Source organism: Pseudorasbora parva, chromosome 6, assembly GCF_024679245.1.
Source record: "Pseudorasbora parva isolate DD20220531a chromosome 6, ASM2467924v1, whole genome shotgun sequence".
Classification (NCBI taxonomy): Eukaryota; Metazoa; Chordata; class Actinopteri; order Cypriniformes; family Gobionidae; genus Pseudorasbora; species Pseudorasbora parva.
Genome location: NC_090177.1, coordinates 18,301,342 through 18,373,430, shown reverse-complemented (window position 1 = coordinate 18,373,430; position 72,089 = coordinate 18,301,342). Strand labels below are relative to the sequence as shown.

The 72,089-nt window shown below is 37.6% G+C and overlaps 5 protein-coding genes across 10 annotated transcripts in view; 1 reads left to right on the top strand and 4 right to left on the bottom strand.

Annotated features, from left to right (window-relative positions):
• Nucleotides 1-1,584, bottom strand: part of ube4b (ubiquitination factor E4B, UFD2 homolog (S. cerevisiae)) — a 33,440-nt gene extending 31,856 nt beyond the window's left edge. The window contains exon 1 of one of the 2 annotated variants that reach the window (XM_067445947.1): nt 1,281-1,584. In XM_067445947.1, coding sequence (XP_067302048.1) covers nt 1,281-1,304 — 24 coding nt within the window. In that variant the 5' untranslated portion in view covers nt 1,305-1,584. The remainder of the gene's footprint in view (nt 1-1,280) is intronic. The other variant, XM_067445948.1, reaches the window with a different exon arrangement.
• A 536-nt stretch (nt 1,585-2,120) lies between these two features.
• rbp7a (retinol binding protein 7a, cellular) lies at nt 2,121-4,977 on the bottom strand. Its single transcript, XM_067445946.1, has 4 exons — nt 3,511-4,977; nt 3,146-3,324; nt 2,739-2,840; nt 2,121-2,630 (listed from the first exon to the last, which is right to left on the bottom strand). Exons 1-4 carry the CDS (start codon nt 3,581-3,583, stop codon nt 2,577-2,579), a joined length of 408 nt encoding a protein of 135 aa, XP_067302047.1. The 5' UTR covers nt 3,584-4,977; the 3' UTR covers nt 2,121-2,576.
• Nucleotides 4,978-5,056: 79 nt separating this feature from the next.
• Nucleotides 5,057-9,371, bottom strand: nmnat1 (nicotinamide nucleotide adenylyltransferase 1). The gene is made up of 5 exons (XM_067445942.1): nt 9,209-9,371; nt 8,543-8,682; nt 8,204-8,387; nt 7,848-7,978; nt 5,057-5,616 (listed from the first exon to the last, which is right to left on the bottom strand). The coding sequence occupies exons 2-5, from the start codon at nt 8,658-8,660 to the stop codon at nt 5,222-5,224; spliced, it is 828 nt and encodes a 275-aa protein (XP_067302043.1). The 5' UTR covers nt 8,661-8,682; nt 9,209-9,371; the 3' UTR covers nt 5,057-5,221.
• Nucleotides 9,372-9,466: 95 nt separating this feature from the next.
• Nucleotides 9,467-14,700, top strand: lzic (leucine zipper and CTNNBIP1 domain containing). Of its 2 annotated transcripts, none has more exons than XM_067445944.1 (7): nt 9,467-9,609; nt 9,982-10,083; nt 10,160-10,295; nt 13,020-13,118; nt 13,224-13,319; nt 13,420-13,501; nt 13,588-14,699. In XM_067445944.1, the coding sequence occupies exons 2-7, from the start codon at nt 9,983-9,985 to the stop codon at nt 13,644-13,646; spliced, it is 573 nt and encodes a 190-aa protein (XP_067302045.1). In that variant the 5' UTR covers nt 9,467-9,609; nt 9,982; the 3' UTR covers nt 13,647-14,699. The 2 variants fall into 2 exon arrangements, with proteins under 2 accessions (XP_067302045.1, XP_067302046.1); XM_067445945.1 differs by having other exon boundaries at nt 9,484-9,603; nt 13,588-14,700.
• Nucleotides 14,701-16,991: 2,291 nt separating this feature from the next.
• clstn1 (calsyntenin 1) lies at nt 16,992-65,079 on the bottom strand. Of its 4 annotated transcripts, XM_067445938.1 has the most exons (19): nt 64,795-65,078; nt 45,048-45,170; nt 36,614-36,643; nt 35,032-35,227; nt 33,838-34,046; nt 33,428-33,577; nt 32,479-32,664; nt 31,955-32,203; nt 29,770-29,891; nt 28,796-28,958; nt 27,390-27,440; nt 25,558-25,715; nt 24,351-24,499; nt 23,979-24,217; nt 22,923-23,093; nt 22,591-22,736; nt 21,420-21,555; nt 20,827-21,011; nt 16,992-20,345 (listed from the first exon to the last, which is right to left on the bottom strand). In XM_067445938.1, exons 1-19 carry the CDS (start codon nt 64,874-64,876, stop codon nt 20,151-20,153), a joined length of 2,940 nt encoding a protein of 979 aa, XP_067302039.1. In that variant the 5' UTR covers nt 64,877-65,078; the 3' UTR covers nt 16,992-20,150. The 4 variants fall into 4 exon arrangements, with proteins under 4 accessions (XP_067302039.1, XP_067302041.1, XP_067302040.1 ...); XM_067445940.1 differs by lacking the exon at nt 27,390-27,440 and having other exon boundaries at nt 64,795-65,079; XM_067445939.1 differs by lacking the exon at nt 36,614-36,643.
• Between the last annotated feature and the right edge of the window lie 7,010 nt (nt 65,080-72,089).

Genomic DNA, 72,089 nt, shown 5'->3' with positions numbered 1-72,089 from the left:
CAGTTCACAGACATATTGCTTTTGCAAATGACATTGAATTGTACACCATTTCATATTATGTTGGCTAGCCAAATTGATAATTAACACAGAATAAATGCAATTAATAATCAATATAGCAACTTATTTTGAAAAAGATGGATGGCATCTATTGATTAAAACACTAGAACAATTCTAGAGAATAATCATATTTTTAAGCTGTTTTAATGAATAAACTAATGACTATTGTTTTGAGCCAACTCCGAAGCTACTCCCCGCCTGAGCAGGTCAAAAGTGTCTAAAACTCTTCAAAACCAGTCTGACCAGACTGGGAGACCAGCAAACCTGCTTAGGATGGTTTAAGCTATTTTGTTGTTTGTTGTTAAGCTGTTTCTTTCCTCAGGTCAGAGCTGGGCAGAGTTTGGTCTTATTTTACAGCAGAACAACGCACTGACTGAACATGCACACCAGTGTCATACAGCAACAACAACCACTGCCATGTAGCAATTTCCAAAACATAAAACCAAGAGCTCTATAGGTTAAAATGCACTTTAAATACCAAAATATCCTAAAATACTAGGTTTTTCTTCAAGTTGAGCCTCAATAGTTTTTACGATAAATATAACGACCTGACCAAAGCTTGTTGCGCATGATTTTATATTCGAAACCAGATGCCATTTAACTAATTGCATACCCTTAGCAAAGTTGACCTCTATAATTGCACATTTTATCACGACTTTAAATTAAAAAAAACTTAAATTGATAAAAATATCTGGAACAAAATGATTTTATTTCTTCACACGACAGTCTTTCAGCCATTTTGGATTGCCAGTAAAGAAAAGCTTCACAAAAGAAAATGTAACTTGTCAACTGGTTACAAGCTCCCCAGCGACTAAAAACGATAAGGACGAATTTGTGAAAATTTGGAAATTAAAAAAATAAGAAGAAAAAGGGCAGATTGTCTAGGATCGTGGCATAACGTTATCTGGTTTATTACATTTATCAGCTACTAGCGAGCTGACTGGAAATAACCTTATTCTCGTTTTATTTCGCTTCTATGTCGGCATATACGTGGCTCGAAATGATGATTCAACATCTAGCCGAATTTTTCTGTGCGAAATACGTTTAATCTGGATGTACTGAGCTGTTGATTAGCCTGTTAGCTTATCCCATCATTACTGCGATTGAAAAGGTGACAATGACAAGTCAATAAGCCTTTAATAAAGCACAGAAACATAATAGTCATGCCATCACAGGAGCGGGTTCGACTGGAATGACAGTAAACTGTGTGAAAATAGCCTTACCTCTTCAGGACTGAGCTGCTCCATTGCCTTTCTTTTAATTTTCACCTTAATTGTGTTGCTAGCCAGTCAGCTAGCTTCCTTATAAACACCAAAAGTGCATAGTATGAACCATAAAACAAATATCAGTTAGCTGTGATTGTCAGATTCAAATATTTAAATTAAAACATCAAACGCGCGTGGCTATTTTTTTCCGACTAGGGAGCGTTATCTTCGGTTTCTGTTGAGAATGAAACAAACACAAAAGTATTATTCGTCAAAACACCGACGCGGCCATTTTGGATCTGGAGTCACGTGACGTGAGATCGACACATTCCAGGCTGCGGCAGTTCAGGAAACTGATTTCACTGCCGCGGCGACCTCAAGAGACTTGTTTTCTTCAGAACCAAGTCTAAATAGGTTAAATAAATGGTGATTATTGATTATATGTAATTATATTTCTTTATCTGTTCATTTTATTTTTTTACTAAGCTTGTCATCATTCTATTTAATTTGTTGACTAATCCCCAATATAAAGACGCCATAAACCAGAAAGATTACAAATCAGCACTGTGCACACAAAGTGCCTTATTATAATTTGTTTAAGGTATTATTGAATAATAATAGTTTCCGTTGATTGAATTAATTACTTTATTATTATTATTATTTTATTTTTTGTTGTTGATGATGATGATGATGATTGCAATTTTTGATGATATAGGGACATTGCAACCTAGTATTAGAACTTGTTTCAAATTGTATTGCACAATAACTTACTTGTAACCGAATTGAACAAGTTGTTGAATTCAAGTAACTGAATTAGTGTGTATATTTTGGTGTCATAAAATATAAATAACCAAAAAAAAAGTTTAACAAGCTTTTATTACAAAAAAAAGAAAATAAAAAAGAGAAAAATAATCAGTATTGAAAATGTATCCAAAATGAAGTCATATTCTGATGAAACAGTGACTCTGGTTTGCAGGAAAAACAGAAGTACATTACATATTGCTACATGTTTGTGAATGTGTCTCTTGTATTACATGTCAACATGATTAGGCAATGGTGGCACAACTATTGACAACATGCAGTGACTGTCTCCAGTGGCTAAACTGCAGTTGACCGGAGGTCTGTTTGTTCGTGGTCTCATTGCGCCCTCTAGTGGCACTATACATCATGCTCGCTCAGTCTGCAAACTTCTCGCTGCTTGTCAGGTTGAGGCACAAGTTGAAACTCTTGGTTTTAGCTCTCGCCTCATATTCCTCTGACTTAGAAGTGTGAACAACTTAAGTTTCAAGTAGTAAATGGCTCAGCAGGGCTTCCTCAGACAACCCGTTTGAAAACTTGCTTGCAGACTTGATCTTCACAGTGCAACACCTGTAAAGGCAGGAGAGGTCTGGTTATTTGTGGGTTAATTAATCAAATCAGCTCATTAATGTTTATAATATATTTTTTATAGTATAAGATGCTTAATTTCACACATACCAAATTAAGTTTGTCATCCTCGATCCAGTGGGCCCATCCTCTGTTCTTCTTCTCACCCTTTTGAATGCACACCAGCTTGTTCCCCTCCCAGGTCACCAGAGACTAGACAGATAGATAAATGTTTAATTTTCAAACAGTGCATTAAATGTCCCCCATATCGCGTTGGTTGATAGATAGATAGATAGATAGATAGATAGATAGATAGATAGATAGATAGATGGATAGATGGATAGATGGATAGATGGATAGATGGATAGATGGATAGATAGATAGATAGATAGATAGATAGATAGATAGATAGATAGATAGATAGATAGATAGATAGATAGATGGATAGATGGATAGATGGATAGATAGATAGATAGATAGATAGATAGATAGATAGATAGATAGATAGACAGACAGACCTTGCAGTGTCTGTCATCCAGTCCCTTGGTGAACTCTTGAAACTCCTCATTGACTATGAAGGAGAAACTGTAGTTTCTGAAAGTGCTGATAGTCTTGACAACATATTGATCCCCCACCTGCTCGATTACTTTACGCTGTTTAAGCTTCAGGGCAATCTTACGGGTGTACAGGCCAATCCCTGTGATAGAATAGCGTTTAGGATTTATTTTTAAAATCCTGACATATAACAAATGGGAATGATTTACTCAATGAATAATATAATATAATATAATATAATTAATATATAATAAATATAATATAATATAATATAATATAATATAATATAATATAATATAATATAATATAATGAAGAATGCAATCTTACCTAAAGAAATCATGTATCCCTCGAGGTTGGCATTGCTGACCATGTCCCATGTACCACAGAGGCTTACAGGCATTTTGTTAACCGACTGCAAACTGTACTCGTATAAATCAAGGTTACTGTCTATGGGTGCAAGGTATGACAGATTAACAACTCTTATATTTGTTGAGAGCTGAGTGGGCGGTCCTTTGCATTCTGATGTGTGTGCATGTCTTCTTTGACTCTTGCCTGTACCTCATGCCCTTTGCTCATGCTTCGTAAAGAAAAACGTGTCTGGCCGGTGTTTGTGTTCTAATAGTTTGCCCAAACACACCCGTGATTACAGTACTAACTGTTCAGACGCTAAGTTAGTTTGGTTATATAAAAAAAACAATGCTTGACATATGATTAAAAAGCGCAGGCTGTGTAGGCCTACGCACTAAAAGTTCTTCATTTTGAACTTTTATTAGAGGTTCACATGCAGTCAATTTTATTTTCGTTAATTTCACTTCGCTTGCATTGTCTTCCTTGTATCTTGTTGGGGAAAAATCGTGGCGACCAACTAACAACAACAACAAAAAAAATTCCATTACTGTCAAATGATTCCACATAAGACATCATAATCACATGAGCGCAAAAAAAACAAACATCAATTACGCACGTCAAGTTACCGTGAATTTCTTAAAGGAAGACGGAAAAATTGGCTAAAAAGACCGAAACTTCTTGTTTTGAGCATGTGAGGATGAGTGTTCATTTTAAATTGAATCAAGTGGATAAAATGCACTTACAACCTATTTAGTATTGTGCAGTCATTTTAGACCTCGTTAAAAAACACGATTGATTAAACAAATCCCATCACAATAAACTAAACTACAAGGTGTCAAATGTGACTTACAATTACAAGTAAATGTTACTCCTGCTAAGATATATTATATGCAAATGTGGGCTAATCAATCAAGGTGACAGACACAATGAAAGACCCACAGTTTGTTTTAGTTGGAGAAACTCAGGGAAGTCTTTTAAATGTTTACTATTTCTAAATTTAACCTGCACACTAGGACAAGAAATACCTGGCCGAAAACTAAGAGGAATTTCTGTCATAATCACGTTGTTCCTGGGAATTCCCACCTTTCCTCCCATCTTTCTGCAGTAAGGTATAAAATATAGTTTGCATACATAAGCACTGATCTAAAAGTTCTTCAGATTAAGATAATACATGTTCTGTAACTACAAAAAAAGCATGAGGGAGCACTTTACTGTCAAATTCCTGTTCCCTACATGTCAAGATCTCAACACCGAATACAAATGCTTAAGGGAAATGTTCTCACTTGTCAAATAAATGTCACTGAGCAAATGTGGCATATCATAGCTTGAATTCTAGAGCAACCTTCTCTAATGACCCTTAGCACTTGTTATGCAAGCCTTTTTAATAGATTATAGATATTTATCAAAATGAAAAATAACAAAGGCCAATTATAAAAAGGTTTTACATGTCTAAGAAACATTTATTGTTCTAAATATTGTAGCTCAAATTGGTCAAAACAGCTTCTCTTGTGGAAAAAAAAAAAATCAATATATTATCATATGATATTTCTGAATCATTCACGCTCAAATGCAAATTGCTCATTTCAGCCAAATGTGTTCACAGAAGCAAAATGCACTATGAAAGTGTCAATCAAGCATCGAAGACACCAAACAGACCAAGAGTCTAGATGAAAAGCCGCAGAACGTAAGTCTAGTTAGTGCTGGTGTATCTCTGAAGAGGGGCGAGGATGAAATCAGCATTCTTCTGCTCGCTCTCAGCGCTATACAGACTGTGTTCCTGAATATAGCACACCACAGGTTCGGGCAACAGGTAGCGCACGCTCCGTCCTCTACGCAGGGCACGACGCACATGGGTAGCTGAGATCTCGTTGGTCACCCATTCTCGAATCACATGGATGTTCTTACGGTGTTTGTACAGCACATCAGACTGATTGATAAACTTCTCTGCGTCACTGCCACATCTTGTGATGCATGCCACACCGTATTGTCCCACTATCTCCTCAATGTCCTCTGGCTTCCAAAGGTTGGGGACACCAAATGATTCCAGCACATCAGCACCACACAGCAGCTTCAGATGAGGGCTGTCTAAAATATACATTTGACAATATTACACATCATATTAGTGATTTGGACTGCTTTCATCTTAACAGATCTTAAAAGTCATGATTCGTTTGAAAGTTATGCTTCTTTTCAAAGCCATGTGAGCAAGTCAACACTATAAGGTAATTTATGGTATGGTTAGGCTGTTGTACTGCAACAAAATATGATTAAAACATGAAAACACATTATGTAGAGCTACAGCAAAATAAATTACTGTATATCTGAACTTATTTTTGTTTAAAAGTTGCACTGCATTTCCAAAGTTCAGGATCACTAAGATAAAAAATAAAATAAAAACTTTTATTCAGTAAGGACTCACCAATTCAATCAAAATTTACAGTAAAGAAATATATAAAGTTACAAAAGATTTCTATTTCAACTAAATGCTCTTCTTTTTGGACTTTCTATTCACTAAAGAATTCTGGGAGAGAAAAAATTAACAAGTTTCCACAATAATATTTTATATTATTTTATTTTTACAATTTTAATAGTTGTATTTTATATCTATGATGTTTTATGTTATATTTATATTACATATATTTACATTGTATTATAATATTTTAATTATATAAAATAATACTGTTACTCTCTATTTTAGTATTTTAATAAAAAATTAAAACTTATAGGGCTGCACGATTGGGGGGGGGGGGGGTCAAAATGCAATGTTTCTGGTTAAAATATTTTTGTTTCATAGAAAACTTTTATTTGATGGAAAACTTCTGGGTAATCTTAACACGCACTGGGTTATAACTATAAATCATTATAAAGGTCTACTGTTTTATTTAAATATTACGGTACAAATTTGTGACAGTAATTTCAGGAAACATAATGCATCCAATGAAGAAAAAAATCATCCACACTAGAGAAAACGTATGAATTTGCATGTAATTGATTTACTTAAAATTTCTTTAGAGAGTACTATTTTTATTTTTTTTAATAAAAATGGGGTGTTGTCAGCATTATTGAGTACACACACAAGTAATGTAATGTTTTTCATTCATACTCGTAGCCAGAGGGCATCCCCACACAGAAAATCCACAAGTGAAATTCATAGGAGCCATAAACCTTGATGTTCCAGAAAATCCTTTATATGGACAAAGTCATGGGTGACTTTAGACTGGGTAAAACCAGCCTGATCTGCCGGCAATTTGATTTCGCCCGGCAGCTCAGTCTGGAAACCTGTACATCCACCTGTGCACTGGATCCTTTTCCCACAGCCTTGTTAAAATCTAACCTCTCTGCCTTAAGTCCCTTTATAACCAAGATCATTAATAATTCCCTCCAGGCTGAACTGCTATCTGCTAAAACTGCTATCATCAGACCACTTCTTTAAAAAACCCACTATAGACCCAGATGTTACTGACTACAGGCCCATCTCCAAACTCCCATACCTCTCTAAGGTGCTGGAAAAAGTTGTTGCTGCACAGCTTCAGGTCCATTTGGAGCCATACAATCTATATGAGAAATTTCAGTCTTGTTTCCGCTCAGGACACAGCACAGAAATAGCTTTTGTCAGGGTCACAAACAATCTATCGATGGCGGCAGATGCTGGTTCCCCATCCCTTCTCATCCTCCTGGACTTAACTGCAGCTTTCGATACTGTTGATCATAACATACTCCTTCACCGTTTAAGAGCACCAACTGCTCTTACGGGCGCTGCAGCAATATGGCTGCCTACTGCTCTGGGTGTGTTTTCACTACTGCGCGTGTGTGTGTGTACTTGGATGGCTTAATGTGTGTGTGTACTTAATGCAGAGCACAAATGTCACTTCACTTATATTTAATTTTTAAAAAATCAGTCTTTTATCCTTTTATAATCGCACTAAGCCAAACCACAATTTCAAATTAAATTTTGGTTAATCGTGCAGCCGAACTAAATTATGTTACCAAAATGAATGATTGTTTATTTCAGTTAGGACCAATATTGCTGTTAAAATTGGTGCCCACGGCAAAACTAAAATCCAATAGGAAACACTGGTCTGTTCTCAACAAGCATTTTACCTGATTCTCCTCAATAGTTGCTTCACTTCTCACTAGTTTTACAATTTTACATCTGTTCAAAGTGTTCCACTTGGAGAGGAATGTCAGCCATTCATTTTATTGCCTGTTGTCAGGTATTGTGACAGGGTGACATTCTAAGGTAAGCACCCTTTTAAGTGCACTGAGCAGTAGGAACATTTATCCTATGAAGGATTGCTGTGGATTATTTTCCATACCTGCTTTTGTGCTAACATAAGAAGAACTCTGACAGATGCTTTTATTTTGCTCCAGCTTTCTCCTCTTCTCACACCTTACTGTGTCCACATCATCATTGTTCTCGTTAGAAATGAGTTCTGCATGATGGTGCCTAAAAAAAGATCAGAATGATCTGATTTAATGTCAATTCTGTGTTGATCATTTTGACGTAGAAACACATCAAATATGACGTCCAACCACACAAGATGTCTTTATCAGATGTGGCATGTCATGCAAAGATAGAAAACACTACAATAGGTGAAAGGGTGTGACAGATTTATCTCTTCAACCAAAATGAAGTGTTCTCTAAAAGCACATGATCTTAAGATGTTCCCACCTAACTACTTTGGCTGTCTCCACCCACTCTGACTGCTGACTCTCCCAGTCATTCACTGTTATCCAATCAGAGTTCTCCGTGGCCAGTCTAGCCATCTCTAACCGATGACAGGCTTCAATCAAACCTTTCTTTTTATAGCTATCTCCAACTGGAGAGATTATGCCTTTCACCACTCTGTATCTTCCTGAGTCAACAAAAAAACACAAATATATTAAGTTATATATGCTAAATGTGTATAAATCTGAACACAGAAAATGTGATGTGTAATAACAAAAACAAATTAATATTTTTTTTAATAATATATATATATATATATAATTATTATTCTTTAAAACGTACCTGTGTCTTCAAAGTGATCCCGAGCCAGTTCAAACATTCGCAGGTGCATATTTGTGATGGGATTGAAGGACCCACATGCCAGCAGCACCAGTTTTGTTTTCTCTTGTGATGCCATCATGCCATTGATTATATGGAAGATTCTGTCATTGCCAACAAAGGGTATATCACAAAGTATTGAGATTAACTTTTGTTATAGACCAAATACATATTTTCCACCATAATTTGCAAATAAAATCTTTAGAAATCAGACAATGTGATTTTTCAGGATTTTTGCTTTTTTCTAATTTTGTCTCTTATAGTTGAAGTGTACCTATGATGAAACTGACAGGCCTCTCTCATCTTTTTAAGACAACAAAACCAGGCAGTAAGATGTTATTGCAACAGTACTGTTTACAAAGTAATCATTATTGCAAAAGTGATTTCTGAGCACTAAGGAACACGGAAATAGGAAACATTAAAAAGGACATTCATCGTAAGATTTAGGAATGATACGCAATTACAATTTACTGCTTACACTTACACAGTAATTATTATTGCAAAAGTGATTTCTGAGCACTAAGGAACACGGAAACATTAAAAAGGACACTCGTCGTAGGATTTAAGAATGATATTCTATGCAATAAACCACCATTACAAAAGTGTGCGTAATATGTGTTTACTTCTTACCAATTCAACACACTAGTCTCGTGCTTCCTATTTAACGTTAGCTGAGTGCAGTGGTTGTGCTTTAGTAAAATAACTTCACCGACTTCATTTAGCCAACAGATACAGCGAAACATTGTTCTAAACAAACAACAAAACCGACGAACAGAACGTTCCTTAAAAATATCGAATATTCCCCTTGTTTTATGAGACAAATGGTCAGTGAGCGTGTAGTCATGCGCACTTCCTACGCGTTAGTAGTGTGTTCACGATAATCAACTCTGCGCAGTGTTTACGCAGAAAAACCATTGAAGATAAATAGTGCTAGCAAGCCACACCTTAGCAACTGGACTAGACTTAGGAACTTAAATCCTATGCAGTTTTGTCTTAATCATTAGGAATTTTATTGGAGGAAAAAAGTACGGGTGAGAATTGATACTTTATTAATATAAAACTACGACGTTAAGGACTGTTCGTACATTTGTTTGTTTATATTTAAGTGCAAGCTAAGCTAACTGCGCAGAGCGAGAGTGAGTAAATAAAGCAGGGTGGCAAAATAATGTGATATATTTCATACTAGACATGTTAAGATGGTAAACCATGCTTAAATAACAATATTTACCTTAGTACAACCAACACTGTATACCAGTTCTGATCAGATCAGAAATAACTGGGTAGATAGCAGATCATAACAGGTGTGACATTCTCATATGTAGTAACAGAAGGACATGTCATGTTCAGTATGGCGCAGCTAAAAATGTGATATCTGCTTTTTATTTATTTAAAAATATATAAAGAATGGCTTCTCGGGGGAAATCAGAAACAAGCAAACTGAGACAAAACATGGAAGAACAGATGGACCGGTTAATGCAACAGCTCCAGGATTTAGAGGAGTGCAGGTAATGACATTCCATCAGTTCTCAGTTGCATGCACAGAAGAATATAATAATTTTACAAATTTTTTATTTATTGCAGAGAAGAGCTTGAAGAGGAGGAATACGAAGAAACCAAAAAAGAGACACTAGAACAGTTAAGCGAGTTCAACGAGTCGTTGAAGAAGTTGATGTCTGGAAATATGACACTAGTTGATGAATTGGGGGGAATGCAACTGGTAAGAAATTGTATTGTATTAACATACTGTTTATGTTAATTTATCAATATAATTTATGAATGTGTATGGGGGGAGGGGGGGTTAGAGGGGGACTTCAACCGGAATGCACACAGCCTCATGGGGACTTGTGCCACCGTGGGGACTTAAATTGAGGTCCCAATGAGGAAACAAGCTTTTCTTTTAAGTGTACAAATGCAGAAAGAGGGTTATTGTAGGCCAATAGATCCTACAGTTTGTACAGTATAAAAACAATTATATCTATGGAGACTCACCACAACAATAGTAAACCAGATGTGTACAGTATAAAAACCATTATGTCTATGGAGAGTCACCACAAAAATAGTAAACCAGACGTGTGTGTACTTATTTATATTACATTGTGGGGACTATTGCGAAAATGCACAGAAAAACTATTCGTAACACCACAAAAAGCACTGACAAAGATATGCTGTATTATGACCCACTGTAAAACAACAACAACATAGTAATTATACATTTCAGTGTTTATTTTTGTGCAACATGGACTTCAGTGTTTAATTTGTGTGACTATTCCAAAGCATTTGATTAAGGCTTATGTATTCCTCTAGTTGCGAGCCTGTGCGCTTTACCTGACGTTTCAGGGTTAGGCCTGGCAGCTGCGCACGGACTGGGACTGAAAATAATTCAGACTGACAAAATAATAAAAATGACATTCTTCTTCTTTTTAATAATAATAAAAAATATATAATAAATAATAATGACATTCTTCTTCTAAATAACAATAAGCGTTATCAATAATAAAAATCATAATAATAAGAATAATAATAAGAAGAATCTTACATATTGTCACGCAATTCCAGCAGCCATATCACCCTGTAGCCCAAGACTGGTTTCCCACTAAAAGCTAAGCAGGGCTGAGCCTGGTCAGTACCTGGATGGGAGACCAACTGGGAAAACCAGGTAGCTGCTGGTAGAGGTGTTAGTGAGGCCAGCAGGGGATGCTCACCCTGTGGTCTGTGTGGGTCCTAACACCCCAGTATAGTGAAATGGACTGCATTTATATAGCTTTTATCCAAAGCGCTTTACATTTTTGCCTCACATTCACCCATTCATACACCGACGGCGATGTCAGCCATGTAAGGCGCCATCAGCTCGTCGGGAGCAGCTGGGGTTAGGTGTCTTGCTCATGGACACTTCGACACTTGGTCAGGTGGAACCGGGGATTGAACCACCAACCTTCTGGTTTGTAGACAACCTACATGAACCACTGAGCCACTGCCGCCCCCTAGTAGCCTTAGTGATGGGGACACTATACTGACAAAGAGCACCGTCTTTCGGATGAGACGTTAAACCGAGGTCCTGACTCTCTGTGGTCATTAAAAATCCCAGGATGTCTTTCGGAAAAAGAGTAGGGGTGTAACCCCGGCATTCGGGCCAAATTTGCCCATTGGCCCCTGTCCATCATGGCCTCCTAATAATCCCCATATCCTGATTGCCTTCATCACTCAGTCTCCTCTCCACCAATCAGCTGATGTGTGGTGAGCGTTCTGGCGCAATATGGCTGCCGTCGCATCATCCAGGTGGATGCTGCACATTGGTGGTGGTTGAGGAGATTCCCCCCTTCTATGTAAAGCGCTTTGAGTGTCTTGAAAAGCGCTATATAAACCGAACGCATTATTATTATTATTATTATAATTATTAATGTAAATGAATGGCGCATCACATTATCATCGCTATTGTACACCCCAATACATGTGATGTAATACGAAATTAAATGCTAATTGTTTCAAAACACGTGCTGTAAAATAATGCATTGATATGTAATTTCTCATCCAATAAGCTATTTAAACTGCTGGAGTGCGCTTCTCAACCCCAACACTATTAACAGTACTCGTAATTGGGGTCCATTTTTTGTTTTTGTGGGTGCCTTTAATCCAACTCTTTAAACTCCCAAATAAAACAATTTCGTTTTTTTCCATCTGGTGATGGTCTCGATCTCCACGTCGGAGAAGTTTTGCTTCTTTGCTGGCTTCCTTGTGTCCATGGCGTAAAATGGGGGCGTGGGGGAGGCGGAGACTTGAATATATAGGGGCGTGTTATTCTAATGACGATTATTTTCAGCTGCGGCATTTATCAAGGGCAAGTATTGCATACACCTGGATTGCAGAGGTTCATATTCATAAATCAGGCGGTGAGAGGAGTGTAAGCATAATCTTTTGCCAACATATACGGCCATTTCTACGCAAGATTAATAAATGAGGGCCAATGTGAATGGATTTTTAAACATACTAAATTATGTTTTTTTTTAAAAGGTAAAAATGCAGAATGTTTCCTGTGATGGGTAGGTTTTGGGGCAGTGTAAGGGGATAGAATGTACAGTTTGTACTGTATAAAATCCATTACGCCTATGGAAAGTTCCCACAGTTCTCAAAAACCTAACGGACGTGTGTTATAGCTAGCTAAAAAAGGTACAATTTGAATGTGTATTTTTTTATTACTGTAAAAATACATCTAGACTGGCTACTAGTATAATTAATTATTTATGCAACTGGTAAGAAATTAGATTTTATTGTATTAACAATAATACAATTCCAAGCATATACAATGTATGCAAAAATATATAGTGTCCAACTTAAAAAGAAACAGTTTAAATGTATATTTTTATTATGGCTAAAAAGACATCTATACTGACTACTAATATAATTATGTATGCTGAGATTATTTATAACTGCAAATATTTACCAGGCGATCCAAGCTGCCATCAGCCAGGCATTCAAGACACCTGAAGTTATTCGGCTGTTTGCTAAAAAGCAGCCAGGGCAACTGAGGACGAGGCTGGCTGAGGTGATTAACATTTTTAATACTGACATTTCCAAATGTATAAATACCTATACAAAGACTTGATTTGAAAGACTTGATAATGGTTGATATGATACCGTATGAATTCAGATGGACCGGGATGTGATGGTTGGAAAGCTCCCCCGAGATGTGTACACTCAGCAGAAAGTGGAGATCCTCACGGCTCTGAGAAAACTTGGCGAGAAGGTGAGAGGGCTATTATTGACACACAAATGCTTTCCTGCAGACATGTTAAACATGGCGAGTTAAAAGGTTTATTTTAACTGTAACCTGTTTGAATGTGCAGCTCACTGCAGAGGATGAAGCGTTTCTTGCTGCAAACGCTAGTGCCACTCTGAGCCACTTTGAGAAGGTGACCGCGAGCCTGGGTAAAATGAGAATCAACTATAACTATTGAAGCAAATTATGCTTAATAAATACTTCTTTAATAATCAAATGTATCTTTTCTTTTCAGGGTCTGAAGATAAGATAATGGCATTGGCCAGTTCTGGAGTTGGGAAGACCCAGACATAAGTCTGGTTTACTATAGGATTGAATTTGTTTTGTTTTTACTGTCTATGAGTTTTACAGTATTTTGTGTGTTTTTATTTTTTTTAACATTGGTTGCAGTTTCTACACTTAAGAACTGAATTGGCAGATGACATCATCTGGTCACTCATCCTAAAGTATCTATGTTGGGAGTAATCATGCACTTATTTGTATTGTATACATCCTATACATTTTATGTTTGATTGTGCATTCTAATTTGGGTACAGTGAAAAAAGTGTTTACATTTTCAGTGAAATGTCTCTAACATGCAAACATGAAAGTGCATGTTAGAATAGCTCTTCTTTTCTCAATACAGAGAAGTAATATTGCCTTTATTCAAAATGGTCTTAATTCATTTTTAACCCTCTGGTTGTAATGTAATTTATTAACTTTTATTATCAAGTTGTCTGCCAACAAGACTTTTGGTACTAGCATTTGATAGTAACAAACATTATAATTTCGTTCGTCCATTTTAACCAGTGTGATAAATGTAAATATTTTGTATATTGAATATATTTGACGATCGACATTTTAAAAGTTGTCAGTGTTTTCTCTTTTCTGAATGTACAATAAGTGTATTATTTTATTATATTGCATTGGGTTTAAAAAGAAGTCAAAAACTGCTTTTAAATTCCATTACAGACTGGACTACGATCTTTGGAAATCATTTAATATGTAAATATTTATAGACTATATAAAATTCCACACTGCCCATTTAACTAAATAAATACACAGGGTGTCAAACTAATAATTTAACTGTGACATTAGCTGGCCTCGGCCCTGTCCCAAATGGGCACCCTAAACACTTGAGGTCTTCCTATGACTTTGATTGTCGGGCAGAGCTCCTGTTAAAACCTTCATTGTGCCAATGTTTTAATTGAGTATAGGCCTAGATGTGAATTGTACTTTTCTTTCTAACTTAATTATTTTGCTTGCAAAATATTTTTTCCACAAATGTCAGACTATATTGTTGTCCCTTGTTTTAAAATGTTCTCCCTTTTAAAAAGTTAAGATTTATATAAAATCTTTATCCACCTCCTGTAACAAAAACTCAATGTATTCTCACACTTGGTGTTTTTGTGTTTGATTTATATATTTATTTATTTTATACTTTCTGGATTCCTGGGTTTTCCTCTTGGCTTATGGTTAACTCACTTTTATGTTTAGTAAGTAATTGATAAATAATGATAAATAAAAATCTGCTGCAGAGCCCGTGTCAGTGCAGACTTAGCAAAAGTGCACATCAATGGTGTACAACGCAGCTTATAAAAAAAAGAAGGCCACTACGGTCTCGTGGACTTCACGTTTACGCACAAGCGGAGATTATTGATTAAAGGGATAGTTTTTCTTCCAATAATGAAAATGTAATGTTTATCTGCTTACCCCCAGGCATCCAAGATGTAGAGACCCCATTGGCATGGATAATACGAGCAACGGTTGGAGTTAAAAATCTTCATTTTTGTTCTACTGAAGAAACAAACACACCTACATCTTAAATGCCCTGGAAGTAAGCAGATAAACATCAAATTTTCATTTTTGGGTGACCTATCCCTTTAAGTCTACTAGACCGTAAGTGCATATGAAGTATGACATTTGGGACAGGGATTTCTAGTCTCAACCTTTAAGTAGCATTGAAAGTTTTATAAATGGTAGATATGAATAGTTTTCAGTTTTCAAGCACTAGGTGGCAGCATGTGGTCTAATTCACCTTCCTCATGAACAATGAAATGCCTGAGGAAACATTAAAAGCTATTCAGGTAAGGAAATATTTATTTTCTTCAAACTTTAAAGTATTTTGATGGTAAAGAATGTATATGATGTATTTATAATGCTGATTTTAAACTCAATATAACATGTAGGGGTATATATACACTACGTTTTGGGACGCCTACTTTTACATACACATGAACTAATGATATCCAATTCTTAATCTGTAGGGTTTAATATGGAGTTGGCCCACCCCTTGCAGATATAAAAGCTTCAACAAGGTTTATTAGTGAGTTTATGGGAATTTTTGACATTCTTCTAGAAGCGCATTTGTGAGGTAGACACTGATGTTGGACGGGAAGGCCATGGCTTGCAGTCTCCGCTCTAATTGGGGTTCTATCGGGTTGAGGTCAGGACTCTGTGCCAGTCAATTTTTCTTCACACCAAACTCGCTCATCCATGTCTTTATGGACCTTGGTTTGTGCACTGGTGCGCAGTCATGTTGGAACAGGAAGGGGCCCTCCCCAAACTGTTCCCACAAATGTGGGAGCATGAAATTGTCCAAAATGTCTTAGTATAATGCAGTATTAAGTCCCTTTCACTGGAACTAAGGGGCCAAGCCAACCCACACTTGACGCAATGCAGTCAGGCAAGTACCGTTCTCCAAACCCAGACTTGTCCATCGGATTGCCAGAAAGAGAAGTTTGATTCGTCACTCCAGAGAACACGTGCTTTAGTGTCCAGTAGCGATGAGCTTTACACCACTGCACACTTTCCACCGACACTTTGCATTGCACTTGGTGATGTAAGGCTTGGATGCAGATCCTCAGCCATGGAACATGGAAACATATTCCATGAAGTTCTTTGCGCACTGTTCTTTAGCTCATCTGAAGGCCACAGGAAGTTTGGAAGTCTGTAGCTATTGATTCTGCAGAAAGTTGGCGACTTCTGCGCACTGTGCACCAAAGCATGCAACATGCTGACCCCTGACTTTACGTGGCTTTCCACTTCGTGGCTGAGTTGCTGTTGTTCCCAATTGCTTCCACTTTGTTAGAATATCACTAACAGTTGACTGTGGTATATTTAGTAGTGAGGAAATTTCACGAATGGACTTGTAGCACAGGTGGCAACCGAACCTATCACAGTACCACGCTTGAATTCACTGAGCTCCTGAGAGCGACCTATTCTTTCACAAATGTTTGTAGAAGCAGTCTGCGTGCCTAGGTGCTTGATTTTATACTTATGTGGCCATTGAAGTTTCTGTAATGTTTAATCCACCAGTATGTGTAAGATCTTTAGTCACAGTTGGCCAAGTCAAAGTGGACCTGAATCCTATGGAACAAATTTGGGATTTAGTGGGTTCAAAGCTAGATCACACTAAAGTTTTATCGAAAGCAAGTCTTTGGGGACAACTAACTATTTGGAAATCAATAACAACAGCGACTGTGGAAAAGTATGGTTCATAAAAACAATGCCAGCAAGAATGCAAGATGTTATCAAGGCCAAAGAACATTTTTTGGATATGTGATTACATTTTTTTAGTGGCAAGATAAAAGTGGACATAGATAGAAATTGTGTGTAGCATATAATTATCAAATGAAATAATCTGAACACAGACACAACTTTATTCCCATCTCATCATTTATTTTGTTCATGAGCAAGCATCAACTTCACTATAATTATTCCTCTGAATAATAGAAAAGTGAATGAGCTGGAAGGCAGCATCCAACAGTTCTACAACACCCCAGTTTTCGTTTCTAGAGCAAAAAAATAAAAGTAATTCAAAACGTGAACAATGACCACTGAAGGCTGCAAATTTGTGACAGATAATCTTTGATTCAGTAGTATTACCAGTCTTCTGACCCATCTACACCACTCCAAACCCACAGTATCATGTGCCAGTTACAGGAAATATTTATATCTGTGTTATACATGCAAAGACAATGCCCTGTTACATACTCACCATCTGCAGCCATTCACATTCAGCACAGACTCAGCCTATTTATAATGTGCCAGTGTCTTAAAATCATCAAAACCATATGACAAAATCCCATCGTTTGAAATACATTTCACATGATTTTCCCTTGAGAAACTGCGGATGAATTTTGCATCAGGGGAAAGGAGGGAAGATACAAACAATTGTGCGATTTTCAGTACAAACATTGATTATACTAAATTTGGTCTCATGGAATGGTCTACATCGATCAAACATTTTCAAAATGATTGTATGTTGAGAATAAACTGTCTGTGAGAGACTATTACATGTGTGTGAGAAATCATTACATTTCTGGTTCTTGTGAATTTCATGCTGCCCTCATCAGGAGATACACTTCAAGATCACCTTTCACTATACACATATTGTTAAACTTATACCCACATATGCTGCCTATAATAATGTACATCTTTTCGAAGTGGATTTCCTCAAACATTATTTAGTATAATATTCATTGATGATACAGTATGGACCTATTTACTCTACACATCAACATGAACACAAGACTTCTATGCTGGACAATTAAAACGCCCACTCTTGATAAAACTAGCTGTTGATCCCTATCATAACAGAAAATGAAATGAAACCAAGTTAAAATCATTTCCCCATACCTGTACGAAATCTAATATTAAATAATAAGAAAATTGCAACAACTAAAATGGCAGGGATGATTGTTTGGTTAGTTGTGTTATTAATGCGCTGTGATAGGCAAAAGGCACTCCCAACTTCACCAGCTTAAATCTAGTCCTCTCTTTAAAAGGTCCAGTCAATTTTGAGGGGGGACCTGATGGCCAAAACGTGTAAAAACTAAAACCTACAAAGAAATAACTGACATTTCTGGAAAAAAAATCTCCCATCGCCCTTTCATGGGTCACAAAAACAGACCTTCTCGACAACTTCCCGCATTTGTACCTTTTCTGACATAACATAAAATTATATTCATACCACCAATCACAACAAAGCCTTGTAGCTTAGGCCTTAAAACTGAGAATAGTCATGCATGTAAACAACAAAAAAAGGTCTGAATGAAGTACCCTAAAGCTTCACGCCCGTCTTTACTAAACAATCAAACAAATGTACAATCCCCTAAATAATTAACATTCTTTTTCAAGCCCAACGGGAACGGAATATTATAATCCCCAATAACTGACCATTTTTGAAGGTGCATCCCGAAATGTCCAATCACAGTAATAAAAGTATGAAAATGAAACTATAACATGGATCTGAGCAACTACGAGGAGAAATGACCTGCAAATCTGGAGTAGATTGATAGCGTCACCAAAAAGGAATAAAAGTTTACCAAATGTAAACAAATATTTTTACACAACTCTACAGTACAGTTCCATGTACAATAAAATCTAGTGACCATACTGCAAAAATATTTTACGCTTTAAGAGTTGAAATTCATTTCTTTGAATGCGTTGTGATAGGCAAACTAGCCCTTTTAATGTTTTTAGGGGCCTCAAAATGACAAGAATAATGTGGGGTAACCCTGAATTTGCGCAAAAAAGGCCAATATTTTAGCAACAGAGGTCTGATTAAACAGTACACAATAGACGTCGCAATGCTCACATTGTCAATATTCACAGGCGCACCCATTTTCCATGTCATTTCACTCAAAAATGTTATTCAGACTGGTCATTAGAGTGCATACTGTGATTCCAATTGGTCTCTATTTATTACAGAAAATACAAGCACTATCACTTAAGAATGGCTTAAATAACTGCAGTGTGTCTAAACTGTACAACATACAGTACCACACAAAAAACAACTGTATATTCATCACCTGAATGTGATTATTAGTCCCCAAAATGTCACTGATTTAAAAACATTGAAGCCTTGGTGTAGCATCTGTGCCATTGCAAGCCCAGCTAGAATTAGCATATGTAAAGCCGAAGCACTGAACCAACTCCACGCCCACCCAACAGTACGAAACGAAACGAAACAAAAAGATGCACACCCACCTCCAAGAGAAAAGACAAAATGAATGACACTTTGCCACAGAAACCTCAGCCTCTGTCATGGGTTTCTCTCTATGAAGCGGAAGTCTTTTGTACGAGCATGAGATTTACCGAAGGTTTCTGAAACATGCTAAGAGCATCTGACATAAATATTCTACAGCAGGTACTGTGTGACCGTTGGTTAGGCTTTCACTAACACATTGACTAATTACATGGTTTCGTCTTATTTACAAAATATCAAAAAGCAGTTGTATTCTTCCATACCAATGATTGCAAATCTTGCCATGCAATATAAAGAGGGGAAAAAAGGGATGGGAAAGCATCAGTTTTTCCTCTAAATTTCCCGAGCAAATCAACCTAAAATGTCAGGTGCAAGGAATATACATTAAATCATTCTCGGAGCTCAACTTTGAAAGTAAAAGTGCAGGGATGTGTCCGAACACAGCTTAAAAGAAAAGCAAAGGTATGCCGGGATTCCCTCGAAAAGGACAGAAAAAGGATCAATAAATTAGGAACTTGTGTTGAGATACTCTGTGATACTATACTACACTGAATACCACCACGATAAGATGTCGGTAGGGAAACCTCGGCGGGTGGAAATGAAGCGGACTGCAACACCTGTCACGACAGACACCGGATATATTTGCATCTATATTGTACATATATCGTATAATCGTTACGTTTTCAGCGTTTTTACGCATGGCTCCTTAGGTAAGGGGAACATGGGTGTCCCTATTGGCAGAGGGAAGTGACTGTGCAGGGGTGGATTTGTCATTGAGTGTGAGTGTGTGTGATCTTAAAGTAGTGTGTACTGTGTGTTTGGGAGGATCAGTAGTTGAGGGTAGAGTCGTCCCACTCCAGCTGCTGCTGTCTGCTCGAACCCTGCTGGTCTTCTTGTTCGCCGCCCTCATCTTCACTGCTGTCTGACTCTGCGCTGGTGATGTCGTCTTCCTCCTCGCCGTCCTCGCTCTCCTCCTCTTCCTCATCTCCTTCCTCTTCACTGCTGTGCTGGTCCTCATAAGTCTAGAGGAAAAGACAATTGGAGGTTCTTTAAACTGCATAATAAATGTAGAATCATTTGAGAGTTGATTAAAGAAGAATGAAATACACACACATATATATTTATACACATACGTACATATACATATATACACACAGATGGTTTGGTTTATTTCATCGCTAGCCTCTATAGTGGAGGCCTGTTCTTTATGGATCACAGCTAATGATCTCTCTATAAGATATCTATGAAAAAGTCTAGTTTAATACGGTTTAAAAATTTTGTAACCACATTGTAAATACTGCATATAGTTCATTAAATATTAAATATAAAATCCATATTACTGGAAAAATGTACAGAATGGGAGGGATGGTTATAATAGTGTATTTTTATAACAGTGTATTTTTACAACAGTGCAATGAGTTTTTGATGGTTTCATCCCTCTGCTGCATGAACTATGTATGAGTGCTCTAAGAGCGCTGAGCGAGCTCTGTTTTAAGAACGCACCTCCATTGGGTTGACAGTGATGGTGAGAGCAGAATCATCCCAGTCCATCTCATTTTCTTTGCCATTTTCCTGGTCCCTCATTGTGCTCTGGTGTGCAGCACGGATACGGAACACACCCAGGATGATCATAAACACCAGGAAGCTCACGCATACAACAATAACGATGGTGGCAGCGCTGGGGACAACTGTAAAGAGTGAAGGGACACAGATTAGCATTGGTATAGGGTGGAAAAAACTAAAAGAGGTTGTCTAAGGTGCCCCTTGCCGGATGTCCAGATGTCATAGACAGCACTCGTATATAATCCCTAAAAGCGCGCCATTAAAAACGGGCTAAGTACACGCCGCTCCATAACTGCCCTACTTTCTATACTGACTTTAAGCTGTGGAAAAACTCATGGAAAGAAACTGAATTCAGTTTTGAGCTTGACATTAAACAGATTATTCATCTGATTACAAATGCTGGATTATCTTTAATGAGAGATTAGTGCAATAATCTAGGAGAGATACTGTGAGAGATGAGGCAGCCAATGAAACGTCTTTATCTCCAAGAGAAGCTGAACAGATAGATCAGAGGAGGGGAGGAGAAAGTATACCTGAGGCCTGATGTGTGTTGGCCAGGTTGTGTCCAGACAGGTCCACTGAAGCATGCTGTACTTGGTTGATGAACTGAGGTTGTACCATAGCATTGTTAGCATGATCCATTGGGTTTGCTGTATGGATCACGTTGACCTGATTACATAAAAGATAAAGACAGTCACACAACTGCCATCTGCTCAGTACAGTACAATACAGCTTGATACAGAATCGGCCATTGCATATCCTTATTTGGCTTATTTTGATATAGCCTTACATATTGCTTTTTTGTGTCTCTTGAAAATTGTTATCTTTTTTTATGATTTATATATTTGTATATTTACATGTAATAAAATGTATATGGTTAAAACTATATTTAAAAATCTAAAAGCTTATTATATAAGCTTGAATTAATCTAATCTTAAAAAGATATATATATTGTTAACCCCTAACAGTTTTGAGTTAGGGGTTAACAATGTATATATATATATATATATATATATATATATATATATATATATATATATATATATATATATATATATATATATATATATATATATATATATATATATTCCTGTGATGACAAAGCTGATTTATTTGTTTTAATGTCTAACCAAAAAAATGTATCCCAATCTTGTGCATGTGTGCCCTAGTATGTGGACATATGTATATATAAGGGGTGACCCCGAATAGTTGAAGTTTTGATGCATTGATATGCAAAGCCGTATTCGACCACCGATCTGACAGTCGAATCTTTGCGGGTGTTATAAAACGACAATCATACAATTTTTGCGATATGGGGGTGTTCAATATATTAAAGATGTGGCGGGGCACTGAGCTTCGCGTCCAGTGTGCGACCCCTTTAAGGCGCTGTGCTGAGCTTTGCGTCCGGTGTGCGACCGTTGCATAATTGGCTTAAGAATGTGCATGTAAACATACTCAAAGTGTTCTATATATATTATATATATATATTATATATACACACACACACACATACATATACATATATATATATATATATATATATATATATATATATATATATATATATATATATATATATATATATATATATATCATACTCTCACACACAGACACACACACACACACACACACACACAAACACACACAGGTAATGGTATTTTGGATGTAATAAATTATGAAAGAGGACTGTGCGTTCAGCTATACCTCGACTTTGAATTCATTGCTGATGTAGCGGCCATTGAGTTCAGAGCAGACAAGTTTAAACTTCCTGTCAAACAGAGCCTCTGTGTGCCAGTTCCTGTAACGGATCAGGTGCAGGACCTGTTCATAGTTCGCCATGGTATTAACCCCTGTGGACAGAGACAAATTTTAACCATGTGTTGATAAGATTACAGTATAGAAGATGTATTGCCAGTAGATCAGTCAATCAGCCAAATACAGAATATAAACTACTGTAAAGGAAAATCACAAATAGAATCAAAAATGTGTGCAGCAAACTATATAGCAGTTGTTTGTTGCTGTAGATGGATGAGTACCTGTGATGACCATGCCCACGTTAGAAGAGCTCATCTCCAGAGTTCTCTGCTGGATTTGGGCCAGATCCACCTCCAAACTCTCATGATCTCCATTCAGATCATCTCCCACTACAGTCACCTCACACGTGTCCAAGTTATGCATGATCTCTTCAGATACCACTGTCTCTTGCACTGCCAAAAACAAAAGCCATCCGTCAATAAGTTAGATCAGAGCCTCTCCATTTGATTGAATTTAATCTTGGAAAGAATTGAAATTTCAGAATCAGTCCACCATGCAATTATATGGCAAATATTAATTAGGTGGAATAAAGCAACCTGTAAGAAATACTTACAATGCACTAAAATGTCAAACAAAAACATGCGCCAAAACTTGCACTAAGACGGTCTTTTCCTAAAGCATAAGCTACTGTATACAGTTCATCTCAGAATCAATACTCCTATGTTGTACTATCACAACATCAGTATTTCTAGCTCTCATTTAAAAATAAACATTCAAAATATGAATTCAAGAAACAGTCATTTTCATTTAATATATCATTTAGAATCCATATATCATTATTTCTTGTATAGAACACAAATGTCATACAGGTTTGGAATAAATTCTGACATTTTCATTCATGGGTGAACTGTCCCTGCAAGTCATTTCTCTTCCAGTCAAAGAGGATTTTATGATGCTTAACCTACAACTTTCTTTCACTTTCATTATCCATTTCCCTTCTCTCCATACACTAAATCTTAAAATAAAAATAATGAGCTAAAAGAAAACCTTTTAGACTTTCTTTTCATAAAGCATAAGCTAATCATTTAATTCCAGAATCCATTATATAGTCTCCTACAAGTGACAGCAGTATGCCAAGCACTTACTCAAGCCCATTTTACTTTGGCTTGCATTTCAAGTTAAACTCAAACTGTCCTTTCAAGTATTTCCCCCTGCAATGAACAAAACTATCCCCGGTCAATCTGTTTTTTGATGTTTTTTCCCTTTTCTCTCATGAACCATTTCCTTTTTCTCCAGCTTTCTCAGCACAATATGTGAATCTCATATTCCCAGCGTACCTGTGGGATCATCCTCGCCTTCAGCCTCGGTCTCAGCTTCCACCTCCACCTCGCGAGTGATGGTACTGACGATACGCAGCTCAGGGAAGAGCGTAACACCCTCCGTGCTCTCAAATTCTGCTGCTCCACGGGCAAAATGGTCAATTCCACTGAGGCTGATTTTTGGCTCCTCTGGCTGGAGAACCATCACGTAACCTTCAGAGTCTGGCACAGAGATGCACGTCTCCTCATTGAAGCATCTATAGAAGAAGAACAATCATAATACATTCTCTGTTATGACCGCACTAAAAGTATGACAAGACCACAATAATATTTCAAAATGGGTTGGGCTAGTTAGTATGATACAGCTGAATTAAAATACTGGAAACTTACTTGACAGTGGTGGTGACGCGCAGATGGCGGATTCCTGGGGTGGGGAACTGCCGAGAGTTCAGGTACGAGATGTGCTGCATGACCTTTTCAAAGCTCTCAATGTCATCTCCCTCGAGGCTCAGAGAGGACTGGTTGGGGTTAAACTCCACCTAGAGATGGACAGAGAAACATATATCCATCAGGGCACCATTGCTGTCATTATTGACTTGAACTAAAAAAGTATTTTGCAGTCATTCAAATTAAGACGAAATAAATAGAAATGTTCATTCGTCAACTAACTGAAACTGTAAGTTTAAGTTTAGGTACTAGAATTACTCAAACAAAAAAAAAAGAAAACAACTTCTAAGCAACTTATATATAGGCTACATTTATTAAGTATAACATTGATATACTGTATATATCATGGAAATATACATTACATCCCAATATATCTGCACACATACCGGACACACATGTAAAACGATATATATACAACATAGAAAATACCAACTCTTTTGGTTGCAAATTGTAAAAAAGCCAAAGTGATTATATTATATATAAGTTGGATATATAACCTTATACCATGGTCTGTCTGAATACTTGATTCTAATTAGCTGGAAGGTGTGCAATAAAACGGTTATATTATGGGGCTGTTGAATGCTTGAATCTGATTGGTTGGTGAACGTTCTAATGTGTGCAGTTATGTTCAGGGAAATGCACGGATAAAATAGTACCAGGTAGGTCTTCTTGACCGCATTACAGTTTCATATCACTTTGTCAAATGATAGCCACCAACAGCAAAAGAACCAAAACCCACAACAAACAACAAATTATTACCAAGTTTTTTGCTACAAAACTCCGCTTCACAAAATGACAAGCACATAAAAAGACTAAAACTTAAAATGAAATAGTAATACATAACACCCATGAATCACAAGAGTCATTTCATAAAGCTCATATATGTTTTAATAATAATAATAATAATGTGTTCAATTCATATAGCGCTTTTCAAGGCACTCAAAGCGCTTTACATTGAAGGGGGGAATCTCCTAAACCACCACCAATGTGCAGCATCCACCTGGATGATGCGACGGCAGCCATTTTGCGCCAGAACGCTCACCACACACCGTTTTAACTCTTATGATCATCAGATTATTTAAACCTGCACAGTCCAAAAATAGCAAACAATTGTTTGAATTTTTCTTCTTCAAAGTTTGCATCCACTCACCTTCACAGCAGAGGCCGCTTCCTCTGGAAGCTGCACATCAAGACCTTCCTTGCAGGTGTACAGGCAGTCAATAACCTTCTTGTTTTCTAGTTTGCCAGAGCGGATCATGAGTCCCGCCAGGTTGCCCCGGAAGTACTGAGTCATGCGGGCGCTGCCACCTACACAAACCCGGAGGGGGACAGAACCTGTTAGATACCAAACAAATGCTCTGCCTAACTCAAGCATGCTTAGTGTGCACAGGCTGTGTGACTGATGCTCATGCATGTTATGTGTTTGCGCCAGTGCCGCCCGGTGTGTCACACAGGATGATGGATGACCTGATTTAGGCCTGTAGCCTCATGCAACTCTTTGTGGGAGAAAAAAAAGGCAAATGAATGGGAATGAACACAAAGAGGCACATAAAAAAAAAGAGGCAACATGATTGAATTAATCCACAAATATTTGCATAATTCTAAATGGTTTGACAGGGAATGCGTGTTTTGAACTACCTTCTTGTTATCAGCATTCAAGGGATAGGTGACCCAAAAGAAAATTTGGTCATTATGTTGTTCCAAACACAGTATGTGATTATTATTTCCAAGTGAATTTTATAAAAACTTTATGCTGCTACTTCGGATGACCACTTATAGTGATCTCATCTGTCAAGCTCCAAAAAGGCAAAAACTCACCAAAAAATTCATAAGTGTGGTCCATATGACTTGTAATTTGAAACCATACAATAGTGTGAAAAATGATTTACACTACAGCTCAAAATTCATGTGGAATAATTTTTTTGTTTAGAGATTTTTTTTAATTAACTAGTTTTCTATTTTGATATATTTTCAAATGTAATGTATTCCTGTGATGCAAAGCTGAATTTTCTGCATCATTGCTCCAGTCTTCAGTGTCACTTTATATTCAATATTAAAAACAGTAGTTCTGCCTAAAAAATGTCTGAAAACAGTCATTTTTTTCATGATTGGATGATTGGATGAATGGATAGTTTATAAAATTATATAAAACAATATATCCAAAATTCAAAATGCTGTGACGATTTATTAATTTTGTAATTTTTTGGATAAGTCATATGGACTACTTTTCCTAGACAGAGCTGAACAAATGTTGTTGAATGCATACACATTTTTTATCTTTTTTTTGTGTTCCACATAAATATATATTTGTTTGATATATGTTTGAAACAACATTTTCCGTTTGAAACAACAGAATTTTCATTTTTGGGTGAACTGTCCCTTTAAGATGAAAATGACAATGTGGTATGTTTCTAGCTGCATGTAATGTCCTCTTTACTGTGACTGCGTCTGAAGGACACAGAGATGCAGGAGCGGTCAGAATGACCTCAGCAGTAATAGAACACTGAGTGATGCTGTAAAGCAGAGGCAGCAAGGTCAAACAGTGAGAAATGAGACACTGTCTTCTGCACTGATACCACTGGCATAAATAATCCTGCAAACCGCAGCAAGGAATGCAGCCAAACACTGGTTTATCATCAAAACAGGCAGATCCCTAAAGTCAGTTGGACTAGTTTTGCTTGTAATATACTGTGTGTCTGCTGTGTACTTCTCCAGATCTGCAGGCAAACTAAAATTAGATGGAGCTGGATTGATGAATTAAGAAAAGAAAAAAAATGAAGAACAAGACAGGCAGGGTTTATGACATGGCGTCTCTCGACTCAACCTCATCATGCTACAAAAGTTATGCCGTTGCAGACTGAAGCTGTGCACATACGGTCCTCCCGCAGCCGTATGCCACGCTGCAGAAGAACCGCATACGCGCAGGCCGTTAATAGACGTGCGTATTGACATATTGGGGTGATCAGGAAAGACATGGGCAACCTGTCAAAGGCTCTGAGAGTGTCTCAGTATCATTGTCATGTCCTGAGAGGTCTGTGGAGGTAAGACAGGGAAAAACCAGGGCTCAATATAGTCAAGGGAAAGAAAGTTACTTGATACATATTGTCGTGCATTAAAGAACCCATGAAATAGTTCTCATTCTAGAGCACATTTTATTGAACAAACACTTGTAAAGTATTTAAAAATAAATATTATATATGCTGGTCGATTTTACAGGAAGAGAAAAAATTAAAATAACTCTAATAATAAAACAATTAATAATTAATTAAATAGATTACTACTAACAATTATTTTAATTATGATGGTAGAATAACAACAACAGCAACAATAATATTGATTTAATGATTATAATAATAGTAATTATTATTATTTAAAAATTATGATGGTTATTATAATTATTTTTGTTAAATCATGATAATAATTATTAATAATAATTCTTAATAGTAATATTAGCATTCGTAGTATATAATAATACATGTATATAATTATTAGTATATAATATTAATACTACTATTATTGTTATTATTGTTTATTATTATTAATACTAATATTATTATTATTATTATTAAATCACAATGATTACTATTGTTGTTGTAATTAAATAATAATAATGCTGATTTTAAACATTATTATTGCTACAATAATAATGATTAATAATATATATATATATATATATATATATATATATATATATATATATATATATACAATATTAATACAACTATTATTGTTATAATAATAATAATTATTATTATTCATTATTTTATAATAACAATTAATAATAATAATAATAATAATAATAATAATAATATTAGTAGTATATAATTAGTATATAATATATTTATATAATTAGTAGTATATAATATTAATAGTATTATTGTTATAATAATAATTGTTATTAAATCATGATGAAGATTATGATTATTATTGTTGAAATTAAATCATGAAAACATAAACATTAAAAATAATTATTATTATTATTACTACTCATAATAATATTGTCAGTATGTATTATATATTTTTATAATTAGTAGTTTATAATATTAATACTGCTATTGTAATTATTATTTTTTAATTATTATTATTAATATAATGATTTAATTAATATAATTATTATTCAATAGTATTTGTTTTGATTAAATGGCAACAAAACTCTTTTGATTTAATGAGGTCTTTAAGATCATCAAATTCATTGCATGTGCAAAAAGATTTCAAACTACATCTATTAATACAGTTATGAAATAGGCAACTCTACAGATTGCAAACTACTCTCTAATATAAAGCATGCTTACAGTTCAACTGCAGTTGGCGACAGAGAGGTTTCAAGTTTAAACCTGAGGTTGCATCATTGTGTGTGGAGAGAATCAATAGATCATTAGCGAGTGTACCTTGCCAGCAGGCGCCGATGGTGAGCTGGGTTTCGATCTTGGAGGCATGCAGAGGGTAATCCTCCGTGACCAGGAAGGGCTCAAAGCTGGCACCATCTACAAACAAAGTCACTGCTGGGAACTCGATGTTCAACACGTAGTGATGCCATTCTTTATCACAGACCTGGGAGGAGAGAGACTGGATCAGGGCTTTGTTTTAACTACAGACTGAATCAGTGCAAAAGAATTCAGAAGAACTTAAGCGGACAAACCATAGGTTTACTTTGCTAAAGCCACAAAGAACAGGCACATTTGCTTAAATGCTAAACCCTCGCTTATGAGGATGCTCAAGCAAGGCCCCTTTCTAAAATATAATTGGGCAGGCATATATTTTCAAGTATAACAATGGACTTTTACTGGGTAACAACATTTTAAATTACAATAGTACAAATGTCAGTAATTCAGTTTTTGGGGGGATTTAAAATATATATATAAATAAATATAAATATATAAAGTCAAAATAAATGATTAAAATATGATATGGGATATATTTACTTGCAAAATAAAGTAAATAAATTATACATCTCAGAGCTCTTTGAAAAAATCCTAGCAGATCCTTAATCCTAAGAATGTTAAGTAGATAAAACAAATGCCTTATGTAAAGATAAATGTAATAAACCTAAAAGCTATGAAATGTTGACAATGGTTAATAAAAGCTAAATCTGTTGGTTTAAAATGCATGCTTCTACATCTAAACTATATCCTCTGAGGACATCATTATTCTTCAGTTAATGTATACATTTAAATCTGTGTAAGCCAGTAGTTTTTCTATTTCCATGCCGCATGGGCCATTTAGAGTTTTATACAAGTGCGTCTATGCCTTAATTTAACACATGAGCCAATCTGTTCATTTCTAGCAGGGTAAACGTAGTGTTTATTAACACACGGGCGTCTTTCAAATCTGAGTGCTTCTGAGGGGGCTCAAGTTGACTCACTTGATCGAGTTTCCAGTGGAATTCAGCCGGTTTGTAATTCTCAGACTCGGTGGGTTCTTGACGCAGCAGCAGCACAAGACGACAGTTGTGTACGTACAGCGAATAGTGGTGCCTATTCATTTCTGCACAAGACACAAACAGGAATAACAATCACACTTCTGTTAATGATAATTCATATTAATACACTTGCTTATCACATGACAGATTACACGGTACAATATAAGTTTTTCACACACAGACGCAAATCAAAGGATTTAATATAAACTGTTCTGCACTGTCCACGGATTTCTGCAGCCACACTCCTGCAAACAATGAAGCAACTTTCCATAAACGGGGGCATAACTGTGATGTAATCAGCCTTACATAAGCCCTAGCAGATGAGCTTTTTCTAGCGCAGGGAATTTTGCGTCAGTGACCAGAGAGAGATCATAGCAACCCTCAAAAATTTTATGAGACAATGAATGAGTCGATGACTCCATGAATCCAATATGATTACATACGGTATTTCCAAATAGGATATGTTTTTTATTTAATGCTATAAATTAATTTTAAAGGAAGGAAAACAAAATAATCCATATGATTATGTTGAGCAATTTGTGTGGATGACACATCAGAATATGTGTGTGAACTAGGGGTGGAACGGTTCTCTGTTATTAAAAAAAAAAAAAAAAAATATATATATATCACAATAATTTCACACCGTACGGTTCTCCACCCACGGTTCGGCACACACTTGCACCGTGGTTCATCTCAAATCTGATGACGCATCTATAATATGATTTGTTGAAAATAACGTGTAAAACAGACAGACAGGGTTAGGGTAGTGTATGTTTCTTTCGATGGATACATATTCTGGCTTCCCAATACATTACAACAGCGAAGATCAAAAAGTGTAGACAAAACAGTCCCTCTTGTATGCAAGTGCCATCTGCTCGAACAGGACCCAGGCATTTACGCAGTCATCGGCGGAGTGTTGATAGCACATGAGCACAGGTGAGACCTGAACAGCACACAGTGTGTTTAAACTAAACTCATTTAAGCCTTGCCAATTTAAACATTCAAGGGCAAGACGCAAGAGAACTTGAAGGAGATTTGTGTGTGTGTGTGTGTGTGTGTGTGTGTGTGTGTGTGTGTGTGTGGACTTTTTTTTTATCCTGGCGGGGACTTCAACCAGAATGCACAGACTCATGGGGACTCGTGTCACTGTAGCGACCTAAATTGAGGTCCCCATGGGTACAAAAGCTTATAAATGATACAGAATGAGTTCTTTTGGAAATGTAATAATGCAGAACATTTCGTGTGATGGGTAGGGTGTGTGTAAGGAGATAGACTATACAGTTTGTACAGTATTAAAACCATTACGTCTTTGGAGAGTCCCCAGAAAGATAGCGCACCATGTATGTCCTGATTTTTTTAAGGGAAAGAAGCCTTTTCCTGCTGTCTGCGTTTTTAATGTTAATCAAACCACAATTGACTAAGAAAGCACTCACTGCTCTTGACAGAATAGCTTTTGTAACTTCAATAATGATTCATCTTTATTTAATTTATACAGTGAAGATTATAATAGGCAATGTTATTTTATATTGGATTACTCTATTCAATTGCAAAAGCACTGATTTATATTTGATATGCATCTTTGCTCTATTGTATGTATTTGTGCTGTTGCCTGTAGTTTGATTATTTGTTCTTATTGTGTTTATTTTTATTTGACAAATTACCCTGAACATTGCACATACTGAACTGTACCGAAAAAGTGACCTTAAAACCATGATAAAAGGATTTTGAACCGTTCCACCCCTAGTGTGAACAAATGACACCATATGGGGGACTATTTCTTTGAATACCACACATAAATAAAATACATAAGAAACAATATAATATAATATAATATAATATAATATAATATAATATAATATAATATAATATAATATAATATATAATACAAAATGATAAATTAAATAAATAAATTAAATAAATCTAAAAGCCACAGGAAAATGTAGACTCCATCCTTTTATTAGTTCTAATGTCAAATTAAACTGTTAAATGTTTTAGCAGCTTTACTAACAGTGAATGAATCGCTTGCGATAACGATGATTTTGTCAGCCCTACTGAAGATGAAAAGGACACAAAAACATTTAAAGCTATCTCAGTCCTACGAGTGTGTTTTTTGCGTGAATGTCATTACCGGTTTTGTCAGAGTTGCAGAGGATGGTCTCTTTCTCCCTGCTTCCAGGTCCATGTCTCATCCACACCGAGATGGTGAAGGGCTCCTTCAGGGTGGTGCTCACCACACCCTCAGGGACCTTGATGGCCTGGGTGCCGTTGAACTCGAACACCTGGTCGCTGTCGTGCCCGTTGTCAGTGGGCAAGCCAACGGTCCAGTTGGCAGAGTTGCTGGGAGCAGGCAGCAGCTCCACAGTGCCGGTGCTGGCACCTGGACGAGCACACAAACAGTTACTCACAGTCAGAGTATTCCAAATTATTGCTTGGTTATGGTTTAGAATGATCCTATAGGATTATGCAGGTAATATGATTATGTAAATATGTTTGAAACAGTTTAAACTTATGCAGGTAATATGATTATGTAAATTAGTCTAAACAGTTTACACATGACTTGCTTCACTTGAAATTCTATAAAGTGATAAGCACATTTAATGATATTGATGTTCATGTAACTAACTCTGTTATAATAAGGATGTCTGGACTCACCGCAGAGCTTGTGTAACGATTTTTCTGAGTAAGTGTCTCGGTCGCAGCCCTTGCCGATGTGATTGGTCTCCAGCATGATGCTGGCCTGAATGGAGGTGATTGGCTCCTCGCAGGTTTCCAGGTGCATGCTGGGGAACAGGGCTAGACTTCCTGTACCAGGTTCATATTCAATCCTTTTATTAAATCCTATTGGGATCAGGCAGACAGAAATCACAAAAAAATGTGTCATTCACAAAACAGACTCACGGAGAGTATTCAGTAACCCGTTGCAATAAGGCTGAAAAACTGAAAACGAAAAAAAACAACAACCTTGATATATAATAATTTGTACATATATAACAGCATTTTTAACATTAAATGGTGTATTAATTAGCATTAGTTAATGCATTAGTTAACCTTTTTTACTTTAACAAAAATTGTATGTGATTAATTAATAGTTCTATAAAATAACAAAATAAAATAAAAATAAATCCTTGTCCATAAATACCATATTAAAAGTAATAGATTCTTACAAGTGGTTTCAATCATTATGGGATTTTCTCAGCAAATATTGATAAAATGCATGTTTATCAGTATATTCTGCATTTATTTGATCAAATGTGAAGTACAATTAATTGTAATATATTGCCTAAAATTGTTACACCTTAAAATAACCGTTTTATATTTAAATATATATATATATTTTTTTAAAGAATTTATTCCTGTGATGGCAAAGCTCAATTTTTTGCAATCTTTACTTCATTCTTCAGTGTCACATTGAGTAATCAATCAGAATCATTCAAATATGCTAATTTGGTGCTCAAGAAACAAGTACAAAATACAAAGTCATGTACTTGCATCTGCTCAAAAAATTGACCTGCATAGCCGAGCTTTCCAGCTTTAAACAAAATAATACAGCTGTGTTTGCTTGAGTGTACGAGGGACAAAAGATCCCAGACATCTTTGATACCTTGCCAGCTTGGTTTGCAGGTGGGCTTGATGTTGATTTTGACAAGGACGTCCTCAGATGCACGGTTTTTACCGCAGTCGTACGCAGTCACGGTGAGTTTGTACATGCGTTCCTTGCTGTAGTTCAGCTTCTCTGTGTTCTTGACATTGCCTGTTTAGAAGGAAAAAAGTGACGAGCAATGACCTCACATGCTAGGTAAGCCAAGCCGAAATGATCATGCTTAAATTCTGGATACATCTCAAGGTGACAGTTGTCTTACATCCACATTAGGTGTGCTACAGATCCTAAAATGCCTGCTTTGCACAAATCAATTTTTATAGGCACATGAATAACAATGACTAAGAAGTCAATATCACTGTAAGGTCTATAAGATGGAGCTTTGGCAGGAGATTTGGACTGGCAGCACTTACCATCCTTGTCAACGGTAAAGGGCACATCGGGGGTGACAATCTCATAGCTGCAGATCTGACTGAACTGGAAAGAGCAGTCAGCGTCCACAGCCTCCACCTTCAGGATGCTGTCGTACTTTTTGCCCTCGATCACCGTGGCTTTGTAGGACTTCTCTTTGAACACTGGAGAGTACTCGTTCACGTCATTCACTTGGATGTGGACAGTAGCCCTGGGGGACATCAAAGCGTGATTAATAAACTAGAATAGGACAAGAGGGAATATGCACCACAGTGACGCAGGTCTTGTTTGTTGGCAGATGGGTGATTCATTTAGGCAGGATCTGACGGATGCAGTCATCCACAGGGCCCTCCAGTGTTGTAATATCTCAAATGTGATATCATAAGATGTGATGTTACAGATGGGGTCTCTGGCTACTGAATGCCAAAAATTAAATAAAAATTCGAAGACAAAATAAAATTGAAAAAACATGGGTCTAGATGCATAGGTAAGTACTAGATCTAGTTTCTAGATAAATTATTTAATTTTTATATTATTAATTAACAAGTTATTATGTATTGAAAATCTCGACTATGGAAATTCATTAATTATTTTCATAATATACAAAATACAGTTTTCATATATAAATAATATATAAATATATTATACACTAGCGTTCAAAATGTGGGGTTATTAATTATTTATAAAAAAAATTCAGCAAAGATGCATTAAATTGATCAAAAGTGACAGTAAAGACATTTATAATGTTTCTATTTTAAATAAATGTTGCTCTTTAAAAAAAAAAATCTTTTCGACAAAAATATTATGCACCAAATCAGCACATTATAATGATTTCTGAAGGATCATGTGACACTGTAGACTGAAATATTAATGCTGAAAATTCAGCTTTCATCACAGGAATGATTACATTTTAAAATATATTCAAATAGAAAACACTTCTTTTAAATTATATAATATATGATATTGCTGTTTTACTGTATTTTAAATTAAAAAACTTGGTGAGCAAAACAGACCTTTCAAAAGTATTAAAAAGATCGTTCTCATCCCAAACTTATTAACAGTACTGTAAGCTTAATACGCTTTGACACGTTGAAACAACTAAGAAGCTTATGTGGAACATTCTGACTCAATTCTGGCTCATCCCCCCATCATTTCCTGTACTCTCAATTTTCAGTGTAGCCCAACAATATACGCACTTGTGAGATTTCTTCATGTTGCCTCCATCCGGTCCCTCTCCACAGTCGTAGGCCTGGATGGTGAAGGTGTGCTCCTTTTGCAGCTCACAATCCAGTTTATCCTTGGCCCGGATCACGCCCTCCCCGGTGGACTTATCCAACACCACTGCCTCGAACGGCACGTTCTGCCCATGAATCCTGAAGCCGCAGATCTCCCCTGAAAATGACACACGTGTGTTTAGTCAAGCCCACCCGCGAGACGAAGCGCCAGCTGCCGTTCATGAGATAAAAGAAACCCACAACGAAACTAATAACACGCCACACTCAAATAAGAACAGCCAAAGTTGGTTTGGCAGCCAAAGGGATCGAAACACTGAGGGGAGGTGGGAGGTGAAGGTGTCTGTGGAGGAAGCCAGAAGCACTGTGGGATGGGGTGAGTTTTTAGGAAGTGGAGGGGAGAGTTAAAAGGGGGATACTGAGTGTCTGGTCCAAGCCATTTGATCACATTGCATCCAGTCATGCAGTAAGAAACCCAGAATGTGGACAGGCATTTCACAGGAATACTTAATAAGGACAGGAAGGAAATGACATGAACCACTGAACATATATCTGTTGTATTTAAAACATACAAATAGCATAACATATTTTTAAAAGGTGTTTAACGCTAATTTTTGGTTAAAAGTAACACATTTAAACAAGAAAGCAAGGTTAAAATGTTAAGTTAATCATGGGGCGATGAGGAGGATTTATGACAGAGATCTAGCATTCAATCAGAAGTTCACAAATCAAAACAAATATACAAACAAACAAGCAAAAAAAAACCCTCGTTTGGAGATTAAATTCCCCTTAAAACTAGATTTTGGTGAGGAGGAAGTCTTCCTGTGCAATGTTGTCTCTCTCAAACCTTTAAAAAAAAACTGAAAGAATGAAACGATAAAACAAAATAGAGGAGCAGAGGCAGTGAAACTTAAAGGCTGGATGAGAGCTGGGGTTAGAAATATCCATTTGCTTGACATCCACATCAACCAGCAGTAGTTGCCATGCTGTGTATTTCAGATTAGTGGAGGAGAGGGTGAAGAGGCTCAAACTAGAGGTGAAACCACACCACAGACCGGACAGCAGAGAGTTTGCATCTTTTAACAATCTCAGCAGGAACCAACCTCTATAGCGTCAGAGTCTTACTGATTTATGATCTGTTGCGCTAAAAGAACCCCTACTTACTACTTTACAAACAAGAGCTACTTTCTCAAAAAACACCCACCCCACCCCCGAAAATCTGGTGTACGAGCGTTATTTCCCTGTATTTATTCTATTTTGGAGCTGAAGCACTGTTAGGATCTGCAAACTTCAATGGATGTCTCATGCATAGATATTTCTAGATTTTGTTATCCCCGCATCACACTTGTCATCCAGTTGCTAAATTTTCATATCCAACAAATTCAAAGGTGAGAGAAAACTGAAAACCCAAATAAAAAGAAGAAGAACCGGGAAGAGATTAAAAGAGCATGACAGGAGTTTCCGTGTGAAGTGCCGATATCTTTTGTATTTGCGTTAGTGGGTTAATAAAACGGGTTACAAGGCAGTAGAAAGAGCCCGTCATCACCTTCTTTGGTGAAGGTCACCTCAAAACTCTCTACAAGAAGGGAGAAAAGATAAACCCAGGTCAGTCAGAGAAAGAATGAGATGCACAGAAACACAGAGACAAGAAAAAGAATACAGATGTTACAGAAGCAGCCAAGGACTCAAAATACCTCATTTGACTTTTGGCACTGGTACAGATTGGTGCTGGGCGGTATTAAATATTTATGATCATTTTGCTAGGATATAAAATTAAACAGCACTGGAATGTATAAATGATTTTAATGTGCTTTTACTTGGCTTTTAGGTTTCTTGAAGAGCATGTTGTAACCTCCATATTAAAGCACTGGGACAGACAGTCTCTGATTTTAAACTGGAAAAATGGCATCAGAGTTCGTGTTCACGTTCATGAATTAGTTCAAACTGTCCATTTTAGCCAATTGATTTCAATCACCATCAATACATTTGCATCATCGTTAAAATATTTTAAAGATTTATATGTAAATAAATACTGCTAATTATTTCCCCCAGAGGAACCATAATAGCAACCAAATAAATTAAAAATCTAAAACTTAGATTAATGAAATAATTGTATAAAATAAAGTGGTGACATTTGTACCAATTCTGATGGTATTCTGAGTCCTAGTATGACTGTATACAGCACAATATACTTGGATGAGTCCACATTAACAGTCACAGAAACACAAAAAACAGCCTTGACCACAGGTGGAAATAGCCAGAGTCCCTGTTAGGGTTAAAATAATTAATAACTCAAACGTATGAGAGAATAAGGGTTAGCCAAAAACTCTCCTTACAGTACTATAATTTATCATCACCTGAAATTAGCACTACAATTATCCAATTAATTATTTATTTTTTAAGTGTGCAGGGTTTTTTTCTGCTGCGCTACGGGTCCAGTTTGACCCTATCGTAGCCTCTGTTGGTGGACCTGTCCACCCCATTTTCCCCCCTACAATTAGAGATGGATTTTCCATTAGGATCCGCTGTTCAGAGCAAGTCATGCGGTGGAAGCTTTGTGCCTCATCAGTGCATTCTGGGGCTTTAATGACTGTACATCCCAACACTTCCCATAAAACCCGGACTGGCGCTTCAGCCCGCATGCCAAGTGCCAACTCCAATAATGCTCCATTTCCCAACGAGCAAAACACAATGACTATTGATTCATTCCCTCAGACTGCAATATTGCACAGAATAATCGATGAAGATGTAACAACAGCTGAGGCGTGAGAAACAAGACTGGTGCAGGGGCATAATTGTTTATTTGATTCGCTTCTGCTTCATTACTGTCTAAGCATTTAAGTTTTAGTAATCTGAAAAAGTTCACAACAAGTCAGAGGAAATATTGAAATTGACAGCAAGCTGTCGACTGATAGGAATGTAAGAGCTCTCGGTAGAGTACATCATGCTGCAGTGGAATTCGATGCTGGTTTATAAAAGGCTAGCAGAACATCAATCATGATGCTGAATGCCTGGCCCTAATAGGACACTCTACCCTTTTTTAAGCATTTTTATAATTTATAAATAAATAAATTTAAATGTTTAGCGAGAATTCCCCAGATATTTAAAATGTTGGGGGGGCTTCTGCTATAAATTCAATGCTATGAAATCAAATAATAAACAAAAGTGTAGTACAGGTTTGGTACTATATAAAATGCAATGTATAAATCAAATATAATATAAACAAATTATAAGAATTTCGACAACAACAGGGTTCGGGTGGCAGATTCACACTAATTCAACTGAATCACAATAAAAAAGCTATTTCACCAGGGTTTGTTTTAAAGTACCCCTATTATGCAATTTTAAAGTTTCGCAATTTAGTTTAAGGTCTCTGCTCTGCTCTGATTGGCCAGATAGCCCAGGCTGTTGTGATTGGTCTGCTGCGTTCAGTGCACATCGGAAACAAACGGCCATTACCATAACTGAACTCTGCTCCAGCTCTGTCCGGAGCTTAATGGTCCGGAGGTGTCCTAAAGCTCTGCAATACTACACACTGTAACGATGATGTCGATTTTCAATCGATCCCAGCGCGAGTCTGAATCGATGATGAAAAATTGGAAGAACTAGTAATTCAACCTGAACCTTGAGCAGGACATCTCTCAGTGATGATGAGAGGTACATTATGAGATGTTTCAACTGTAATTCCTCCACCATCAGCATTAACAAGACAATATACATCAACAAACCCATGTGTGTGTATATATTTCAAATGCATTGCGGTGCACATGTCGGAACTGTGTCAATAACAGCACATTTGCCCAGCACTAATGTGAATCACTGATGTAGCCGAACATTAAAGTTTGCAAAACAAATCTTTTCCATCCTTTATCTTTACTCAAATAAGTAAGAATGACAGACAATCTGCATTAATAGACACAATTTAGGTAATACTGCAGCCCACAGCTGATTTACAGTAGTATTTCAGTAACACAGTAATAGCGTGAGTTAGCCGGTTAGCCAGATACTTACACACTATGATACACAATAAACACATAGAGCACAGCGTCTTCTCAACATGATGCTATGCAGTATCCACAGGAATCAACTGCAGTTCTCCCTGGACGTTGTCTGGCTATCACCAGACCAAACTAAATTTAAAAGCCAGTCTGTGATTGGTTCCCGCAAAAGTATAACAGAAGCAGTAGAAATGAATATGTACAGATTTCCAGACTCAGTTGCCTGGACTGCTCAGTTGGCTGGGTTTACCCAGTCTACCCTGGACAGGTAATATTCCAATGTTTCATCTTGCCGTCACAATGAAACGGCTTGGGATTTGTTTATTAAATGATTTGTTTAATTGACTCAGAGTCTACTCTTATTTTTAAGATACAATAACTTTATATACAGTGAACTTTCAGATTTAAAACTTTGCAGGATGTTTCAAAAATCCATAATGGGGCACTTAAATCGAACTAAACATGCCATGTGTGAAAACACCCTAAATGTCACAATCAAGCCTGCAATAAGAACACACAGGGTCCCGGCCCTGAGGCTATAGCAAACCCACAGGCCCCCTTCATAATACCCTAGCTTGGTGCCACAACATTTTCTACTGCAGGAATAATTAGCTTCTTTTTTTTTTTAAATCATACAATGTATTTTATCTCTATAAAATATACAAATATTCCAGAACACAACACATTAAATGCATTAACACCAGGGGCCTGTGCGATGAAGCTGGTTTAGCTGGCTAGCCAGATACTTTGTTTAAGCTTAGTTTGTGCCAATCCAGGGTTTTAGGTACCATTAAAGTGGTTTGGGTTTGGCTTTAGCTGTGTTCATCTCCATAGTAACTTACACTCGACAGCTAGCCTGCTCCAGGGCAGGTTATGTACCGAATTAGAGATCTCAAACTGAAACTGGACCAATCAGCTTTGAGAAAAGTGACACACCTCTGATTCAATAGTCACTCCCCTGTTTCTACTCCAAATTAAAGGTCACTACATAGCAAATGTTTAACAATGCTTATTTATAATAATAATAATAATAATAATAATAATAATAATAATAATAATAATGAATGATTTAGATATAATTTAGGTAATAATTATACCCTTAATCAATTACACATTTATCATTTTAGTTCATCAATCATTAATAGACACTTTGTTAAAATTAATATAAATAGCCTATATAAAGTAATACAAATAAGCTTTAAAATCAATAAATAACGCTATTTAAAAAGACGCTTACTGAGCTTAAATGTTAAATTCTCTAAACTAAACTTCATAACTTTTACTTGCATTGATTTTTTTTTTCTTTAAGTTGTCCTCTTTCATAGACAACCCTTTTCTTCTTGCTATGTAAATTTGTTTAAATCCTTAATATTTTTCAATCATGTAATATTCTGCAGAAGACAGAAATTAACCTCATTGCTACTCTCGCGAGAAGTGAATGTGATTGATTGGCTGTTCACTACTGATGTTACATCACTGATCCACAGCATGTGATTGGCTGTTCACTGATGTCACAGCTAAACCCCTGAACTCAGGATCAAAGCCTGAGTTGACAGAGAAAGCTGATGATCAGCATCATGGGACCAACAAAGCCTGAATAAATTGGTTTGCTTTTGTTTTGGTTTCAACTCGAAACTGATCCTGTAACCCTGAGTTTACTACCATCATGGTAAAGGCCTAGATATGAGGTAAAAAGCTAACAGGTTTCCAGAAACAGCAAATACTTTAAGTTTGCTTAAGGGAATTATTTTAAATTGTTCTTAATTAGATGGTCTTCTTTATGTCCCTAGAAGAGGAGAATCATCAGGGCTGGGGTTAAAATTCAGCCCATCCACGTTTCCCCATTAATGTTTTATTGAAGTAAGTCCTTTGATCGAGAATAAATAAATTAGTTAATGAATAAAATCAAGAAATAATAATATATACGTTTGAATATATTGCAAATGTTTTTAACAATATTAATATTGAATTATATTGCAAGGCTCCTAATTATTGAATTAATATTTTGAACTGACCATATTTACACAGAAGAGGAAATCGCAGCTTCAAGTTTGACCTTAATTCATCTAGGTTATAAAGCTGTAGTTTCCCTAATAAAAAGTTACCAAAGTTCTTGCATAAAATCAAGAGTTAAACCAGAACATGACAGTGGCAAAAGCTTGTGAAGGGGGGTGGGCCGACACCCTTGCCTCTTCAATATACTTGTACATTATATACATATCTTAATTAAATTCATAATAAATGTATGTTCCTATATTATTATTATTATTTTTTTCATTTTGCTTTATGTTTCTTGTTTTCTAAAGTGTATATTTGGCCACTGAGGAGTGACTGAGGGTCTGGCCTAGAGATGTGTGATGCGTCACTAAACACTTGATAGCAACAAATGTTGTGTGTTTGGATTTTGGAGGTATCACACACCCCTAACATGCCAGGAGTGCAGAAACAGTGTTTGGTTAACACTTGACACCAAGCTCCTCATTGCCATGGTTTTATCGTTTCTATGACAATAATGTAATGAAAAACATTTTAAACCCTATAAAACAACTGTTATAAAAGTGACTTGTTTGCCCATGTATTACACAATATTTCATTGAAGGTTAACAATAGTAACAATAACAATAAATATCATAATTTCATATTTCTACAGCTGTAGTAAATGCATGGTCATTTTTATAGGTTGGCGTTGTTTGAATTAAAAAACTTGTATTTACCATTGTGTACTGTTTACTTCAACACTTCAGTTTAAAGCCGCACTTGGCTACTTTTGCTCTCGGGGTCCCCCTACAGTTTGGAAAAAATAATGTCCTCAACTACTGTCGTAAGCTCTAATCCTACAACAGGGGATGCCTGATAGCCCTGAACTAGTGATGCGTGGCTCGTCTCATAACCCGCGGACCCCGTATGTCTATTTAATGGTCGCAGGTGCGCGGGTGGCATATGTTTCAGCATGTCATATGAATATAATTTCATGGGTTTTATTTTTTTCAAACGCCAAATAATCACGATGCTCACGTTTACAAGCCAGCGTCATTATAGTAGTCTATTGGTTACCGTTTTACAGAATCTATATGATACTTCAGTTCAATGTTTGAGTGGTAGCTCACCGTAACAAGCATGTCAGCATCGGTCGGGCACGCCTCCTTCAGCTCACGCCGACCAGCAAACGCTGGTCACATTTTGATCCTCGTCCTGCCTTTAATCCCATCACTTTTTCATTTCCTCTTATTGCTTTCCTCCAACAAAACCTTTTCTTTCTTATGTGTCTGTGCTGCTTCGGAAATGACTATATTATCCGACGAACAAAGTTGGGCTCGCACGTCCGAATTTAAGGAAGTGTGGGTGTTGGTGGAAGTGACGTATATGCCGTCAAGCAGTCGAATTTTGTAGTTCTTTTTGTTCTCGGGTTACTACCCGAAACCCGAAGTTTAAAAGTACGATTAAAAACGATACAGACCCCATCAGGCTATGGCAGACGTGTCATTCAACCTATTGTAAGTCGATTTATCATCACAAGAGTCTTAAAAAATATATTATGAAGGTTGAAAAGTTACCTAGTGCTGCTTTAAAATGGAGCTGTTCGATCTGGTTTCAGGTTTACCACAGAGCCTTAAATGTTCACATAACATGTTAAGCTTGTGTCGAATTCAAATGAGTCAAGTGACTGGTTATTGCTTCAATAGAGCAGCGAAAGCATCAAGATCGTCAGAGCAATGCGGATGATGGTCCAGCTGCTCTCGCACTGCGACTGCTGGATAAACAGGTAGCCGTTACATCGCTTGGCTTTTGGTATTTTTTTCGTAGGTGCTCCACTAAATAACAGTGCTTAATATGTGAGGGCGTGGTAGACCGGGAAAAGTTCAGGTGCTCCCGATGGCCAGTCAATCTACTCGCAGCCAATCACTGACCCCCTCCTTTCTTGGGCCCTGCCTAGCTCTATTGTTAATGCGGCCCTGGTCACAACAGTTCTTATGGCTTTTGGCAAGCTTCCTGATGAGAGTAAAGTGAGTTAGTCAGCAAGGCACCATGTCCTGAGCGGGCTGGTATTGGCAGAGATGCTAAGAATGCAGCAGTCACCCACACAGCCATGTGACATCTTCAAAGTGAATTTCAGAGAGCTCCTTAATATAATCAGTGTGCCAAATGTCTGCTCTCTCACTGCTGGCTCCCACAAACAAAGCTTGCTGAAATGATTCCTTATGAACTATCAGAGGAATTATATATTTATGAGGTGCTGCGGCATGAGGGGTTGATTATCAGTGACTAATGACCTAAATGCATTGATATATATAAATAACATAAATCACATTAGTGCATGTGGACCAATTTATCTCCCAAATGTTTGCTGCTAGTTCCCTAGCCGTGTCCCATATTCACGGTGGCACCAGGAGACTTCTAAGGACTGGTATTAAAACTGTGAGAAAAGATGGAGTGAATTTACAATGGACCACTGAATAATGAGATTTGAAATCAGGTCAAAGTAAATCTCGAAGTGATTAAAAATGGCCAGAGCCGATGCTGCACATTCCCTCTCACAGGAAAAGAGCAGAGTACGAAGAAACGTCATTGATCTTGATATCAGAAGAGCTCTAGAAATCTGGCAACCAGCTGCCCCGCAAACGAGAGAAGCAATTTAAAAAAGTGATGGGTTTATGGACTGTCTATCTTCTTCTGCACTGATTCAATGTGAGCTTATTACTCCAACATGCAAAAAAAACAGCTCTTCAAACTGATTTTATGCAATTGGTGGAAAAATTTTTTGGGAAAAGCGCACCACCAACATCTATCATAACTCGCTCCTGCATTCTGTAGAAAACAATAGAACCCAATATTTTAGATATTACATTTTTGCACTACTGCATCCACTGCTAAATGTCTAGAGACATGAGCAAATATAAAGGCAAGAAGCATAAAGCAGTACATGGAGAAACAAACAGCCCCATTAACCCAAGAGCATTAGAGTCTGCAAGAATATCTACAAACCTAATTACCAAGAGCTGACTTCACCAATTACATCAGTACAGTTCAACAGCAGCCTGATGATATTACATATTTTATTCTAAATGTAATTATGGTTTGTTATAGAGCTATTTTAAGGTTTAACACATTATTGTAAAGATAATTGACAAGAAGAGAGTAGGAAACCTTGGTCAATACTTTACCAAACTAAAAAAACCAAGAGCCTGAGAAAAAATTATTCAAAACTAATTCACAAAAGAATTATAGTTCCTAGCTGACTAAATATTTAAAAGGATAAAGGTTGTCTTTAGAAAAATTCTACTGACCTGTCCATTAAATGTGATTTACAGACAAATCAGTTGCATGGTTATCACTGCAACAAAACTGCTTATGATAAAAATGAAAATTCTGTCAATAAGTCACCCTCATGTTGTTCCAAACTTCGTGTTTTGTGCTCTTTTTAATATAATGTAAGTGAATGGGAATGGCTGCCAAAGTCTGATATGGCACAAAATAAACATGGTTATAAAATTGGTGCTATTAAAAGCATCACATAAGTGTGATGTCAACAATGTTTGGTCACATGACACACAGGAAACCAATGGTGCATTTAAATCAACAATGTCAAAAATCTAATCTGTTTCTGTCATTTTTATACACTATTTTTATGGAACTTTATTAATGGTAAAATTGTTGGTCATGATGGAAATGACACCACTACTGTCAGATTGTAGTGTTATTTTAGTATCATTGATATACTATTATTAATGCTAGTTACAAATAAAAATTCTATATAGTTTTTATTACGTTTTGTTTTTAGCTTTAGTTCATATAGTTTTCTTTTAGTACTTCAACTTTATTTAAATTAAATATTTAAAAAATATTTCTCTTTTTCCTTTTAACATTTTTTTTATCCCTTTTTATGGATGATGACAGACCTTTTAGGTGAACTATCCTGTGGAAAGCATGAGGAAGCAAAATGGCTGACAGCCTCATTTGAGTCCAGAAGATGGAGGATCTTACCTGCATAGCGTAAAGGGGCATCTTTATCCAAGGCTATCAGTGGAGGGTCCAGAAGAACCTTGTCTTCATTTTCTGTTACGATACCATGATACGTGGTCTCAATCCATGGCTTGTGCTTATTTACTGTGGGGGGAAAAAGAAACAGGAAAGTAGAAGTTTATTTTGTTGCTGAACAAAACCAAGCCTAGACAACAACCAATTATTTCTCTTTTCTGTGAGGATGGACTATGTGTCAGCACAACTGTATGCTAGCTTAAAGTCAGAGCACGAAATCCCACACTGACATAACGCAGCAGTAGTGCGCAGTGGCATTTGTCGCCTCTATTCGAGCTGAGAGCACGCAGAAGCTCAGCAGCTCATTAGTGTTGACTGAAGGCTTTGAGCTCTGAAAGCAGAGAGGACAGATGTGGTCTGTTTTAGCTTCAGACTGCAGAAACACTGCAGTAATGGCAGCACTGTCTGGACGCAGAGGTTGATGTGAAGGGCAGATTGCTCACTTCAACGGCTAATCAGTGCCTGCATCCGAAATGTGAGTACATCAGCAGTTGCTGGGCGAAAGGGGATACTCCTGCAGTGCTGATCTCATTGTGTGCGGACCTGACAGCGAGGCAGCGGCAGGAAGCAGGAGGCCGCAGGGAAACAAAATGAGCTCAGCAGACTGATGCCGTCAACACTAGTGTCCGTCACATGGCAGTCAGACGGAATCAGCTGTTAAGAAACACGTTAAGAAACACACTTCAAAACAAAGCTAAAAGCCACAGCTCTTCGGTGAGCACCTAACTAATCCCTTAATAATAATAATAATAATAATGCGTTCGATTTATATAGCGCTTTTCAAGGCACTCAAAGCGCTTTACATAGAAGGGGGGAATCTCCTCAACCACCACCAATGTGCAGCATCCACCTGGATGATGCGACGGCAGCCGAATTGCGCCAGAACACTCACCACACACCAGCTGATTGGTGGAGAGGAGACCGAGTGATGAAGCCAATCAGGAGAGGGGGATTATTAGGAGGCCATGATGGACAGGGGCCAATGGGCAAATTTGGCCAGGATGCCGGGGTTACACCCCTACTCTTTTTCCGAAAGACATCCTGAGATTTTTAATGACCACAGAGAGTCAGGACCTCGGTTTAACGTCTCATCCGAAGGACGGTGCTGTTTGTCAGTATAGTGTCCCCATCACTATACTGGGTGTTAGGACCCACACAGACCACAGGGTGAGCACCACTAACACCTCTACCTGGTTTTCCCAGTTGGTCTCCCATCCAGGTACTGACCAGGCTCAGCCCTGCTTAGCTTCAGTGGGAAACCAGTCTTGGGCTACAGGGTGATATGGCTGCTGGTTAACTTAACCATAATTATAAAACAGATAGTTATTGTGCTGAATAATAACTGGACTATACAGACTCCCAGTACACAATTTAAAATGAACCAGTTACTAGGGGTTTAAAAATATATTGACACAATATCGCAATATAAAAATGCAACAATATGTATCGTGGATAGTGACAATCTGTATTGTGTATAGTTCACCTAAAGGAAAATTACTGTTTGAGAAAAAAACTAGTATAAACTAAATATAATCATATAATAATGCAATGGGGGAATATTTGTGGGTGCTGATAAGGCCAAATGTCTTATGTTACCAGTAAAAAGTGGCCTATATTATTTTAAACATATATCTAGTCAGTGACAAAGTGAAAGCATATTTATCTGAAATAATTCTGTATTTTCAGCTTCAGAATTATGAATATTTGTAATGTTTTGTCCTGTTCAATGGGTTACTATCACTAAGTCCAAGCCTATTAATTTCTACTACCAATGTAATACCAAATTTATACCAAACAGTACATTTCCTGTTAACCTTTTACCATATCATGGAGTATCGCAATAATATTGTATCGTGAGTTTAGTATCGTGATATGTATCGAATCATGATGAAGGTATTGTTACACCTCTACCAGTTACTGTATAATATGGCTCTTGTGCATGTAAACTCTTTAACATCCACTGTGCTAACAGCTCCCATCTCTTATACTGTTCAGAAAATTGCTACTCTGAAAAAAAAAACTGCAACTAGTGCAGCTGCTGGAGCGAGTACAGATGATTTATTGGCTTCACCGTGGTTTCTCGGCACCGGCGTCTTGCGTCTCACCCCGCAGGCAGAAGCCTGATCACTGACACTAATTGAAGGATATAACCTCCACAGCAATAACACCATAACGCTCACCTCCGTTCACATTACACGCCTCATCCAATTTCACACCTTCAGGAAAATAGTATGCTTGACAAAATTGTCGCTTCATTTTCATGTTTCTTCACCCTGTTAATTTTCAGCTGCAATACATTTGTGATTCAAAACTGCATGGTTCAGGAACCAACGATTGTACATGTCTATCAATGCTACAAACACGATTCTAACGCTGTATGTATTCAGTGCATAGAGAGCTGGGAGGAAGGCCAGGATTTGGTATTGTCTGTGAAATTTGTGATCTGGCTCATAAATCGTCTTAGCAAAGTGGATTCACGTGACTCAAGAGTGCTGTTGCTGCTGTTCGTTGTCTCTGGACAGATTGTCAAACCAGACTACCCTGATAATCTGCTTTAAAATCCCAGGTTTATAAAACCTTAAGAGCCGAGGTCAGTCACATGTTCAAAGTGCAAGCTGGGACAATGCTTTAAATTAAGGAAAAACAGGCTGAGAACATACCATACATTGTTTACTTCACTTGACTGTAATTTGTTAAATAATCTGCTCGTGTTAACTTGGTCATCATGAACACTTATGGGGAATATTAAGATATTTTTAACCAAGCTTGGGTGCTATGTAACTACATTGGAAAAAAATCTGTAGAAACCAGAAAGAAAGATCCTCAGTAGCGAAGCTAGTTTATTAATAAAATTTGCAGGGCAGTGTTGACAGGTTTCTGTGTGTGTGTTTCAGTAGAACAGTAATTAAACCGAATTGAAACTACCTGCGCATTAAACGGTTTTGCACACCTTCAAATCAATCAGAATATAATATTCAGACAGACTATGGTACAAATTCAATTAAACGTGAAATATGGATGAATGGATGAATTGAGTGTGGTTGTTGTACATGCAAAACTAAATGCTAAGATGCTGACTTAGAATGTTACTAGGATGTTGCTATAGAGATAATAGGGGTGGTTACTAGATTTGTGTGGGTTTGTGTAGATATTTATTGGCCCAAGTAAAAACAAACCACTACAGTAAGTCTCAAAAGCTACTTTCTGTTCATCAAAATATGAAAAATGAAAATGATAATGTTTTTTTACAAAAACATAAATCAGCTTTTTTCAACATTGAAAATAATAACAAATGTTCCCAAATCTGCATATTTGAATGACTTCTGAAGAAATATGTGACACTGAATACTGGAGTAATGGCTGAAAATGCAGTTTTGCCATCACAGGAATAAAATATATTACAATAGAAAACAGTTTTAAATTGCATTTCACTATATTATTGTTTTTTCAGTATTTTTTTCAGTATTTTTATTTTAAAAACACAACCTTGGTGATAGTAAAATAGTTTTTTTTTAAACATATCAAAAAAATCTTACAGACCCCAAGCTTTTGAACAGGATGCAAAATAAAAATGTATACACTTGGGAAAAACATATGACTCTAAAATTGAGCAAATAGATTAAAAAAAACATATTTTTAAGCATTTATTAGCATTTTCAAATGCTAAAGCCAAACCTGTCATCTGCTGAGTGCTAGCAAACATAAAGCGCACTATAAAGTGCAAGCATTTTATTAAATTTATTTAAGAAATGAGCCAGTGTGGCTTTACTGGAAGTGATGATTTGGTTCTCTTGAACACTATTTTTCTGGAAAAATGAATTTGCGCAAAAAAAAAATGCAAATCAGATAGAAACACAGCTTATTGTGGTCCCTATTGCTTGGGTTCCTCCGTCAGTACAACCGCTTAGGAAAGCTACCCAATTTGAAAATGCCTTAAAATGTCCTGCTAAGTAATGGAAAGTAAATCAAAGCATCAACGTGGGATATTTGTAACCGAGAGAGGTTAAGCTGGGTTTACGCTGACAAAGAACTGTTTGTACTCACAAACCCTTCTGCCAAAGAACAAACCTACTGATAACATTGATATCATCACATATTAACATAAAAAGAGATACTCAGTCCTCACTAAGAACCTGTTCACAAACCAAGTGAGGATTATAAAGATACTCTATGGACATCAGTCTTTATTTTGAAACATCTCAATAAGGGTCCTTGAGACCTCTTGGAGCGCATTCAGTCATGGCACCGATCCCAGCTAGCGAAAACCACTAAACACAGCAGCCAAACACCTGCTAAACACTGGCGACACTCCTACACACACACACACTCAAAGAACATATGGTACACATATCACTCCTTCTCTTACCAAAAACACATTTACCAATCAAACTGCAATTATTTTCTTCTTTAAACTTTCTTGAAGCCCATAATGAACCATTAAAAACAGCTTATGTTTGAAAAGCCCACACTGACGTCTGGTCTGCAATAAACTAAACTAAATGAGCGGGTATCAAAGAGGAAGGGCTGGTTACCAGGCTGGCGGAGAATGAATCTGATTACTGAACGAGCTCTGATGTGGTTGATGTCATTTCTAAGCCCTGCAGCTCTGGCACAAGGCAACCGTTTGGGCCGGCAGGAAGCCAGTTGGATGTTTTCACATCCATTTTGTATAGAAACACTTTAGATCTTTACGCAGCAACAACACAAAGCAACTGTGACAAAGACCTACAGAGAGAATTGTTCGATAAATAGGCCACAAATGTTGACAAAACACCAAAAATATGATTTCATAATGACAACAGTAGAAAAGTGTTGAGACAAGTGGTTAAAGGCTAGAGATGGGTATAGATGGAAACACTCTCTGTCTGAAGAGGAGGTCACAGCATAGTGTTTTATGATGAAAGCCATGCAAATCAATATTATGTAACTGGTGCATTAGAGCAGCACTGACACATGAGCTCAGTGGAGTAAATATATGAGATCACAGTTCAATCAATTTTCATTCGACAGCATGTTCATTTTAAGTCTGAAGGCCATAGCATATTGGAACAGATTTTAATATAATTTAATACAGTTCTTCCTGTTTCTCAGATCTGATTGGATGAAAGCCTTTTCCAGAAGTGCTTTTTTCTCCCAGTATCAATACTGGGACCTTTTCATCGTTTGTATCCTGGCATCATTGCAGAGCAAATACTACTGTTGTTGTGAAAAGAGTTTTAAGGCGAGAATGTAGTTATTTAGACCTCAAATATGTGTCTATACATAGCCTATTACATATTTTTTGATGTTCTTGCAGATGCATGCTCCAGACCGAGCGGTCGTTCAGTGACCATGTACATGCAGAGAACAGATTCATATTGGCCAGTCCTTTGGGAATTTGATGCTGGCTCTTATGTAGATAGTGTTTAAATAGTTAATTTGGGGTGTATCAAACGGGCAATCTGGTTTTATTAATCTATTACTTGTTCCAGAGAAAAATCAGTTTGACTGAAGGCAAAGTTAAGCTTCATTACTTTATATTTAGACTATATTTAACTTGAATCCTGTACTAGATCACTGCTTTTGTACATTTTGTACTTATTGCCTTTTATAAAGGCTATTGTTGTTATTTTAAATATTGTTGTTCAATAAATATTATGTTGTATAAATAATATGCTGTATAGAGGTATAGAGTATAGAGAAAGGGTCTGTTAGTGATTGTGATATAGATTTCAATGAAAGTAACATTATTACGCCGCATTAGCGCAGTCATGGGAATCCTCTTAGTAGTTCACCCAAAAATGATAATAATCCCATAATTTATTCACACGCAAGCCATCCTAGGACCATTCGATTTTGTTGTTTTTTCTTATATATTTACTACAGGACCGACTTGTAAGGTTCAGGAGACATTGCGAACCTGCCCCATCTCTTTCATCTCAGATAGGGGTACCTGAATTTAGAATCTGGCATATAGGGATCTATTTCTCACCATTATATATATATATATATATATATATATATATATATATATATATATATATATATATATATATATATATATATATATACACACACACACACACACACAGTACCTTGCGGCCCCCTTAAACTTTGCGACCTTTTGCCACATTTCAAGGTTCAAACATAAAGATATAAAACTGTAATTTTTTGTGAAGAATCAACAACAAGTGGGACACAATCATTAAGTGGAACGGAATATTATTGGATATTATCCAACTTTTTAAACATATAAAAAACTGAAAAATTGGGCGTGCAAAATTATTCGGCCCCCTTAAGTTAATACTTTGTAGCGTCACCTTTTGCTGCGATTACAGCTGTAAGTCACTTGGGGTATGTCTCTATCAGTTTTGCACTGAAATTTTTGCCCATTCCTCCTGCAGAACAGCTCGAGCTCAGTGAGGTTGGATGGAGAGCGTTTGTGAACAGCAGTTTTCAGTTCTTTCCACAGATTCTCGATTGGATTCAGGTCTGTACTTTGACTTGGCCATTCTAACACCTGGATATGTTTATTTTTAAACCATTCCATTGTAGATTTTGCTTTATGTTTTGGATCATTGTCTTGTTGGAAGACAAATCTCTGTCCCAGTCTCGGGTCTTTTGCAGACTCCATCAGGTTTTCTTCCAGAATGGTCCTGTATTTGGCTCCATCCATCTTCCCATCAATTTTAACCATCTTCCCTGTCCATGCTGAAGAAAAGCAGGCCCAAACCATGATGCTGGCACCACCATGTTTGACAGTGGGGATGGTGTGTTCAGGGTCATGAGCTGTGTTGCTTTTATGCCAAACATAACGTTTTGCATTGTTGCCAAAAAGTTCAATTTTGGTTTCATCTGACCAGAGCACCTTCTTCCACATGTTTGGTGTGTCTCCCAGGTGGCTTGTGGCAAACTTTAAACAACACTTTTTATGGATATCTTTAAGAAATGGCTTTCCTCTTGCCACTCTTCCAGAAAGGTCAGATTTGTGCAGTATACAACTGATTGTTGTCCTATGGACAGAGTCTCCCACCTCAGCTGTAGATCTCTGCAGTTCTTCCAGAGTGATCATGGGCCTCTTGGCTGCATCTCTGATCAGTCTTCTCCTTGTATGAGCTGAAAGTATAGAGGGACGGCCAGGTCTTGGTAGATTTGCAGTGGTCTGATACTCCTTCCATTTCAATATTATCGCTTGCACAGTGCTCCTTGGGATGTTTAAAGCTTGGGAAATCTTTTTGTATCCAAATCCAGCTTTAAACTTCTCCAACAACAGTATCTCGGACCTGCCTGGTGTGTTCCTTGTTCTTCATGATGCTCTCTGCGCTTTAAACGGACCTCTGAGATTATCATAGTGCAGGTGCATTTATACGGAGACTTGATTACACACAGGTGGATTCTATTTGTCATCATTAGTCATTTAGGTCAACATTGGATCATTCAGAGATCCTCACTGAACTTCTGGAAGTAAAGGGGCCGAATAATTTTGCATGCCCAATTTTTCAGTTTTTGATTTGTTAAAAAAGTTTGAAATATATACAGTGTATTTTTTTTTTCTTTTTTTAATTTTTTTTTTCTTTAAAACTATTTAAATTAATTTCTATGTAAAGCACTTTGAATTGCCATTGTGTATGAAATATGCTATACAAATAAAACTGCCTTGCCTTGCCTACTCATTATTTATTACGTTGAACTGTGCAATATGATTGTATATCATTATAACAGCAGTGCTGCTGATATACAACCATATCACCCTGCTGTGTGATATTGCTTATATATATTATATTTGTATGTCTTATATATATTTGAGGTATTTATATATTATTATCAGTTATTTAATCATTACATTGGGTGACAGTGGAATTGTAGAAAAAACATTTTAACCCTTCACCTTTAACAGAAAACGTCATTAGAGAAAAAGAGGACCTACTTTTCACAATTGCAGATAACAATATTTGTATTTGACAAGCACAAACCGTTTGCCACCATCCATTCTCCAGATTACAGTCATTTGGATAATATCCGCAAATTAAGCCATTTAGCTGTAATCAAATCTTTTGAATGCTAGCAGGCACAAATTAGTGCCTAATGATGCAGCCTGGATGAGGAGGCCTGGAGCTGCCTCCATCCCAGCAACACCCAAGATTAGATGATCATAGACTAATACTGAAGAACTAACCAGCTCCTGCGCATATTTTTTGCATGCATGTCTAAGGGGCTAAACAAAACCCTGTCTAAGTGAAGCTGAGGCATCCAGAACAAGCCGGCGGCTTAATATCCAAATACATTCCAAGCTACATATTGGAGTTGGCAAGCATAGAATCGCCTAGTCACAGTCTTTTTCACGCTTTATGCTGCACAGCCATCCAGTCAGATTGCGTCACCGTGACCAGCTGGGACACAGGCCATGTGCAGCTATCGCTACGTTATCTGATCGATGAAAAATATTATTGCAGTGGCTCTGGCCAGACAGAATGAGCCGACTGCAGATGGGGGGTCCGGGTCAGGCAATATTGCGCTATGCCTGGCATGCAATCCCGTTAGCCATCATGTAAACCCACTGAAACCTAATCCCATAATGAGATGCTCCTGTTTCATTCTCTTACAAGGTCACAGACTTTACAAAGTGCTGTGGTGTCACATAAGCTTGAGTCAAAAGTTTACAGCAAGACGGCTAAAAGAACACAGCACTGACTTAATTATTATAAGCATGTGAGAAAATGGTTCTTCACTTTTATAGATAACACCCTTATAGCAACATAAAAAGAGACAAAAATATGAAAAGCTGATTATTATTACTTTTAGGCCATTATGTTTTTGTTGTCATTTTGTATATTTAAAAAAGCATCAGTAAAGATGATTTCTATTTTAAATAAATGTTGTTTTAACTTATTTTATTCATCAAAGAATCCTGCCAAAATAAAATTCATTGATAATAAGAAGAAAGCCTCCAATCAGAATATTACAATTATTTAAGGAATATTAACTTAATTTTTGAATGTAGTGCACATTAAGAAAATAATTAAGATACTTGTAATCAAGCATAAAACTCAAAATAACTAAACATTACATTTGACCGCCTAATTTATCCCAATAAATCACATTTATCAGTTTTTGTCCAAAAAAAGCCTTCAAATATAGATAATACAAAGACAATAAGACAATACATTATTGTGACTGAAGAAAGCATGGAAAAGACATTACAAACCATAGCTTTAGTAAGAAATATGTTGTTCACTTCCATATTATTGAACACAAGCCTATCAATCTTTTGCAGTTGCATATTTTAACTTCAATTTAATGATATCGATGTTGTGGCAGGTTTGCACAATATTACTTGTTGGATAGTGGCATCCAAAGGAAACGAACAAGACTTTTTCCTGTAATTATTCAGACATGCATTACTCTACAAGCCTTCAATAATGGCAAACGGAAGTAATTAATTTGCTGATAGCTCGAGAACCCACAAGCATAAAGCAATTAAGCAACATACTTTGTACAGCCTAATTTTGGCCATTATTTGACATGGGGGTTGGGGACGCACTGGTGAGCTTCTTAAAATGGTGAGCGAGACAGAATGCTATCTGAATTGAGAGTGTGAATGTGTGTTTCTTGCATTATGATTTGATTGATGAGGGGAGGCCAAAGGTTATGGTGTCAGCCATGCTTGTTCATCCATCTGCTAGAATCCCTCAAGCCATGTATATGGCAACTGGGCAACAAAATAATCTGAAAGAAAGCTTCAAATGGGCTTCCTCCTGTGTCCTGTATGCATACGGCACATTTAAATGGTTTAACAAGGGGTGGCTATTTCTGGTCAGTATGGCCCAGAAACCTTTTCGTGACAGTGATCCCTCCCAGATTGTGATCTACCGCAACCTTTGACAATTAACACAACAGACACCTCCGTTCTCACCCCGAGTGCGAGCGAGCTGCGAGTTCTCACAGAGCACGCAGCTGCTTCACAATTCAAGGTCTATCTGTGGCAGTAAACGATAACTATACTAATCTACACCTCGGCAGAAAATGTATGGGCTTTCACACTTGATGCATTTGCCTTTAATCCTGACAAAGACTTATAAACTTCTTTTTGAAGAATCATTCCCAATTTGTTGCCGTGGCTTGACGTCTTTGCTGAGCAGACACCATTCTCATGTGAAGAATGCAGGACAATGGGCCAACACAATGGCCTGCTAGGAAATCACTGAACGACTGATACAACATCTCCAGAACAACTGAGATGGCTTTTTGCTCATGATGGCCTCTTAAATCTCAATGCAGGGCATTAGCTCCTAAAATGAGGAAGGAATCAAAACTACTTTTTTAGTCAGAAGATTAGAACATTGTTAAATTATACAGTAATGAATTATATACATTCTATAAAGTATACACATTTAATATCGAAAAAATATACTTTATATATAATATTTAATTATTGTTATGAATATGTTCACACCAGTGAAACGTTAAATGAGCATCAGTAACCTGCCGGTGTGCGTTCCAGTATGCGAATACTCTTCAGATGAAAAAATTTGCATCATGCGCACTTTACACTTTGCTTTACTTTGGCCTTATTAACCCAAAACCCTAGTCTACACCCTAACCTAAACCAATACAATTGGCTGAGGGCGAGATTTTTTTAACTGGTTTGGGAATCAAACTGCAAGCATATTTGAGAGTCATTTTGGGAATATATTTGACTGCCTCATTAAAATAACTGGTTCATAAAAGCCATTTGATTTTGAATGGCTTCATAATTGCGTGCTAAAACATTTTATCAATGCAATAACTGACAAATCCGCTTATGGATTTTCCCTACTCCAATGCAGACTAAATTAAGTAATTAAGTTAAAAAATATATTCACGTTTACAGTCATTTTAGTCTCAGACTAAAATGCAATGCAAATGTTCACCAATGAAAATGTTACAAATTACTTCACGGCCAAGAGAGATAATCATAATGATTCAGCTTATAAATATTTATAATGATCGACATTGTTATTTTCTGCGGGGTGAATGAGCAGCTAATTTTCTTAACGTCTTGAAATGCAAGTTGGTTGAAGGCAACCACAAAAAAAGCCACTACCCTTAACAATCAGGGAATTGATTGTTCATTGAAGTTCAAGACCCTGTAGACAAACATAGGGCAAATCTCTGGGATCTACTGACCAAAATATCTCCCAGTAGGAGGGGTTCGAAGTCAAGCCAAAGCAGAGGGTCAATGTGTACTCAAGGAAGTATCTGTTTGTCCACCGGAGCAGCCGCTACAGCACAACAAGGCCCAGGCGTTTTCAGAGAGGGTGGGGGCAGGGCGGTGTGAATGGTGCTCAATCACAGCTCAGTATGGAGCACACAAAGGCCCAGTGAGAGTGAAAACGAGCCGTAGCCATAGAACACAGGGCTGCTTTTCATATCTCCGGAGGCCATGCTGCACAGATCTCTATACACAGGTAACACCTACTCTCTGGTTACCTGTTCCCATGGAGCACTGGTGCTGACGCGATGAGGCACTGAATAGCAGAGGGCCACATTTATCAGGCTAAACAAAGAGCACAAACCCTGACACACACTGAATGGATGGGCTCTCTTCAGAGCACTCAGTGTGTGGATTGGGTTGACCTGAAATGTAAGCAGGTAATAATGTTATAGGTAGGGTTACTGACAAAATAGGTTTCTATTGGGTCTACATTAAGGTCTCATTTTTAGGGCATTGACGAAAGATCTTTAACCTTTTGTTCTTTCTTCCCGGGTGACCAAGAAAAAGCCTGGTCTTTAAACCCTGAATAGTATCTATATACAGCTGAAGACGCACTCCACTGGTCATACTGGGCATCAGTAACAAACGTTTAATCCAATTACAATGGTTTACTAATTTGTCACAAAAATTTCTTATATAAATATGTCATAATAACATATAAGCCTATAATATTATATCATATCACCCAGGTGCATATAATAATTTTCAGTCAGTAGGAGCAGGGTAAGAATATATATATTAAGATTTCTATTTTAAATAAATGCTGGTCCTTTGAACTTTCTATTCATCAAATAGTCCTGAAAACATATATTATGGTTTCCACAAAAATATTAAGCAACACAACTGTTATCAACACTGATAATTAGAAATGCTTATTGAAATGAAATCAGTATGTTAGAATGATTTCTGAAGCATCATGTGACACTGGAGTAATGGCTGCTGAAAATCTTAAAGTTGAACAATTTAATATTTTAGCGCATGTGTAAAAAAAGAAAGTTTGGACTGTTATGTCCTCTCTAAAAGCACGTCTAACTGGGGCCACATGAACCTGAAACCATGACTAGTCGTTCAAGCAACCAAACGATTTTGAAAATGTTGATTTGCACGTCTCTCAGTAGAACACCAATATACAAACACAAACACATGATTTGGCCTGTTTACTTTAAATGCAACATGTTGCTTTAGGAAGATCAACATTAGGAGTCATCCGGCTACCATGCAAGTCAAAGCGCCAGACCTTATATTTAGTACATAATGACCTATTCTTGACAGATCACTGACTCAATTCAGCTCACAAAGGGGCCAATGAAATTACCCCTGACTGCCCAGACGCCACGAGGAATAAGAGCTGATTGTCTAAGTGAATTTCTGCCACACTGGCTGCACCAAAAATTAAAATGCAGCATTTAAAAACAAAAACAAAAAACAGATGCTTTGTTCACTGTTATGCTTAAAGAGTTCTTCAAATTCGGTACATAAGTCAAATAATTCTGAGTGACGTCTAACAGTGGGCGCATTGTGACGTGTTTATTGCGGCACGCGGCTCTAAGCTCTCGGCCAAGGGACCCTTTGTTTCCCAGAGCATAAATTCCATAGCTAAATAGCACAACATATGAAACTTTGATCCTCAGCCAAAAATTGCATTCAGAGGTTGGAAGACACTAAAGGGAAACTAAAAATGGGCAAAACAACCCAGAATGTCTTTAACAGATATGATAGCATAATAACAAATGAATCAGCCAAACACTTTAAATAATTCTAAAAGCCTCCCATTAATTAAGTCCTATCAGCGTGCATCGACAACAACAGTCCCTGTGTGTTCCTTGCTTCACAGGAACAATGAGTCCACTACCTCCTCCTGAGACAAAGTCTGCTCAGTTTATTTTATCCATCCTCTATGCTGTGTGAATTCTCTTCCCACATTTACTAGAATTAATGGGCCCTCCAAAGCTTACATCGAAGCAGAGCGCTGCTAATGGATGTCTGGCTATCTACAAAACCAACACTTCAAAACACGTCTAGTTCCTATGAGAAGAATCCTGAGAGATTATCCATCAAGCCATCTGTAAATTAAGACATTCTGCTACAGGATTCACTTTGCTGAAACAAGCAAAACATTTGACCGAGGGGCACACGAGTCGAACAAGCAGCTGTTTATACAAGATCTCCTTCCATCTGAAATGTTGTGAACTGCTTATTAGTATCTATAGATATGGATATTATTCTCTAATAATAATTGTTGGTTTTTGTTGGTTTAACTTAAAAAAGTAAGTAACCTGGTTGCCTTAAAATTTTGAGTTTATTGAAATTAAAAATTTGATTTGATACAATGAAGGAACTTTGTTTAATAAATAGAAACTCAAAATATTATTGTATCTGAACCACATAAAAAATCTGATAAATCATGACAATAGCACTATTTGGCATGTTTCACTGCGTCATCAGAAATAAAACACACACAATTACCAAATATGCTTACACATTTTTTAAATAATATTTTAATAAAGGTTGTCAAATCTCAAAAAATGTTCATTGTATTAACTCAAAATTTTAATTTCAATCAACTCAAAATTAAGGCAACCAGGTAACTTTTTTTCTAAATATTTTTTTACAGTGTAGGAGCAATATTGTAGTAATAAATCACTTGTAAGCTGCGATAAAAAGCACGTTTATTTCTGATATACTCTAACTTTCCAAAAATATACTCTGACTGAACCTTCATTACATCAATGAATAAAAAGAACCCTTCACACAAAATCTACAACTAAGCGAGTTTAAGTTATTGTCATGTTAGCATCGGGTCTAATTATGGCAAAATAAGGTCAATCACAATTCATAAAATTGTAATTATTATATAAAATATTTCAACGTGATGTAAGACAGAAAGGAGGAACTTCGTCTACACTGTGAAAAATAATTTTAAAAATAAGTTACCTGGTTGCCTTAAAATTTTTAGTTCATTGAAATTAAAAATTTGAGTTAATACAATGAACCTTTTTGAGAATCAACAACCTTTATTTAAATATTATTAAAAGATTTTGTAAGCATTATGGGTAAATGTGCGTTGTTTTATTTGCGATGACGCCGTGAAACATGAAACATGAAATTGTGCTATTTTCATGATTTATCACATTTTTTATGTGGTTCAGATACAATAATATTTTGAGTTTCTATTTAATAAACAAATTTCCTTCATTGTATCAACTCAACTTTTACATTTCAATGAACTCAAAATTAAAGCAACCAGGTTACTTACTTTTTACAGTGTATCAATAGAGTCTTTAGTGACCCAGTTGGCACCTAGTACAGACGACATGGTCATGTCTTGATTTGAAAATGATGGAAGACACTTCTTTTTATACTGGGTTTCATACAATTTGTTAGTTTTATATTAGTTCCATTCCTTCTGCCACACCACTTGTTAGTGATGTATTAAGCTAATTAATGGTCTGAAGTCAGAAGGTGGGATTTAACAGTCAGGTATTTCCTCCCTGGCAACTGCTTTGTGAGCACACAGCTTGAATTAATGTGGTAATTCATCTCTCACCATCCTTCAGAAACAACTTTTATAATCAAACTGATATCCAATAAAATATATCCACTAAAAGAACTTGTTCTAACTTTAAAGCATGCTGGACATCTCATGACCGTTTGCGGTGGGGTTTTCACAGAACTGATAACAGCAGGGAAGTAAGCAGGTGTGTTTAAACAAAGCTAGTCAAACTCAGAGAGCCTGTCAAATGCATTATGGGTAATAAAGTTATTTAAGGCTATTATAAAAACTGTGAGTCAGTGAGACAAGGGCTGTGTCCGAAATGACATACTCTCTTGAGAAGGTACTTATTTTGAATGCATACTTTGCGAGTACTAAAAAAAGTATGTGTGAATTTAATCCGGACGTACTGCATTCGCTATGCTGGCATTATCATGTGACCTAATTGCGTCGCTTTACTGCCATTCACAAATCCTCCCCCATGGCCTTGTGGGATAGTAAAGTGTCCATCATATGCACACTTCAATATCTCACCAGAAATAGTCGGTTATCCAGGTATTTTTTGCCTACTGAGAATTCGGACATACTTATTTTGTCACATCATGGTTTTTACCTACTATATAGAAGGGAAGTATGCGATTTCGGACGATTTCAGGCATGTGTGGAACATCATGTTCATCATGTGTGGAGGCAGACATTTAAATATGTGAATACAGAGACTCTGTAAAAGAGAAAGTAGAAGACTTTGCTTGGTTGTGAATTTTATGGCTTGTTTCCACCAAGCGGTACAGTACAGTAAACAATTATTTTATAGCAATTGTTGATAATGGTACTAAATACTAAACCGTACCACTTATTTGGCACACTTCCGTTAGGGTACTTATAGTAGTTCGGTACCTAAAGGGTGGAGCTAGAATCATTGCAGAACGTTGATTGGTTGACAGAGAATCGTCACTTGGGGATTGACAAGACAAGAGGCACCATTTTTTAATATACAGTTGAAACACAATGAAAGATTGTCTTAAGATTAGGGTTGGGAATCGTGAGAAATTTTCCGGTTCCGGTTCCGGTTCCGATTCCGCCTAACGATTCCGGTTCCGATTCCGGTTCCATTAAAATTATTAAACAAATAGTGGTAAAGGAAAAAGGCACAATACGCAACTTTAAACAATACTTTTTTGTGTTTATTACTTGCTCTCAAAAGAATTTACAGGTTGGCAATGTCAAAAAAAAAGTCCTGTACTATACATATATTACAGGATTAATCGAGCCATATGGAATTTATGGAAATTAAAATAAACATGTTCAAATTTACACCTCTGAAATTGTCTTATTACATTTTCTCTCTCTGTTTTAGGGATGTTAACCGATGACTGTTTGACCGATGGTTGACCGTCAACGTTCAAAAAAAAAAGTGATCTCTAAATTAGGCTATTATAGACAGTGGACAAAACGCTACTACAGTTAGCCGTCTCATTCCAAAATATTTTTGTGTGAAGTGAACATATCCCTCGCGCTCAATTTTTCATAACTCTCCTGTTTGTACTTAATAAACCAATAAAAACATTTGGTGCGAGGTCGCAGCGTTTGCGCGCTCACAAGGTTTGCAAAAAGTAAACAGTTTTTAGAGCCAGAGCAGACGACAGTATGAAGCGTGCATTTCGCATAAGATGGGCTTACATTTGGAAATATATATATATATATATATATATATATATATATATATATATATATACACACACATTTCAGTGGTAACACATAAGGTGTTGATCGTCTTTCTTTATTATTGTTAGCACTAACTTACCTCGAACTAAAGCGGCGTCTCTTCAGAGCTGTCATTTTCTTAAATGAGCCGCGGCAATGTTTCAAATGAGCTTCTAAGGCTGGACAAACGCCTTTATTTTCAGCACGATCACCTTGTACCCAAACCATTTCGAAACTAATGAGCCATTGTCCTTGGATTACAAACAAGCTCCTCGGCGCCGCGTTTGCGGGACTCGCGCTGTGGGGGATTTTAAAAAAGTGACGTGAGGGGAAAGGAGGCGGCAGCGCTAGGACAGTGTGAGTGTGAGTATGTGTGTGTGTGTGTGTGTGTGTGAGAGAGAGAGAGAGAGAGCGGGAGCGCGGCTCGCGGCTATACTCCCAGCGCTTCGCACACACATTGCACCAGAACCGTTTTCGGAACCGACACTCAGGAATTTCGCGCGGTTCCGGTATTTTTCAAAAATCAGTATCGGTTCTGCATAAGAACCGGTTCTCGGTTCCCAACCCTACTTAAGATGAACAGCCACATGCCAAGAAGCAAGAAAAAGATCTGCTGTATGTCCATTGCTCTTTACTGTGTTGCTTTCTTCTTCGCGCGAAAATGGCATTGATTGCTACTTTCAGGCATACATCACGCATATCAAGTGATGTCAATCGCTATTTTCCGACAGGTAGCCAGACCTTCAGACTGATGGCAGACGTTTGACCGACACGTGAAGTAACCAATCACAGTTCATTTTGTTCTGCGTCATGTTTAGGGGAGTAAAAATGTAAAGTTGATGTCCCTGCAATAAGAGAATCTATCTATAAGAGAAATGTTTATATGCATCTATAAACTATTCATTCAAGAACGTTGTGCAAGTTCACTGAACACACAACACCCACGTCTCACAGACATCCTGTAGAATTCAACCAATCAGATGACTTTGTAACTCCAAATAAGTGTGTCATATGCATCAGACGTTCAGCCAACGATCTGTGGGTGTGATGTCTGAGGCTGAGACTACTTCCAGGCATGAACCACGCTTATCAAGTTAATGGTGGAAACGCAAGCCGGATCAGGGTTTACCTTACCAAATTGTACTGTACTGTACTGCTCGGTGGAAATGAGCCATTAGACTAATCAAAACTGCTACTCTGAATAGTGACACATTTTTTGGCTGTCAAGCAATCACAATTTCCCAGTAATGAAAAACTAGCAAAATGTACAGATACCCAAAAAGTCTTTAGTATAGTAATCGTCATATGCGATTTAGGCATATACTTTTAGGAACTATACAAATTGATTTTAATATAGACTCCAAAGCAACTTAAACACATGAGCCTTGATAAAGCATGGAATAGCATCGGTAGGGTTGTGGATGAAAATGTTTATCAATTTGTGTGTGTGTATGGGGGGGGGGGGGGGGTAAAGAAAATGTGTGTGGGGTAAAGAAAAACAAAAACAAAGAAGAAGAAAAATATATAAATTGATATTGACATCAATGCCCTTGTGTCCAATCAAGCTCAACAGAATTTGAATTCTGTTGTCACTAAAACTAAAATAATATTTGTCCCAATATCTGGTAAACCACACTTCTGTTGTTGTTTATGCATTTGCATATTTTTACTATTAGCTAATGTCATGTTAAACATTTTCCCTATTGTTGTGCTATGAAGGTCATGGTAATAATCATCCATTTAATGTTTGATTGCAAGACCATCTTTGTTTACAAAACCAATTGAAACCCACTAATCAAACTTTCTTTTGTTATTAAAGATAAAGCCAGAGATATAGATAAAACATGAAAAGTTATTATAAAGTATTATCCATGAATTGAACCACGGACCATGAAACAATGTGTTAATTATCGTGTATGTTAATTGGCTTAGTCCATGCATTCCCAGCTGCCTCACATGGCAACAACATAATGATTGACAATTATTAGCACCCCTACAGGAATGATGATACATAAGACTTGATTTTGACTGTGGGTCAATGACAAATATATCCAGGATAAAAATGAGCAATAACTAATATATATATATATATACACACACACACACACACACACACACACACACACACCATTTTCTACAAAAAAGGACCTAATGGTTCTAAAAATGTCAAGTGGTGTAACCATCAAGCAAATAGCCTACTAAAACACTTTCTTTGCACCTTGAACACTCAAGTGTACACAACTGAAGGGAATTTTGACACTGTCTCTCATAAAAAAGTCAAAATGACTTTTAAATTAAGAAAATTAAACAATTATCATCAATTTTTAATTTATTTTTGTATATCTTCTTTGATCTGGACAAAAAAAAAGAGACGTCATTGACCCATGTACAAAAAAACATCATCCTTTAAATTTCTTTAATAAGATGATCCGCATATAAAAGTTCAACTTCACAGCAAAAACACTTGTATCTTTAAGAAAAAAAATAACTAGGAAACTGCAAGGCAGGATATTTCTGGAAAGGCTGCGTTTCACAGGCAAATGTTTCGCTCATCCCCGCGTGTCACTGCTGTAAAGTCTGCTCGTGCACCTGCAGCGATGTCCTTCAGTCATATTTAGCTGCGCGTGAGCCATTTGAAAGATGAATTTTTAAAATCAGACCACATATATTCCACAGAGGATCTGCAATGCGGACCGCACATTTCATCGGTGTATATATAACAATACAAATCACAAACAACTAACGTTGTCGGATAAAATGGTACAAACTGTCTTTGAGCATGGGGTAAAAAAAAAATCAAGCACACATATTTGATTCCCAAGCAATATGCTCTGATGTAGTTACACAAATAGCTGTAGGCTGAAGTCTGCTTGGCCACGGGGTGTTGGCACATATCGTTGTTTTAAAGGATTGAGACTCAAAAATAGCTGTCAAGTGAAGCGGAACCGTAAGAGAGATTGGACATTTCACAGCTGACAGGCCACAGCAATTAGTTCATAACATCTTTTTAGTATGAGATGGGATATTAGCGCAGAGATTGATTTTTAAGAAACTGCTATGTATGGACGCAACATCCAGACGCTGATATTGAGCGATTATTTCACATCATTGTCAAGAAACCACTTACAGGATCTTTAAAATTATTTTAATTATAGTAATATTTTCGTACAGCCTTCCATATCTTTTAAAAAGGTAACGCTAGGCCTACACTTTAACATATTAACCTTTTCATTAATAATAAAAAAAAAGGTCCTGATTCTTACCTTTGGCTGCCTCCACCGCGCATAATAGTCCTAAAAGCAGACCGACTGCAGAAGCGAAAGGTTTCACCCCACGGATCCGCATCCCGCCTTCGTAATAAAAACAGCGAATGACTTAAACTGTGTTATTCTATCTCCTCAAGCCCGATAAAATCAGATTTAGCTCAGTGTTGCAAAAATATCCAGAAGATGTATATCTCGGATTAGTGCGGTAGTTTTAAGATGGCTGCCGCCACCGCCGTTCAGCTCTCTTCTCTTTCAATCACCGTTCAGTCTCTCTCGCCGCTCCGCTGCTGCATCCAACGGGAGCGGTGACGGGCTGACGTCACGACTGTTATTGTGGGAGTGCGGGCCGCCCGCTTTGCCCTTTGCATAGTCAACCTCAGATAGACAGAGAGAGGGTGTGGATTGGTAAAAAAAAAAAAAAAAAAAAAAAAGAAAGGAAGAAAAAAAAGATTCTGTATGTGTGTGTTTGTAAGTGTAAAACAACGTGTTCTCTAATCCCTTACAGCTTAATCCACCATGATTACGGTTTAGTTTCAGCGCCTGAGTTAGCCTGTGTTGTAGTGTTTTCTGTAGGCTAATCTTACACAAAGATTGGATATTTTAGTGATAATGTCCATTCGCATGCTATTGGAATGATCATAAATACTAAAATAGGCCTACCTTAAGTTGTCAAATAGAAAGTTGTATGTGAAATATTCTAAGCTCTATAGCTATTGTAGGCCTACCAAAATGACACACATCTATTACTATTTTCTGACAAGGCAACATTAGGACCTAGCTTTTGCTAGTTTTTTGTTAGTTAACAGCATAGTGAAGTTGGGGCACGTGAAAAACTATAAAATAATTGGCAACAAAATCTGCAAACATGCTTTGTTTGGAACATTGTTATTAGGGAATCAGCATGGGGACATGACAAAGTTACAATGTTTTCTCTAAATAAAATAGTAAAATAAGAAAAAAAATGCATCCCATGCTGACTTAAAGGCACAATATGTAAGATTTTTGGATTCAAAATATAGGGTGATTTCAGGGTGATTGGGACACTTTTTTCCAAGTCATCTCAGTGGCAGAAAGTGTCTCAATCAACATGAATTCCCCCATCCAAAAACCACTAGAACAAAATTTGACTTACATTATCCCAACTGTTTCCAAGAATGCTTAAACCCAGATAAAGAGATTTTAAACACAGTGAGTACCATGTTTTGCCATGCCTAATATCATGCCTTTTTAAGGGGGCTTCAGCTCACATCAGATGCAGATGTGTGTGTTTATTTGATCCTCATTCGTCTGTCACAGCTCGTCAATGTCAAACAAATCAAATCAGAGTGTAGGTAGGCTTTATGTTCACACAAAAGCTGCTGATGCTGAGCGAGAATTTTAGCAGCACAACTCAACGTCAAGTATGAGATATGTAAGTAGCTAAACTAAACATTTCGTATTTGACAGCTGCTTCGTTATAGTATTATTTTTTATACAATAATATTATTTTATTATTATATATTTAGTCATATTTATCAAATAACAGTTATAGAGTTTTTTGTGCTTATGTAGAACATAGGCCTACATAGATGCAGTGTGCAGATGTTACAGATGCTATTCTATCTCTTCATATTTCTGGACGAATTTAACAATTTGCAATGGAAAAAACCTTATTAAACACCTATTTATTGTGCAAACCTACAAATGCAACCATCCCCCTCCCCCCCCTCCTCCTGTGGAGGAGGCACAGTGGAAGGTGGCTCTGTAGGAGGAGGAGGCACCGCTGAAGGTGGCTCTGTCCGAGGAGGAGGCCCTGTTGGAGGAGGCACAGCGGAAGGGGGCTCTGTCAAAGGAAGAGGCTCTATTGGAGGAGACACAGCAGTAAGTGCCTCTGCCAGAGGAGGAGGCCCTCTTGGAGGAAGCACAGCGGAAGGTGGCTCTGTCAGAGGTGGAGGCCCTCTTGGAGGAGGCACAGCGGAAGGTGGCTCTGTCAAAGGAAGAGGCTCTATTGGAGGAGACACAGCAGTAGGTGCCTCTGCCAGAGGAGGAGGCCCTCTTGGAGAAAAGTACAGCGGAAGGTGGCTCTGTCAGAGAAGGAGGCCCTGTTGGAGGAGGCATAGCGGAAGGTGGCTCTATCAGAGAAGGAGGCCCAGTTGGAGGGGGCACAGCGGTAGGTGTCTCTGTCAGAGGAGGTAGCCCTGTTGGAGGAGGCACAGCAGAAGGTGGCCCTGTCAAAGGAAGAGGCTCTATTGGAGGAGGCACAGCGGAAGGTGGCTCTGTCAGAGGAGCAAGCCCTGTTGGAGGAGACACAGCGGAAGGTGGCCCTGTCAAAGGAAGAGGCTCTATTGGAGGAGGCACAGCGGAAGGTGGCTCTGTCAGAGGAGCAAGCCCTGTTGGAGGAGACACAGCGGAAGGTGGCTCTGTCAGAGGAGCAAGCCCTGTTGGAGGAGACACAGCGGAAGGTGCCTCTGTCAAAGGAAGAGGCTCTATTGGAGGATACACAGCAGAAGGTGGCTCTGTCAGAGGAGGTAGCCCATGTTGGAGGAGGCACAGCGGAAGGTGGAGGAGACACAGCGGAGGTAGCCCTGTTGGAGGAGGCACAGCGGAAGGTGGCTCTGTCAAAGGAGGTAGCCCTGTTGGAGAAGGCACAGCGGAAGGTGGCTTTGTCAGAGGAGGTATCCCTGTTGGAGAAGGCACAGCGGAAGGTGGCTTTGTCAGAGGAGGTATCCCTGTTGGAGAAGGCACAGCGGAAGGTGGCTTTGTCAGAGGAGGTACCCCTGTTGGAGGAGGCACAGTGGAAGGTGGCTTTGTCAGAGGAGGTACCCCTGTTGGAGGAGGCACAGTGGAAGGTGGCTTTGTCAGAGGAGGTAGCCCTGTTGGAGGAGGCACAGCGTAAGGTGGCTTTGTCAGAGGAGGTAGCCCTGTTGGAGGAGGCACAGCGTAAGGTGGCTCTGTCAGAGGAGGTAGCCCTGTTGGAGGAGGCACAGTGGAAGGTGGCTTTGTCAGAGGAGGTAGCCCTGTTGGAGGAGGCACAGCGTAAGGTGGCTTTGTCAGAGGAGGTAGCCCTGTTGGAGGAGGCACAGCGGAAGGTGGCTCTGTCAGAGGAGCAAGCCCTGTTGGAGGAGACACAGCGGAAGGTGGCCCTGTCAAAGGAAGAGGCTCTATTGGAGGAGGCACAGCGGAAGGTGGCTCTGTCAGAGGAGCAAGCCCTGTTGGAGGAGACACAGCGGAAGGTGGCTCTGTCAGAGGAGCAAGCCCTGTTGGAGGAGACACAGCGGAAGGTGCCTCTGTCAAAGGAAGAGGCTCTATTGGAGGATACACAGCAGAAGGTGGCTCTGTCAGAGGAGGTAGCCCATGTTGGAGGAGGCACAGCGGAAGGTGGAGGAGACACAGCGGAGGTAGCCCTGTTGGAGGAGGCACAGCGGAAGGTGGCTCTGTCAAAGGAGGTAGCCCTGTTGGAGAAGGCACAGCGGAAGGTGGCTTTGTCAGAGGAGGTATCCCTGTTGGAGAAGGCACAGCGGAAGGTGGCTTTGTCAGAGGAGGTAGCCCTGTTGGAGGAGGCACAGCGGAAGGTGGCTTTGTCAGAGGAGGTAGCCCTGTTGGAGGAGGCACAGTGGAAGGTGGCTTTGTCAGAGGAGGTACCCCTGTTGGAGGAGGCACAGTGGAAGGTGGCTTTGTCAGAGGAGGTAGCCCTGTTGGAGGAGGCACAGCGTAAGGTGGCTTTGTCAGAGGAGGTAGCCCTGTTGGAGGAGGCACAGCGTAAGGTGGCCCTGTCAGAGGAGGTAGCCCTGTTGGAGGAGGCACAGTGGAAGGTGGCTTTGTCAGAGGAGGTAGCCCTGTTGGAGGAGGCACAGCGTAAGGTGGCTTTGTCAGAGGAGGTAGCCCTGTTGAAATAGGCACAGCAGGAAGAGTGGAGGCACAGCTGAAGAGTGGAGGTGGAGGCACAGCTAAAGAGTAAAGGCACAGCTGAAAGTTGCTCTGTTGGAGGAGGATATTGTCTGCAGCATTATAAAAGTTTTGCAAAATACAGGCCTTTGTTTTGAATAAGAGACCTCTAGCAGCGAAAGAATACATATTGAGGCTTTAAAGGGTTTACTCAAAACTGTAAATTCTGTCATCACCCTCATGTCGTTCCACATCCATAAGACCTTCGTTCATCTTCAGAACACAAATGAAGGTATTTTTAATGAAATGTGGGTGCTTTCTGTTCCTCCATATAGATCCAAACCAACTACCACATTTAAGAATGAGTATAAAGACATCAATAAAGTAATCAATGTGACTTATAGTGGTTTAACCCCAATTTTAGGAAGCATTATGAGCACTTTGTTTGCACATTAAAAAAATGTATCACCACTTTATTCATGACAATATTGATCTGCAACACGCATTCACAAGAGCATCACATCACGTGCGTGTTATTTTCAGACTCGCCTCAACACGCGAGTTGACATTGTTGCGTGAACATGCTTTGGATAATATTGTTTTGTAAATAATGTGGTAAACTGTGGGGTGTATTACACCGTCAGAGCATTCACGAGCATTCTGAAGTCACATGGATTACTTTAATGATGTCTGTCCTACCATTCTGGCCCTTGAATGGTAGTTGCATTGGATCTCTATTGAGGGGAGCTTTCATTTTCATTAACAATATCTTAATTTGTGTTACGAAGATGAACAAATGTTTTACGGGTTTGAAATGACACAAGGGTGAAAATGAATATAACGCAATCCCAGAGGGAGTACTGAAGAAAAATGAAAATTGAGCAGAAGTACATAGGAGGGCGGAGCAGGCTCCCTTTAATTGTGATGTTGTGATAAATGACTGTAATTTCTATCTTTAAAAATGGCAAGTATGATCAGCTACCCCGTTTATCTAAATTGTTTTTTTTATGTGTTATTCAATAGACATTACAGAATAGTAAAATTAGAATAGAAAAATTTAAATCAGTTGACAAAGGCTGAATTTCATTCAGGTTGTTGATTTATGTACATTTCAGGATGCACACAGCATTCACCATTATTATAAACTGACTGCATGTCTTAAAGGAACTGTATGTAAGAAATGTATTTGAATTAATCATAAAATGGCCCTGATATGTCACTAGACGTAGTTAATAAATCATGTTAATTTCAAATACTTATATCACTGACAACAGTAGTCTGGCCAGGATATAGACATTTAAAAGTTGTTGTTGCAGCCCTCAAATGATGTTGACATGTGTTTTGGCCTGAAGCTCCACCCATCCACCCTCCACCTATCTACCAATCACAAAGTCAGTAGTGTTTCAGTGTCCGGGTTGCCAGATCTGCTCTAGTTACCACAGCTGCAGCAACAAACATACCTGCTGATCCTGCAGCATATGTGGGCAACCTCGAGTCAGGGGGGAGGGAGAGAGGGAATATGCCGCTCTACAGTCATTTGAAAGTGATTGCCGTACGAGTTTTGGCCACAATCTTCCTAAGTTTACTTATTTAATTTCTAAATGAAAATGTTCTTAATTTCACTACTGTACTTTGACAACATAAAGCTTTTAGTTGGTGTCTAATAATGTTTCTGCATTCAACACATCCATGCACTGTAAAAAAAAAAAAAAAATGTCTCCAATTGAAAATTTTCTAGTGACTGATCACATCTACATTTTTCATTTGGCCGAAATTGAAATTCTGTGAATTGATGCGATTTAATTCCCATAAATTAAATTCGCCCAACTGAAAAATTTAGATGTGATCAGTCACTTAAACATTTTCAATTGGAGACCTGAATTTTTTATTAAAAGTTATGAATCAAGTGCTAATTTTATGTTTATCAATGCAAAATAAGGCAGGGAACAAAGGGCACAGGGCTTGACAACTTATATTTCCTGAAACACATTCTGATGAAGGCACTGAGAATAATGTCATAAAGAGAAAGTGAAAGACATTAATTAGCATGAGTCATCGCCAGGCCCACAAAGAACTCAAAATGAAAAGCAAAGAAGTCTCTTTTCGGTCATACAGATTCAACACAAATGTCTGAAATTCTATAGTGGGAGAATGAGACCTTTCTTCTCAATATTTGGAGCTCAAGAAATTAGCTGCTTTAATGCTGAGCCCACCTGTGGTTATGTTCACATGGTGTGTGTTTTTTTATTTCATCTCTCTCAGCCATTTCATCAGAGTCGTCATCACAAATGACAGTAAAAGGAAACAGCATTTCCAAGGCAACATTTCAAGACAAAAAAACAACAACATCAAAGACACCATACTGAGACTGAAATCACTCAATTCTCTAAACTTGATTCAGCATCCCTGCCCCAAAACAAATCTCCTCAGGTTAAGTCTTCCCTTCAGAGACACTAGGATTTAGGACTAGAGTTTATAACTTCAGTAAAGCGATGATATGCCATTGCTCTTCTTTTATACATAGAGTCAGCCTTTATCTCTATTTCCCCGTTTCCAATAGTAACAGACTACAGAATTGGCAGTCATGGTGATCTGAGCTTTTGTGATGTGTGTTGGATAGGCAGAATACAGGTGTGTAGAGATGTTAGAGCTGTCAAGATGCACCAGATGATTTACTTAGAAATGTACAAAGGCAGCTGTCTTACTGGAAGTGACCTTTGGATATTGTCCACTCTCACTCTAAGTGAGATAAATAAATTGAATAAAGAGAGCTGATATCAGTTGACCTTTACATCGTGATGATAATTGACAGCACCCAGCCCTTCTATGTTTTTTTTTTCTCAAATACACCGCGTAAAAAAAAAACATAAATATCCTCCGTCTCACTGTACAGAAAATGTTAAGACTTTGTAAATCTTAAATGGTATGGTACTTGTCATCCTGTTGGTTCAACAATGACAAGACTTCAGTCCTTTTATGTTCAGCCAATTCATCACTCCCTCAGTCTCTTTCAATCTTTATGAAAGGCCATGTATCTGCCTCCCAGTGCATAAAAAAAGAAGGGAGAATGTCCTTCAACACAAACTTACCTCCAATTGTAGTTTTGTATTTTTCCAGTATTTTTTCTTCTTGCAATTCCAAATTTACCGTAATATATATATATATATATATATATATATATATATGGGCCGGGACTCGATTAAAAAAATTAATCTAATTAATTAGAGGCTTTAATTAATTGAAATTAATCGCATTTTAATTGCATAGAAATATTTGACCTGAGAACAATGAGAAATAATTTTTCACATGGATTTTTAGTATACCATTGAATAATGACTGAATACATAAGCTTAATCAACAAAATATAGTTCATTTATTTCAGTCCAGCAGACCAGCGCAATGTTTGCCATTAAGTTGAGCAAAAGCAT

Coding starts and splice junctions, on each gene's coding strand:
- rbp7a (XM_067445946.1), bottom strand. CDS start 3,583: ATGCCTGTAAGCCTCTGTGGTACATGGGACATGGTCAGCAATGCCAAC. Junction 3,325..3,510: donor GGGATACATGATTTCTTTAG/GTAAGATTGCAT, acceptor ATTCTATCACAG/GGATTGGCCTGTACACCCGT. Junction 2,841..3,145: donor TGGATGACAGACACTGCAAG/GTCTGTCTGTCT, acceptor CTATCTGTCTAG/TCTCTGGTGACCTGGGAGGG.
- nmnat1 (XM_067445942.1), bottom strand. CDS start 8,660: ATGATGGCATCACAAGAGAAAACAAAACTGGTGCTGCTGGCATGTGGG. Junction 8,388..8,542: donor GGATCACTTTGAAGACACAG/GTACGTTTTAAA, acceptor TTGTTGACTCAG/GAAGATACAGAGTGGTGAAA. Junction 7,979..8,203: donor GAGACAGCCAAAGTAGTTAG/GTGGGAACATCT, acceptor ATCTTTTTTTAG/GCACCATCATGCAGAACTCA.
- lzic (XM_067445945.1), top strand. CDS start 9,983: ATGGCTTCTCGGGGGAAATCAGAAACAAGCAAACTGAGACAAAACATG. Junction 13,320..13,419: donor TGAGAAAACTTGGCGAGAAG/GTGAGAGGGCTA, acceptor TTGAATGTGCAG/CTCACTGCAGAGGATGAAGC. Junction 13,502..13,587: donor GAAGGTGACCGCGAGCCTGG/GTAAAATGAGAA, acceptor TTTTCTTTTCAG/GGTCTGAAGATAAGATAATG.
- clstn1 (XM_067445938.1), bottom strand. CDS start 64,876: ATGCGGATCCGTGGGGTGAAACCTTTCGCTTCTGCAGTCGGTCTGCTT. Junction 45,171..64,794: donor CGCGGTGGAGGCAGCCAAAG/GTAAGAATCAGG, acceptor TTCCCCCCACAG/TAAATAAGCACAAGCCATGG. Junction 33,578..33,837: donor CTTTACCGTTGACAAGGATG/GTAAGTGCTGCC, acceptor CCTTCTAAACAG/GCAATGTCAAGAACACAGAG.